At 32.2% G+C, this 72,089-nt stretch overlaps 2 protein-coding genes, 3 long non-coding RNA genes and 1 pseudogene across 5 annotated transcripts; 2 read left to right on the forward strand and 4 right to left on the reverse strand.

Annotated features, from left to right (window-relative positions):
- Positions 1 to 22,316: 22,316 nt before the first annotated feature.
- Positions 22,317 to 27,607, reverse strand: LOC114394549. The gene is made up of 5 exons (XR_003662788.1): positions 27,519 to 27,607; positions 25,713 to 25,759; positions 24,440 to 25,312; positions 22,899 to 23,759; positions 22,317 to 22,758 (listed from the first exon to the last, which is right to left on the reverse strand). It is a non-coding gene; the product is annotated as an uncharacterized LOC114394549 (long non-coding RNA).
- A 5,399-nt stretch (positions 27,608 to 33,006) lies between these two features.
- Positions 33,007 to 36,430, reverse strand: LOC114395098. Its single transcript, XR_003662946.1, has 4 exons — positions 35,909 to 36,430; positions 35,565 to 35,706; positions 35,059 to 35,200; positions 33,007 to 33,161 (listed from the first exon to the last, which is right to left on the reverse strand). It is a non-coding gene; the product is annotated as an uncharacterized LOC114395098 (long non-coding RNA).
- A 2,569-nt stretch (positions 36,431 to 38,999) lies between these two features.
- On the reverse strand, positions 39,000 to 39,620 carry LOC114396220. The gene is made up of 3 exons (XR_003663253.1): positions 39,563 to 39,620; positions 39,161 to 39,226; positions 39,000 to 39,046 (listed from the first exon to the last, which is right to left on the reverse strand). It is a non-coding gene; the product is annotated as an uncharacterized LOC114396220 (long non-coding RNA).
- Positions 39,621 to 43,243: 3,623 nt separating this feature from the next.
- LOC114395489 (spermidine hydroxycinnamoyl transferase-like) lies at positions 43,244 to 44,894 on the forward strand. The gene has a single exon (XM_028357282.1). It carries the CDS (start codon positions 43,304 to 43,306, stop codon positions 44,624 to 44,626), a length of 1,323 nt encoding a protein of 440 aa, XP_028213083.1. The 5' UTR covers positions 43,244 to 43,303; the 3' UTR covers positions 44,627 to 44,894.
- Positions 44,895 to 57,795: 12,901 nt separating this feature from the next.
- LOC114394842 lies at positions 57,796 to 58,309 on the reverse strand. Its single transcript, XM_028356515.1, has 2 exons — positions 58,064 to 58,309; positions 57,796 to 57,981 (listed from the first exon to the last, which is right to left on the reverse strand). Exons 1-2 carry the CDS (start codon positions 58,214 to 58,216, stop codon positions 57,805 to 57,807), a joined length of 330 nt encoding a protein of 109 aa, XP_028212316.1. The 5' UTR covers positions 58,217 to 58,309; the 3' UTR covers positions 57,796 to 57,804.
- A 9,191-nt stretch (positions 58,310 to 67,500) lies between these two features.
- Positions 67,501 to 68,622, forward strand: LOC114395809 (annotated as a pseudogene).
- The last annotated feature ends 3,467 nt before the right edge of the window (positions 68,623 to 72,089 follow it).

The following is a 72,089-nucleotide window of genomic DNA, read 5'->3' on the forward strand; positions in this document are numbered from 1 at the left end:
TTCTTTATGCGGAAATTAAAAGGAGCAAGTACGTCTTAACCTAGAACAATTACTGAAGGTCCTAGGATCTACAACATATTTGATTATTAAAGATATAGAAATACCTAAATCTGTAGGTTTTTCCTGGTCTATGTGTTCTTCTTAGGATTCACTACAGAATGATGTAGAGATAACGGATAACCGGCTAATAGCGCAATCGATGACTTCATGATTCTTCCTCAACTGAATCTTCTTGAGTTTTCAACAGAGACCTTAACCTCTCTTCAGTTAGGGAGAAGATAGAATGAGTTTTTTTTTCATTTGGTATATTGGGGACCATAACCTTCTTATAATGTGTTAACCTAATAGGGTTCTCATTAACCCTTAATGGGATAACACTAACATCTGCTCGTTTAGGCCCATATCATCTTATTTGATAGTCTAACATGCTCACTTAATTTGATCACATAAAATAAGACTCACTAATGATAAATTAATAATACAATCGTTTTATAATATTAGCCCATATTAATTATCGGAATATAAAATTCCAACAATCTACCACTTATTATAACAATTATACCATAATTCTTTAGGGGCACATCCGTAATCATTTATCTTTAGACTTTCACTTATACAATCTAGTTCATCTTATGTATCAATAATGGGTCTGCCACTGCTTCTGTCTTCTGTCACTACCACAAATGTGACTAAGCCACGATGACCACTACATCAATACACTCAATGACATAGATCAATATGGATGAGCAACTTGGAAATTATATATAATGTGATCTTAATTAATCATGTCTATCTACAACTGGTCCAACTTTAGTCTTTATTGAGATCAATCCTAAGTCTTTAATTGCAAAATACTTTTGCACACAACACGATACAAACAAGTTTACTAATAAACTCAATCTTTATTTCTGCAGAAAATTAATATAACATAAAGTTTGCATCAAATAAACATAGAACATAAAGAAAGCTCCCACTAAACTGAGGTAACCTTAGAGACAACACTATATGAGGAACATGCTCGTGAAAAACCTTATGTGTCAAATCCTTAGTTAGTGAATCAATTAGTATATAATATCCCTCCCATATGTTCTACAAATCTATATTTGTCTTGGGTGATTTCATTCAACAACGAACATTTATGTCATTAAACTTTGCAATAATTACTTCTTGTTGTTGAAGTACGATATGACTTACTCGTTTGTCACAATGTAACTTAAGCGGTATTTTAATACCCTTTACTGTATGCAACCAAGTGACATAAATACTTCAGTCATAACCCATGATTGGAAGCCCTTTATATTGGTGTCCTAGAAAAATCGAAGTTAGAATTCAATGATCTCTAAACTTTCAAATCTCTGAAGTTTGAGCACATAAAATTTTATTCTCTTTAATAATCCTTATGGTTGTTTTCCATTAATTCAAACTTTAATTACTCAAGTATCTGCTATACACACATCCATATTCATTTGAATAAAATTATGAACTACTTTAACCATAAATGTAGCATGGGAAACTTCTGAATTTTCATATTTACCTTTGGGCAATAATTGAGACTAAAATTATCTTCTTTAGTGTTTGAGGTATTCCCTGGTTTACTGTCTTTCATGTTGAATTTAATTAAAACTTTATCGATATAGCTCTTTTGTGATAACCCAATGATACATTGAGAATGATCTCTAAGTATCATAATCCTAAGACAAAAGAGGCGACCCCAAGATATTTCATCTCTAAATTTCCTTAGAGATTTTTTTATTTTTGGTTTCGCGCAACCAACCTATATCGCTAGTCACCAATAAACTATCATCAACAAATAATACTAGGAATATAAACTCACTCCCACTAAACTTGTGATACCCACAATTGTCGACAATATTTGCCTTAGAGCCAAATAAGACAATATCCTAATTAGACTTCGTGTTATTACTAATTAGACAACTTCTTTTAGCCAATAGATGAATCTGGTCAAATTGCATACCAATTTCTTTAGATAACTTGATACAAAGTTTTCTGGTTTCACCATATACATTTGTTTCATTAATGTTTTCATTATGAAATAGTTTTGACATCCATCTTATATAGCTTCAAAGTATAATGACATTCAAGAGCCATGATTTTCCAGAAAGAGTCATTCGAATGTGCCAAATAGAAGGTCTCTTTGAAGTCAATCCTTTTTTTTTACTATAGCATTTGGCCACTAGACACACCTTATACTTACCATATTACCCTTAATTCCTTTAGGTCACAAGACAAATTTCAAACCTTATTGTCTAGTATAAGATGTGATGCAATCCTACTCCGCAAGGGCATTGGATAGAAAAACTCCAAGTAGATTGGGCCAGAGATGCAAGAGAAGGCCCTAGGGTTCTTATGAGCCTTAGGGTAGATTTCGGGCCCATGGGCTAAGTACGAGCCCGCTTATCTTTGTAAATATTAGATTAAGGTTTCATTATTTTTGGGCCTTGTATTTAGGGCTCCATAATGTAGGTAGGGTACCCTAGAAATATAGGATTTTTCAGCCCTTGTATTTTAGGGCACCTAGACTAGTTTTTGTATTAGGGGTAGTTTTGTAATTTCACATGTACTAAGTGGATATTTGATGTGTGTGGTTGGAAATAAATTTAATTGAATTGGTAGAAGCCCAATCCAATTAAATTTTAGAGGGGGAGGTGAGCATTTGCTTACTACACCCCATTGCCACATCATATAGTCACACTTTGTGCATGTCCTTCATGCTTTTCATGCCTCATGACACCTAAGCACACTTAGTGGAGAATCTTGGAATTGATCTTGGATTAGTGGGCTGAACCATAACTAAAATTCACTAATCATAATTAGTGAAATTTTGGCTCCAAAGTTTGGCTCCACAAATTCAAATTTCACTTTTCAATTAAATTTATTTCCAACCACACACATCAAATATCCACTTAGTGCATGTGAAATTACAAAACTACCCCTAATACAAAAACTAGTCTAGGTGCCCTAAAATACAAGGGCTGAAAAATCCTATATTTCTAGAGTACCCTACCTACATTATGGAGCCCTAAATACAAGGCCCAAAAATAATGAAACCTTAATCTAATATTTACAAAGATAAGCGGGCTCGTACTTAGCCCATGGGCCCGAAATCTACCCTAAGGCTCATAAGAACCCTAGGGCCTTCTCTTGCATCTCTGGCCCAATCTACTTGGAGTTTTTCTATCCAATGCCCTTGCGGAGTAGGATTGCATCAAGATGCCTTGGTACTTATTACTTTAATCCACTATTCTGAATTGAAACTTTCTATGGTTTATTGGGAGTTAATAGAATCATCTTCCATTACACCATTTCCCTTATGTTCCTAGAAAAGTTCTATATAAATATCCAAAATAGTATTTATCTCTTCCTCAATGGATCAACAAAAATTTATTGGCTCCTACACTACTAGAAAATATAGATTTAACATCGTTAGGTTAACATCGTTTTTCGACAAAACTGATGTTAACATAAACATGGTGGCATAATTGTAAATAATGTGTATATGTTAACATTGGTTTTTCAAAAAACTGATGCTAACATCAGTTCATTAACATCGATTTTTTAGAAAACTGATGTTAATGTATGATAAGTTAACATTGGTTAACATCAGCTTTTTTTATATTGAAAACCGATGTTAAACTTAGATTTAAAAATATTAGAACATGAGCCCTATTTTTCCTCACACTCTCTTCTTCTCCAACTCAGGTCTGCTTCTTCGCTTTTCCTCTCTTTGCAGCCTTATCGCCACCGTGCTTGTGCCTCTCTCTTCAAACTTATTGTCACTGTGTCGTCGCCACCATGAGTAGGTAGTTTTTGGTTATTTTCCTCAACACTGTGTCTCTCTGCATCTTTTTGTGATATTGAATACCATGGTTGAGTTTTTTTCAATGATGTTGACTATGGTGGCCGCAATGTTCTTGGCTACTATGTATTTCTCTGTCTCGACGATGGTTGATTTTCTGCTTATTTTTTGCAACTATGTCTCTCTCTGCACGCTTGTTTTTTTGCAAGATGGTTCGCTTTATCTTTGTTTGCGGGATTTTTTTTTTTCAGATAGGACCAATTTAAGTTGTGTCTTGTTAGTTGGTTTCTCCCACTCCAACTCAGCTTGACACTAGTTTGTTGCTACAATTGTTGGTAACTGTGATTCATTATGTATTAAATTGTTGAATTTTGTCCAATGGAGGAGACTCTCTGTTGCAGCTAAGGCCTATGTTAGTGTTTTGTACTACAAATTCTATATTATTGGTAATTACAGTGTGCAATTTGTTGAAATAAGTGTTGTTAAGTTACATAGTAACTGGTTCACAAAAATTTTGTATCTTACTGTTGATTTCTCCAATTTCTCTGTGCAGAGTTGAAACTCGTTTTAGTCTAGCATAAGCGGAAGTCATCTTGTTTATTGCTTGCTTTTGGGAAGCCCTTGCCACGATTTAGAAAGCTTAAACTAGGTTTGAATGTGTATAATTTTGACTATTAAATAGTAATTATGTAATGTTCTGCTTATGAAGATTATGTAAATGAGTTAGTGATAACAAAGTGGCTTACATTGTTTTATGTGATTAATGATTATTGCTTTGTATGTAACTAATGTTCATCTTGAGTGAACCTTAGAACCACATTTGATGTTGAATAAAATGATTAGTGCAGACAGTTTGCATTAATTCACTACTAAAAAAAGAATATTCTATGTTGGTTAAAAGAAATTTTCTATGACGGTTATTAACCGTCGTTATAGGTAACATTAATACTTTCTACAACAGTTACATAAAAAACCGTCTTTGAAAAAGGTATATTTCTAAGATGGTTTTGAGTTAAAAACCGTCTTAGAATGATACTTTTCTAAGACGGCTCTTAGTTAAAAATCGTCTTAGAATGATAGACTTTCTAAGACGATTTTTTTAGAGAACTATCTTAGAATGTCTTTTTTTAAAAAAAAATAAATTAAAATATTTTGAGGATTCTAAGATATTTTTCGCAAAAAACCCGTCTTAGAATCTATATTCTAAGACAGTTTTTCATAGAACCGTCTTAAAATGTATTTAAAAAAAATTAAAAATTTGGTATACATTTCTTGATTCAACAAACTAATTAGTTTAACAAGCACCTCCCGGCATTGAATCAAGTCTTCACCCAAGCGAGCTTCATTATCCTAAATTGTAAATTAAAATATGACAAGAAAGTTCAACAAAAGTACAAAAACTTGTTGCCTTTTCTCTTGATTTAATAGAAAATTTGAGAAACTTGCTCTATAGTTATGCAAATAGATAGTGATAGGAACTTTGTACATGCATCTTGCTCAAATGAACAGTATACTACAGTAAAAGAAATAGTTGCAATAACCAAAAATATATCATCCAATAATGTTATATTTCCAATATAAAAAAAGATAATCATGCATTGAATACCTGAAGCTTCCAATCCCATGTTGCACTGAATACTTGAAGCTTCCCTATTCCTTGAAGCGTGCTTTTGTAGGAAAGAAGAGAATGACCTATACCTACACCCATGTTCCTTAAGATAGTTGAATCAATCAAGTCCCTCTACACAAAAAAGAAAAAAATGAATATAGAAAACAACAATTATTTGGGTGAGCTACTCACAATTAGACTATAACTACACTAAATTATGCTCAAAAGTCAATATATTACAACAAGGTTATCAACTAAAGATTCAAATTGTGAATTGTCAAGCTAATTTTTGAATCTTGAACACTCATTTATATGAAAAAATTAAACTAGAAACAGATAAAGCAACTTAGCTAGGTGTAATTGGAAAAATAAATGGTAAATCATCACGTTTGATTTTTTTAGTCAACTCTGGTAAGTAGTTACTCATTCTTGAGCAAATCATAAGATGATTTCATATAAGTATAACTCCATAATTTTGGAGTTATTTAACAAAAAAAACTGTAACCTTCCATATGGTCAACAAGTTCAATAAATCTATAAATTATGTTGTAAAGTGTAAATTGAAAAGGTTCACAAAGTGTAAATGTTACAACAGGTATAAACCTCAGTCCTCAAATGAAAAATAGTTAGACCTGGATAATGAAATTAATCTTTAGATTTTGGAAAAAGAAAAGAAATACCAATAACTCTAAGTGTTTAGAAGGGATTGAGATAAAATAATGGTAGAAAAAAAGGTTTTATCATGTGTTTGAGAATCCATATTAAGCTAAGTAAAACAAATTTATTGAAGCAGAGAAGCATGACACTTAAAATAAGAACAAGAGAAAAGAGATTAGCATACCAATCATGCAAAATGCCAACAAATCCTTTGTCTTGGATCAAGGGAAGATAATTGAGTCCATTTTTTGGGACCACATTCATCACCCACTTATTGAAAGATACCTTTCTAGTCCCAATCAATGCCACATCTTGCACAATGTAACATATCAAAGGAAAGAGATGGATATGGCAACTGCTTTTGAAGTGAAAGAAGCAATCATAGCAAGAAGACCCCTCTCCTTTTGCGACAAAAATACTATGAAACTCAATTTAAATGTTCTAATTGCTGAGAATGAATGTACCGGAAGAGGAATGGAGAAGAGTATTGGTGAAGAAGTTCAGTATTGATGAAGCAATGTGACTTCTCCATAGTGACACAACCATTTCAAACCTGTAATGTCTAAGGATTCAAGGCCCATTTGCTTAAGTTTATAAAAAGTGATTGTAAAATTATGTAAAACAAAGTCATTTTTCTAGATATTTATGTAAAGCAGAAGTTTATATTTTGCTATAATTATATAAAAAAATACTTTACCTTAGAAAGTCCACATAATTTGATGACCTGTTCAATATGTTTATTGAAAAAAATGAGCAAAGGCATTTTTAAATAAAATGCTTTACCCACACAAAAAATATGTTTTTATGTTCCAATTTTCCCACACAAAAAAATACTTCACCTTAAACGAAACTTTGAATAAATCTAGGCATTTTTTTAATCTTATATAAAAGGATTTTGTTTTTCCAATTCAACCAATTCAAATTCCAATAGAATTATTTGGGTGACTTTTCCCCTATACTAGTCAAGGTTGGCATTCCTATTAAGCTTTTAAGTTGTTATGATTCTCATTTTTTACTTGGATAATTCAATGCCCATTTTTATACTGAGAGTCTTTAAGTTTACCTATAAATGGCAAGAAATTCTTCAATGGACTTAGTATAGAACAAGTCAATATAATTTATCCTAAATGACCTGGGTACTATGACCTTTTATATATTGATACATGCGTGAATCACACAAAAGGAATCCATAGGCAGAGTTTTTTTTCTAACTCATTTCTGACTCATGTTTAATCCCAAAGGAATTCTAGGTTTCATACCTAGGTAGAGTTTTTTTTTAACTCATTTTTTTCATTTAATACTTAATAATTAATAAATCCCCTTAAAGTATTATAAAATACACAACCTTAAGATATTCAACTTTTGATTTAACATAAAGCCACTTTTGAGTAAGTTTGCAACAACATAGAAATGAATTAGCAACCAAAAGCCCGATGGACATAATGAATTAGCAACTTATAGTATCTATTATTTTTAACATGCATTAATTGGTGTAATTTCATTAAGATGCTAACAAAAACAAATAAATTTTGCAATGAGTATGTTTCTTGGTTACTTTACTCAAGATAGATGCTCTATTTGGCATGCTTTGTTATATACATTTCTCCAAGGATAAAAGGCATTGAAACTACAAATGTATTCAACATCACAGTCTCACTTTCTAGATGCATAACAATGAAATCTTAACATTATCAGTGGTCAATGAAGCATATAATCAAATACCTTCCTGATAATGGCATGTATATCATAAGCAAGTCGCGCATCCACTTCCGTCGAAACATGGCCAGGGACAAGCTTTGCCATGTCACTACCGACATTTGCAAAAGCCTACGAAATTCCAGGATCAAATCCACAAAACAACCATAGTTAGACTTAAATGAGCTTCACAAGTTATCATTAAATATTTAAATAAAAAATAAACTTAAAAAGGAGCAAGATAGATAAATAAATAAATACCTTGTTGACAAAAAAAGACAATTGCGCGTTAGGATTTTCACAACATTCTACAAAAAAAATAAAAAATAAAAAATGTAACTCTTTAACGCGCACTCAGACCAAAGTGCATATGTTAAGTATATCAAAGATTGAAAATCTGACCCTAAAAATGGTGTCGGGAGGCTCACATATTCCCAAGAGGAGTGAGGAACTAACAATAGTAGCAGTTGGAGGAAACCTGCAACATCGTAGGTTCCTTAAATCATTAACTAATCAATTAGATCAAAATTAATTCAAATTTCACAGTAGAACAAAGCAAAAATAATGTTACTTTTTGAAATCATCGAAAACAATGGTGTCGGGAACGATCTCATTGAAGGAGGTGCAAAAGAAAGATATAAAAAACTAGAAAATTATATTTGGTTTCTGTTTTAGAAGCTCTCTTCCACAAGGAAAAGGAAGGGAAAGACAATTAGAAAGAAGGAACAAACCATTCAATTGCTCTAGAATTCACGAAATGCAATAACACTACATAAAGGAGGTGATAGCTTCGCACATTGCGAACCCGAAGTTAGTTCATTTCCTCCCAGCAACAACAACACTGCTTGAACCTGAAATGACATTGTAATAGTGGCAAAAGAAGAAGCATAAATTAGTTCATTCTCAAAAGAGACAATGATTAAAAAAGGGAAAAAGTGAAAAGAGAAGGGGAAAAAAGTGCCTTATCAGGTGTAACAGCATCGAAAAAATAGACTTGGGCGTGAAATGAGAGCATGAGCTGGCTAGAATTGTTGATAGCGATTTCAAGGCCTAGAATGGTGGAAACATCTTCGAAAGCGGCACCATCGTCTTCGATGGTGTGGGAACTGTAATGGATGTGGTGGTCGGAGACGGGGTCGTCGATGTCTTCGACGAAGATGATCTGGTTCATGGAGCTGAACATTATTGTTATTGTTGTTGGAAGGAGGGTAGAATTACGCGGGTAAAGTAAAGAGGAACCCTAACCCTAATCCTACTTCTAACCTTATCCTCTTCCTCTTTCTTTGATTCGCTCTCATTCCATTGATTCAAACTTTCTTCAGTTCCTCCATTGCTAGCGAGGTCAAATCTTAGTCCGGCAAGCTCGTTTGACCACTATTGCGAAATGCATAAATGGTTGGTGTTAGGGATTGCTTAGTTTGGTTTGGTTAGTTGGAGGGAAAGGGAAAAGGTTAGATACAAAGACTAGAGGGTGCTTGTCTAAGTCTGAGAAGGAGGTTTAGAAACAAAAATTCTAGGATTTTTCAGAAAAACGAGGTGGAAGAAAGAAATACATGTTTTTTCTTAAGTACAGAACTAGAGAATGAGAGTGAGAATACAAAAAGGAAAGAGAGAGTAGAGGAAGACCTTAAAAAATGTCAAAAATCTTCTAAGACTGTTTTACAAAAACGTCTTAGAATGACATCCTTCAAAGACAGTTTTCGCAAAATTGTCTTAGAATATTCTAAGACGGTTTTTGCAAAACCGTCTTAGATTCGTAGTTTCTAAGACAATTTTTGCAAAACCATCTTAGAATAGTTATATTTATTTACAAAAATGTCATCGTGTTTCTTTTTAAGATAGTTTTTATCGACTGATGTTAAATCAACGTCGTTGTAAACAAATATTTTTCTAGTAGTGATTGTTGTATTGAATCTTGAATTATCCATTTGGACAGTTTGACAAGAGTCATATTTTTATGGTAGATTCATGCGTAGAGCTTAAGTTTATTTTCTTAAATAGACTTAACCTTGAAATATGAATTTACTATAAAAAGTTATTCCTGAATGGGATATGGTCACACCTTTAATGAGAAAGTGAGATTTTGATGCATCGAATAACTTAGTGAGTATCACAGAGTTATTAATTAGATGGATCGATAGCTAATGTTGTCCTTAAGCCAAATGCAGTCCCAGTTTCAATCGCAGATGTAATCACAAGGACTCGCACTACCTCCTGAGCCTGAGGTTAGTCCATTGGCTGCTCGTGTCAACCCAAAGGAGAATTGTGTTGATACCTCAAGGAATGACCCAGACAAGGGTGAGTCAGAGAAATGCAAATTGTACGTTGAAGAAAATCCTCCCCGTCTGGTTGTCATTGGAAGACTTTATGAGGGGTTGACCACTGTTCACAACATCCCTTTGTCCAATGATCAAGTCAAGGTTGATGTTGAGGAAGTTTGAGATGCAGATGCTCGCATTTCTGTACCCACTCAAGAGGTTCAGTTAGTGGGACTGACACTTAACACCTTTGTTGCTTGGCCGACACATCTTGTCAAGCGTTTCTCATAACAGGTATTGCACTGTCATTAAATGTTTTTTTCTCCAATTAAAGTGTTCATTGTTATTAAATTATGTTAATTAACTGTGTTGGATAAACAGGGAGTTGTGGGACCGACAAAACCTGCAAATCAGCTGGATCATGATGTCAATGATTCCCTATATCTGATGACATTGACCATCCCATAGCTTTTTCTAAAGCCGTTGCAAGTTATGTGAGATGCTATCGTGTTTGGAGTGTTTAATGACAACTTCCCCTTGTACATAAAGCATGAAGTCTGTCTGAAATAGCACACGGTGGTAAATGTCTCAGCATTTCTATTATACAATTATGGATTCTGTAAGTCACTTTACATTATTGTTTATTATCTAACTTATTGTTTTAAATTCATACATAATTTATTTTATTTTCACAACGATAGGCATATGACTGAGACAAGTATGCAAGTGGGGAATGCCGATGTGTATGGATTCCTCGAGGCACAATCTATACCGAGATCTAGGCAATCGCAATTTGAATTAGAAAGTTATATTAAGAACTGGATTCAGAATTCAAAGAGGGATGTGTACATAGGAGCCTACTTGAATGGGTGATTTAAATTGAACAAATGAATTTAAATAATGTATAATAGTATAATAACTTATATTGTTCTCCACTGCATTGCACATTGGCAAATGGTTGTCATTTTGCCTAAGGAAAATGTTGTCACTTGGTTTTGTTTGTTCCACAACAGGCTAGAATACTACCTGAAAGGAATTATTAACAGGTCAGTTATATTTTTCAATACATTTACATTAGCCTTAGTCGGGAACATCAATATTTTAATTGTATAATACGCATCCATGTTTGTATTGAACTGTGCTTTGAAAGGATTTGACGATACTCCACAAAGTAAATTCAAGGGTGCTACTAGGTGGATTGTTGTTAAAGTAAGTCATTTAAAAAATGCTTCTAATTATATTTTATTATTGTCTAAACTAATTTGTACTTAACATTGAATGTCTAAATTTCATAATGTATTTAGTGTAATAGAAAAAAAGGAAGCACTGAGTGCGGGTATTGCGTCATGCATTGGATGTCAACTATAATCGTAGGAAGTTTAAAAAATAATTGGGAAATGGTAATTGTTTAATTCAACCATATTTCATTTTGTTATAATTGATATTATATATTATTAACTTATATTTTATTATATCATGCAATATTTCAATGATGCTAGACCATTGGAACTAGAGAGATTGAAGGCGCTTTGTATTTGCTGGGTAAGCTACTATTTGAAAGTTAAAAATGAAACAATTAGTGTTTAAGTAATTTTGGAATTGTAGTTTAGTTAATTTACATTTTTTGTACAATTCAGGTAATGTATGCACATTAAATATTCTTTTAATCTATAGTAAATATTTAATTTTTATAGAATGTCTACAAAAAATTGTCTGAAAACACACTAAAAATTATCTGTTATGGTCATGATTTTAAATTTATAGGTTAATTTTGGGGTAATGTTATGCTCGACTCACAACATCGATTTTTAAAAAACCGATATTGGTTAACTAATATTGTTTTCTTATAACCAACTGAAAACCGATGTTGGGAACTACAAATCAACATCGGCCTATTCTAAAAATGATATTGTATGTATATATATTAACATTGGTTTTATTAAACATTGATATTGTATGTATCAGTTAACATCGGTTTTGGTAAAAATCGATGTTGATTTGTAGATATTTGACTTTTTTATATATAATTCTTACTATACAACATCGGTTTTTTAGAAAACTGATGTTTTCATTTTAATGTTAACATCAATTTTGGAAAATCGATGTTAACGGTATTACTTTCAACATTGGTTAATAACCGATGTTGAAAGCCCTTAATAATCGATGTTAAAATCCTATTTTTAAGTAGTGCTAATGATGTAGTTCTTGAGGGTGTTGAATTTAACCTTTAGGAACAATTTCTTTATCTTAAATGGGAGGAAGAAAAATTGTATCCTTACATGGATCCAAATTTGCTACATTAATAACAAATTTATGGATTTTTTTAGGAATTAAAACAAATTTTTCCTTAAAGATAGTGCTCTTTAACCTTATCTCTCCCCCAAACTCAATATCCTCAAAGAACTTAATTGTTCTTTGTCTCAAAAAAATGCCTTAACTTGAGATTATAATTCATACCTCTTTATCCTTCTAGAATAACTTAAAATTTGATTGCTCACTACTCAAGACTTCAATTTCCTTATGCAAGGCTTATAAAGCCTTGCCTTAGTGGATATCCTTACAATTGAAAGTAATTAGTCAATCAATTTAACCAGTATTCTGTCAATATAAGCTACAAACTTTAGTGTGTCTTTTGTAATAACTCTAGAGAGGTAGAATGACTTATCATAATCCTCACCATATCTTTAAGAATCATCGTTAGGACTTAAATTATATTCTGAGATCTTTATCATTGTATATGTAACTAATGCATTCAACACATACAAAAACTTTATGGTCAATGGAATCTAAGATTCCTCTAACACAAACTGATATAGTCTTAAAAACAAGGTTTTATAAATGTTTGTGTCATAATGCTTTACAATTTTGATTGTCTACTTTATGCTTAGTGACACGCAATTAAATGTTTCCATGCGCTAAAGCCAAACAATCTGTGGAATAAACAAAAGAAAGAAATAAATACTTCTTCAAATACTTAATGTGCTAACAAAAGAAACAATTATAAATTGAGTTGTTTCTTTTGATATATGTCCTTAGTAGCTTCATCCTTAGGTTTCATTTGTTTGCCCTTATCCGTAGAGGTATTCACTTTCTTTCTTGCACACCTTACGAAATAATCTAATTAGAAGATCATTTAGTCCTTTACCATTGTCAATTGACTTCAGCTGACCAAATTGTGTGAAAGAAAGTGAGTACAAACTAAAAGAAAATCTTTAATGATTTTATTTGAATTCCAAAATAAAATTTAGAACTTTATTTAAAAAAGGTTAAAATCAGCAGATACATAAGTAATATTATCTTAAAAAAAGAATAAAAGCACAGAATACACACACACATATATATACACACACTTTAAAATACTCAATGCACCAATAATATCAAGTCTTTGGACATTGACACTAACTGCTAATAGTATTTTGTTGCATAAATCAAAACACTGACAACTAATATAACTAATACAAATAAACCCCTCTTTGGTTTGATTTATCATTTACACCAAACCTTATAATTGTCACATGTTTACCATCATGTGCATGAATGAAATCCGGCCAAGCATTAACCTTCCTTTGGGCTGACTAATACTCGCATGGATTTGCACTCTCAACACGCAATATCTTACGAGTGATTTTCATGAGAAAAGTCTCACAAGTAGCTTCATGCTTTAATTAGCTCACTCGAAATCCAAATTTGCAAATTTTAAGACCCAAAGAAGATACCTAACACACCATTAATCTTCAATCTTTGGATTGAAAAAAATTAACTGTAAGTGGTACTTTCAACACAATGATCAAATATTGGTAATTAGTCCTGCTAAATAGTGGTTGTCTATGGACAATCCATTATTCACATGGAAAATTAATTTTGTAATCACCACACATTTACCATCACAAACATATAATTATTCGGTCAAACTGTGTCTTCCTTTGGACTGAGCACAATTCACATGAATGATTCCATGCAACATCTATGTAAATTCAATCAAACCAACTTATACAACAGATGTTACTTTGACAATATGTTGTTTCAATCAATTTAACCAAAAAATACAAGACAATATAATTAAAATGGTAGGGTCTTAAATTTACACAAGTTTTATACATAAGCACAAAATCCAAAATTATAGGTCTGTATCACAATCCAACGATCACATATCACTGCCTAACAATCTTTAAGTGAGATATATCTCAAAAAATATATTTTTTTTTTAATTTCGCCCCAAATTATTGATGAAATCATCAGTAACCTTATTACAAGTTAATGCAATATATCCCAAGTCATTCAAGTCAATTTCTCTACATTGGAAACACAGGAAAAAAGGAAATCCAAGTGATGAATAAAGTAACTTTATTTACAAAACACAGTAAAAAAAACCACTAAATCCAAAATAAATTTTCAAGATTTATAATACAATAAATCACCAATATATCAGATATATATTTATCTTGATCATTACTTACCATTAACAATTTCACATATATGTATATATATATATATATATATATATATATATATATAATGTATACTTAGCCATTTTAAATAAATGATTTACTAATTCTCGGTCCAAACCAATATCCATTGATTTCATTGCCTTTATTCAATAAAAAAATGGAAGCAATCTCTATGTATGGGAAATCAATAACTTTTAAGGAGGTGTAAAAAAAAGAGAAAAAAAACTCGTTGGCTAATTGCTATCCCACCTGAATAACAATAATACTTACGTCAACCATTCTTTAGTATGTAAAGCATATACAAAAACCACCAACAAAAAGCCTATATTAACCATATATTGATATATTAATTAATTATGTTATGATCTTAAAACAATAACCTTATTACTTAAAAATCCAAATATATTCACATTTGATTTAACAAGATATGTCATGTAAAGCCATATATATTTGCAAACACCCATTGTATCATTGTCTTGAGTATAATTCAGTTTTCCTTCCAGATCCATAAAACAAAAACTAAATGGTGAAATCAATACAATGAACTAGATCCGATATTTGGAATGAATAGAAAATTAATTCTCTAATATCAATATTTCAACCAACAAAACACGATTTGAAATAATAAATCAAGAGAACGCAACGAATGAAAAGGCATCTTGATAAAATATTTTTGGGTCAAGAAGAATTTGTAGATCAAAGAAATAATTTCCCCTCCGAAAAAAAGGGTTCATTTAAATGGGGAAAAATAATCGTTCAACCAAAACTTCATCCATGCATCGAATAAATAAGAAAAGTTCAATCCTAATAAACAAGCATTGAGGACCTGCTCTGATACCACTTGTTGGAAATTTTCCTTAGTCCTTAGGTAATCTTTGTTTTTTTATGCAGAAGTTAAAAGGAATAAGTAGGTCCTAACCTAGAACAATTAATAAAGGTCCTAGGATCTACAACATATTTGATTATTAAAGATAGAGAAATACCTAGGTGTTTCTTGATCTATGCATTCTTCTTAGAATCTGCTATAGAATGATGTAGAGACAACGGATAAACGGCTAACAGCATAACCGGTGGCTTCATGGTTCTTCCTCAACCGAATCTTCTTAAGTTCTCAATAGAGACCTTAACCTCTCTTTGGTATATTGGGAACCATAACCTTCTGATAATGTGTTAACCTAATACGGTTCCCTTTAACCCCTAATAGGCTAACACTAACATCTGCTAATTTAGGCCCATATCATCTAATTTGATAGTCTAATAGACTCACTTAATTTGAAAATAAAACCTACTAATGCTAAATGAATGATATAATTTTTTTTATAATATTAGCCCATATTAATTATCGGAATATAAAATTCCAACACTATCATGATCTAGAAACCAAAATGGGTGAGCAAAATCATAAACCCCTCTCTTTTCAAGTTTAAGTCAAAATATGTTTTGGCTTTGGTGTGAATTTTGGGCCACCAAAAGCCATATGGAAAGCCATTTGGGTGTATCATTATAAGCTTTGATTTGATAGGTTATACACATCGATTAGACACATATATCGAGAGTCATGCCAATTACAAGTTTGATGAGAAAAATGCACGAGGAGCTCAAATGGACCTCGAGGGGCAATCAGTGGATGCCTTGCCAATCTAGGTATGGGGTGTGTGAGATAGCCTATGATACGTGGGTGTATTGTTACTTGGGACCTTGCTCCTAACGACTTATAGCCCGTTTTATAAAATTGTGCCTTTAGGTTGTATTGCATGTTAGAATGGAGAAATTTGTTATCTTCCAATTGTGTGATTAGGAATGCTTTAGAGATTTAAAATAGATCTCTAGATGGCCACCAAGCTACAAGGTAAGGTAGCTCATAGAGCTACTTTACAGGCCATGATTCAAGGTCAAGGAACAAGCTATAACTATCTTAAGATATTATGGATGTGTGTGTATTGTAAAAACTAATGTTGGAAGTGCATTAACCCCTATTATACAAATCTGACTTTAGAATCTATTCATGATTTGAATGCTTGAATTTATGTATAATATGATTACTTAGAAGTTAGATATACATATGACATGAAAATGTGATTCTTTGCCTTGTCTAGTATCATTGTCTATCGCAATTGCGGTTACTAAGCTTGACTTTGAATCCTTTGAATGATTGGGTTATAAGCACATTGTCTCATTCCTACCACATTATAAGTGAGTTAGGATTCATTCTCTAAGTAACTTGAAGCTACACAATTAAGATTGACATGTAAGATAGTTATATCTCGTATTATTAAAGCAAAAAAGTTGTGCAATGAAATTTTCCCACCTTTTTTGAATTCAAATCCAGCCTAAATTCATGTAACTTCAATATCATATCAGAACTATTGATATATTCATAACAACAACAAAAAAGTGTCACATGTGTATTGCACGGGTCACCCAACTAGTTATATGCTAATGCTAGATATGTGAATTGTGTTAGTGTTGGTGTGAGAGTGCACTTGCTTGAATCGCTGATGTGACTATTTGTTGGGAAGATTAATGATTCTGTTTCCTCGAGTTAACAAAGATAATTATTGTTTGTGAATCACAAATTTCCCTTTTAAATCTAAAATAAGTGGTTAACTTAATTTATAAATGCTAGTAAAAATAGGAGTTTTGAGGTTTGATGATGTGAGGTGGTTAGTGAATCTTTTTGCAACTGACTTGTGTAGGGAATACATAGCTTGAAACTTCTATTTAATAATTTTCTCTAGTGCCTTAGGAGTTATTATAGGACATGCTTTTAAAATTTATTTAATAAAGACACTATGTAGTAGTGAAAAAGGTGACTTTAATCCCAAAATTGCTTGCTAGAAAATTTTGACAGCAAATGCCTTGCATTGCAGAAATTCATGTATACAGGTCTGGAAGAACCAGGGGCTACCATTTTACAGTCTTTTATTCCTAGGTTTCATCCTTCCAACATGTTTGATCCCATATTTTTAGAATTTCATAGGATATTTGATGAATACTTTGTTGGGACATGTCTAACCTGTTTGGGAGTAGAACAAATTAGTGTACAACCACCATTTGGGACAAAGTGGAAAGTGTAATGTGTAATCCACTTATTAGATTTGTATTCCCTATTTTCCTACACCTTAGGGGTACGTAAAGTCAATCCTTCCCGAGTCCTTGACTATGTCTAAGTTTAGGAAAAGTTAGGAATTCTTAACACTGTCAAGCAAGTATGATAGAATCTTTTGTGTAAATTTCCTTTCATGCAAATCAAAACTAGTATTGATCTAAAAAAAATTAGCTTAAAACATTTGGAAGTCATCTAAATTTATGTCATAGCTTTCCAATTCAAGTGGTCTCACAATATGTCGAGGTTTGTATAATATTTTATGAATATAATGCCAACATGGCAAATATGTGAAATTGTAGAATTTTTCTACATAATGTTGCAGGTGTAACATCCCATTTTTCGTAAACTAAATTAAAAAGGATTATTATTTATAAATAAATAATTTTATAAAATGATATGATTTTTATAATTAAATAAATAAGGAGAAATAACTTTATTAATTAAAATAATAATTTTAGAGAAAATAAAGAGTGTATTTTATTTATTCATTAGATAGAGAATAAAATATAGTTTATTTTTATAAAATTAGAAAAATAAATAAATAGAGTAAATAATAATTTGTGAGTACCCTAGGTATAAATAACGATGTTAGGTCAGTTTTCACACCGACGGTTCCTCATTTTCTCCTCATTTTCGTTTTTCCCCTTTTCCTCCCAAAACCCTCTCTTTTTCCCGCAGACCACCAAACCTGTCTTAGAAAAATGACGATTTCGGACTCATTCACCGTTGGATCGTCATGAAATTTAAGCACCAGGTTCGAAACTCAATTCCGAGGCTTTTCACTGTTGGGAATTACGAGAAAATGTTGGAGCTAAGAGAAATACACTTTGCATTGTAGCATTTTCTTTTCTCGCAGAAACTCGAAACTATCTCAGTAAAACTATGATCTTGGATTCGTTAACCGTTAGATTGTTGTAAAATTTTCATATGTTGTTTGAGATTTAATTCTGCACACCTTTACCGTTGGGATTTGTGAGATAATATTCATGGAGGGAGATAATTATTTATGCACTTAATTTAATTTGTCTCTATTTTTTTACTTCCAATTTATTTTAATAATTATATTTTTTAGAACTGAGAGGTTATTTTTCAAAATTAAAAAATATTGCCACATAATTGTATATTTCTTGAAGTGACAGTTACTCACTACAATTAAGCACAAACAGATCCAATGAAAAAGGACAATATAGTAATTAACAACTTGGATAGCTTTGTCATTCCACCCTTTTACTACACGTGCAAAATGAAAAGACTAATAATTAATTATGAAACAACTAACACAACCAGTTCCCACCTACTCATTTCATCACTAGCCTTCAATCCAACGGTCCTAATTCCTTTCATATGATGCGAATGATGTTTCACTTATGTGTGCTATGATAAGCACATACTTCAAAATATGACAGTTAAGAGTAAGAGAGAGATATCAAGGAAAAATAATAAGATAAAAGTGAACATATCTCGAGATTTAGAATCCAACTCTTAGATCTAGAAATATAGGGAGAATAAAATGGAAAGAAGAGTAGATATATATTTAGACGAAGACTAAGGTGGGAAAGGCAAACTCGTTGCCTACCGTGCGTGAGTCTGATTTTTTTCTTGTTTTCCCATTTGGCCCCTGCCCACCCTTCTACCCTCCATTTTTTGCTCCCCTAATTATTTTTCTAGTTTTGCTCCTAACCGCAAGTCACCTCTTCATGTTGTCACCGCCATCTCTGCTATGCCACCACTACCAACCAAGGCCTTCACATCTCCACCCACCTTTTTTCGCAATCTACCATGTAGGGAAATTGGTGGTATGAACTGTCAACAAAAGACAAAGATAAATCCAAACTTTATTTTGTTAGATTTGTGATTGATTTGTGTTATCTGAGCTTAAGACCGACAATCACTCCCCCTCGGCATCCGTTTAATATCAACAACGTTTGCAAATCAACACTGATGGCTCCAAGCATGGGAGCATGACAGTCGTATAATGCAAGCTTCGTCAACGACAGTTGTGGTGATTGGATGTGCTACTATGTCATGATTGTAGGTTTTGGAATTGCTATTTTTTTTTTTTTTAGATTTGAGAAAAGATGATGGTTTGCGGTTTCTAGATCTGAGAAAGGGAGGGTGGTTGTGGTGGTGTTGCCACCGTTGGCTTGGAAGGGAGTCGTTGTGGTGGCTATTTCGTCGTTGTCATTGTCGTCACCAGTGTGGTGGTTGCACTACTAGAAAATTACTTTTTAACGACGGTTGTAATGTATATTTGATGACGGTTGTAATGTACATTTAACGACGGTTGAGGAATCATCTTGGAAGCAAATAACGTTAAAAGTGATGTACATTTAACGATGGTTGTGTAATAAACTGTCTTACAAACATGCACATTCAAAAATGATTCTTACATTAGAATCGTCTTTCTTACATTAGAACCGTCTTTGAATGTGTCTCTTCTAAGACAGTTCTTACATAACAACTGTCTTAGAAAAGACGCATTCAAAGACGGTTCTTATGTAAGAACTGTCTTAAAAAGACACATTTTAAGATGGTTCTTACATAACAACCGTATTTGAATGTGTCTCTTCTAAGATGGTTGTTATGTAAGAGTCGTCTTAGAAGAGACACATTCTAAGACGGTTCTTACATAACAATCGTCTTAGAAGAGACACATTCAAAGATGATTTTTACATAAGAACAGTCTTAAAATGTGTCTCATCTAAGACGGCTCTTGTGTAAGAACCGTCTTAGAAGAGACACATTCTAAGATGATTCTTATATAAGAACCGTTTTTGAATGTGTTATATTATGTAAAGAAAAGGACATTTGTAGAGAAGAAGTAGTACTTTTTAATGTACTATTATCTCCAAACTTTATATAAGTTACTAGTGTCTTTTTTCTCTCCTAACTATAAGAAACAAAATGTAAGATGTAAAAATAATACAAAAATGCATACTAATGGAATTGACATGTGAAACAAGAACTACAAATTGACTAATGTTCGGGCACAAATAGTGATACTGACTGGCAGGTTTGAATGTGTGTTTGGGTGAGTTTTCGCAAAATTGATTTTGCATGAAATCAATTTTAGTTTAAATCTATTTTTAAGTAAAATGATTTATGTTTGGATATTTTTACCTTGAAAGCATGTTTGTTGTATAACAGTGTAAATTTTTCAACCTAATGCAAAAGCAACTTTTTATAACTTCAAGTCAAAATTGAGGCTTGAATGCAAAATCAATTTTATTTAATAATAACCAAGCATCTATATTTGTACTAAAATCAAGTGTTTTATAGGAGAAAAAATCAATTTTAGTTTCTGTAGATTATAACTTTGCTCTACTTCTTATCCTATTGAAACCTTTCTTCTACTGTAAATTTTTCAACCTAAGACAAAAGCTACTTTCTATTACTTCTAGTCAAACTAAGGTTTGTATGAAAAATCAATTGTACCTAATAATAACCAAACATCTATATTTGTACTATAATGCACGTGTTTTATAGGAGAAAAAATCAATTTTAGTTTCTGTAGATTATAACTTTGCTCTACTTCTTATACTATTGAAACCTTTCTTCTACTGTAAATTTTTCAACCTAAGACAAAAGCTACTTTCTATTACTTCTAGTCAAACTAAGGTTTGTATGAAAAATCAATTGTACCTAATAATAACCAAACATCTATATTTGTACTATATAATGCATGTGTTTTATAGGAGAAAAAATCAATTTTAGTTTCTGTAGATTATAACTTTGCTCTTCTTCTTATACTATTGAAACCTTTCTTCTACCCTTACATATCCATGTCAAAAATCTAGTTCTTAAACAGTGACAATATGATGGGCCCCTAAATCATAGGCAGGGAAGGAAGGGGTGGTGAATCTAGAGAAGTCTAACAAAAGAGACAGGTGGCAACAAGACATTATTTATCTTAACTCTACTTCTTTCTTTGCATTTGTAACTACAAATAGATTATGCTCTGTTTCTCTAATACACGTTTTTTATAGGAGAAAAAATCAATTTTAGTTTCTGTAGATTATAACTTTGCTCTACTTCTTATACTATTGAAACCTTTCTTCTACTGTAAATTTTTCAACCTAAGACAAAAGCTACTTTCTATTACTTCTAGTCAAACTAAGGTTTGTATGAAAAATCAATTGTACCTAATAATAACCAAACATCTATATTTGTACTATATAATGCATGTGTTTTATAGGAGAAAAAATCAATTTTAGTTTCTGTAGATTATAACTTTGCTCTTCTTCTTATACTATTGAAACCTTTCTTCTACCCTTACATATCCATGTCAAAAATCTAGTTCTTAAACAGTGACAATATGATGGGCCCCTAAATCATAGTCAGGGAAGGAAGGGGTGGTGAATCTAGAGAAGTCTAACAAAAGAGACAGGTGGCAACAGGACATTATTTATCTTAACTCTACTTCTTTCTTTGCATTTGTAACTACAAATAGATTATGCTCTGTTTCTCTTCAACTAACAAGTATATAACCAATAAACTTACATTTGGGGAATTACGGTGTGTTGTAGCAGTTACAAGGACTATTTTGTACTCATTATCATAAAGAGGGGGCTTCCATTCAGCAAGCACTGCATATTTTAAGAACAACTAATTTCAGCTCAACTAATCCACTGATTCTTTGGTTTGCTTAATGGAATTTATTTACTTCTAGTTGATTTTGGTAAAAACAAGAAAGAATAAGGCAGGGGCATTGAACTTAGAGTACTCACATAATGCCCTTTCAAAGAAAATTCATCCCTTGATAAACTGCAAAAGAAAAAACCAATACACAGCAAGCCTCCTCTAAATGCAGATGAAAACACAATATTTTACCTCTGCAAAATTTACTTGGTTAGTAGGCCATTTGTGTCATTGTTACCGTCAAGAAGTTCACAAGAGGAAAAATAAGAGAAAACCTGGAAATCTCTACTAATTTTGACAGGCTTATAATCATTCATTGGATTCTTGAGATGTAGAGTCTTGTGGAAAGGCAAATCATTCAAACACATCCATTTGACCTTAAAACTGCGACCCCAAGGATTACTTTTACTAGTTCCCTCACTCCAAGCATTGTCTCTCCCCCTTCCAATGGAGGTCATCATTTGTGCATACCCTTGGAAGGAACCACTCATGTTGACACTGAATATAAGGATTGCACTGTCTGAATTCTGCAAATATGCAAATAATTCTCAAGAAAGTTCTTTTTGTCTTATTGTAATTCATTTTCTAATTCTGGACAGGCACTAAATTGTAGAACATTTTCAAGAATATATAATATAATTTGAGATCAAAAAAAGAGGTTTCTTACATGATAAGCTTCTTGTAGAATCGGTTCATTCATGATTTGAGTAGCCCAAATTCCTTTCTCAATCGACAAATGAATGTTTTGATGGTTCAAACTCTTGATGAAAAAGTATTTTGTATTGTGACATTTTCCCATTCCAATTCCTGCTGGATGCCCTATCTGACCATGAGAATGTCCCCCTTTATCTACCCTAGTTGGATTAATGTTTTCATTAAACTTGTAACATGAGCTCTCTAACAAAAGGTTTAAAACAAAGTCAAAAATCAAAATAGGAAAAAAAATTTAAATCTTAATGCAAAAGAAAAAAGCTCACATGCATGTATTTATGTTAATAGAGATGTACATTCATCTATGAAATGTTTTTGAGTATGTGATCAACACCCTATTCCTTGCTCCACTATCATTGATGAAGTTGTGATCATCTAGACACACTACAAGAAAATTTTGCTAATTAAGGGTATGTTTTTCCATTTTGAATTTCTGCGATTTGATGGATTAAGAAGGTGGTTCACCATTGGAAGTACAACTAAATAGCAAAAAGGAAGGAGTGGGCTGGAAGGATATGCATTACCCCTCCATACATGCCCAACAAATGTGTTTTGATTAGAAAATTGTGACTTTACTTTTTTTTTTGTCCATCACTTTATTTGGAATGTTTTCTAATTCTGCATTTATAACTTTTCTAATTCCATTTCTTCCCCCACAATGTAAGCTCCTTAATTCACATGATACACATGTGACAAGCGAAACATTATCAAAACCTGGATCATCTGAATTTCCAATGTCATTCCTCCATTCAATGACTGATGAATCAACTACTGATGCATTTTCCTTTGCACTATCAGAAGACATATCCGAATTGACCTGTCATGAAATTATGAAAGTTAATATCAGAGTGCAAGTAGACATTACAACCACCCAATACCAAAAAAAAGGAAGGAAACGGTAAAACAATTATGCAGAGATCCTATATTTAACAACAATTAAGATAGTTTAAAATAAAAATAAAACATATATCACATGTTAACAACAACTAGGATTATGTTTGTTGTTGGTAAAATCAACAACAAACTATCACTCTGCTTCTGCCGGTGTCATGGCAAAATCAACATCTTAACAACCACTAGGATTATGTTTGGGGGCGAAAATTTTATGGATTAAATTTACCAAGAAACATATTCTTTAACCTAAGTTTCCAAAACAACCACATACATGTTCTTAGGTATTTACATGTCTTAAAATAATTAATTTAAGAGAGGATAGAGAATCTATATGAATAATCTCATTATCTCTCTCCCCACACTCAAGAACACAATTAATTAATTAATAGGTATTACAATTAATTACAACATGAATTAGAAAAGTCGAAGCAAAGATAAGCAACATATCCCCGTAGTGTGAAGTAAACGAAGAATAACATAACCTAGCAACAGTTGAGAAGCTAATGAATTCTTAAAGTGAAAGCAAAGCTACTGTATCATGATTCAACACATTCATTACGGTATAAAGAGGAAAATATTAGGATTCAAAGTTTGAAGACTCACAAAAGAGAAGAGTGTCGGAGGCGTCGCTGGTGGTAGTGAGTGGGTAGCTGCCGTGTTATCCATATCTATTGCTAAAATGAGTAATGCCCATGCTGGACTGCCTTTCCTTTCTTTTTGAGTGAATAGGTATTTTGGTCTTTGTCTTTGTATCCATTTTGCAAATTAGTCTCTATCTTTTTTAAATGTAAAAAATAGTCTCGATCTTTACATCCGTTATGCAAATAAGTCTCTACCGCTAAAATCAAATTTCCACTGTTAGTCATATGTCTATGTGGCAAGTCTTTGTCAGCTCTATAAACACAAAACACAAACACAAAGAGAGAGAAAGAACAAAGCTCAGGATTCCCTGTTCTGGATATTCAGGCACTAAGAACAAGGTTGAGAAGATGGAAGCTCAGGATAGTCTCGTTGGTCAAATCAAAGCCACCCCAGGATGGTCGATGGGTATTGTTAATGATGGCCATCATATGCTTCTTTGCTTTGCTTTCTATGATCACGACCGAGGTTTGCACCACCACGAAGGCCAGAGAAATGAAGAGCGCGATGGAATCAAAGACGAAGAAAATGAGAAATGCAGCTTGCGGTGCTATGTTTGCTTCACCAATGGTCATTCCTGCAGGGAGGACTTTTGGATCATCAGCAAATTGGCCAGGGACTATGAAGATGGCTGCAAAGGCAACTGTGGCAATGAGGACTGCAACCACAATCGTGGAGTTTATTTCATTGTTGAGTCCTTCAACTCTCAGGCTGTAGCTATTCCTGGTCTTTAATTTCGGAGTTCCTGGTTTTCTCAGTTGTTTCTAGTGCAGTTTCGCCAGATTTGTTAACTACCAATCCATTGGTTTCTGTCTGCCCAAGAAGCAACTTAATAATCTGCACAAACAGAAATTAAGAGTTTAGACTCTACCATTAATCCAACAACTTGAAACAAATATTAAAACAAAAATATGGTTTGACTTCTAAACACATCTTATGATATTACATTTAAATTTTGCCATTTATATTCATTTGATGTAATTTATAAATATTTCTAGATAATAAAGACATAGACTTCTCCATCAATTCAACCATCGTCCTCCCTATAGTCTTTCTTTAATACTTATTATGTTGTGATTTTAGCTGGAAATTAGTATATTACTAAATAAAATCGCAAAATGACAGAATTCATGCATCATCGTTACCATGGCAGAGGTATAAAACGACGATTAATTTATTACTACTCGAGATTGCATATACATACATGAATGTAATAATCATAGGATATTGATAATACCATAGTTGTTGAGGATACCCATTGCAACCAAATTTTCATTGTTGAGCCTGCAAAGTAAAAGTGTAGAAGTTCAACATAGTGGCAAAGAGAATACGTAGAATCGCAGAAATCAATGACAATCATGCAAACTCAATCTTGTGAGGTATGTGAATGTTGTTTACAGTACCAAAAACTTTTCTTGAACGATACGGTTTTGGCAGTTCAAATGGAACTATGGTGGCCCACAGAAGGAGGGGCGGTCACCGCCGGTGAAAGGGTAGGAAAGGTTGGTGATGGTGCCGCAGTTGAAGGAGGTCACGTGGCAGGTAGAGAGTTATGTATGGGGGGGGGGGGTAACAATGTCGTATGGTTGAGATAGAAGACGAGGATGGTGGCTGTGATGATGATGGTAGTGGAGGAGATGGACAACATAGTTTGGTTGTTTGTTTGCCTGAGGTTTAGGCCATAAAAATGTTGTTGGTTTTAGTGTGAACTATGGTTCTATGCATGGCTAGAATGAACGGAGAAAAAGAATATAAAAGAAAATTGCCAACAATACATCTCACTAATGGCATTACTTTCAAATTTAACGGCAAAGATTATTTTACAACACTTATGCAAAGATAAGGACTATTTTTTACATTGAAAAAATATAGGAACTAATTTGTAAAATGAGTACAAAGGCAGAGACCAAAATGCCTATTCAGTCCTTTCTTTTTGGAAGTGTAACTTATGGTTATATATTCTCATTCCTTTTTTTTATTTCTTTATCCATTTATTCCAAATTAAATGATTGTATTATTATTATTATTATTATTATTATTATTATTATTATTATTATTATTATATTTTAAATCTCTAAGAAATTCTTATAGTAACAAATAATAAATGTGATAAATTATTTGTACTCAACTACGAGTGTTTTAATTTTTTGAAATAAAAATAGAACGTAATTATATATATATATATATATATATATATATATTATAGTTTTCATTATTATTTAATATAAATAATTTAAAATATAATTTTTTAAAAATGAGTTGAGATCAAGTTACTTCAGCTCCAACTTTTAAATAAGGGGATATCCTAATTACTCGTTAGTACTCTGGTAGTGTGAATAGTAACTCTCTATTTGGAGGCATTCACCACAGAAACATTCACAGGAATGTGTCCAGCTCAATTACTTGAATCCCCCAGCAATTTCATAACCCAATAGCTTTATAAAGTACAAGCTGTTTTGAAGGGAATGTTTAAATAAATAACTTAAATAAAATACTTATTAATAAATTCATATTATATAAAATTTTAAATCATAAATATGATATAAAATGTATTAAAACAGTACTAAAAACAAATTTAAAAATTATAGCTCACTTTTATAAGTTTAAATCAACTTTTTAACATTTTCTAAATCTTAAGCCAAAATAAATTATTTTTTCGTTATTATTATATAACTAGAATGGTTTGAGGATTTCATAGTAAAAAATGGGTAAATATTTATTTTGAATTGAAAAGGTTTACATGGTTTTAACTTTTAATTATTTGCAAAAATATATTTCTATTTTTATTTATAATAGCGTTTGTTTATAAAATATTGACTTGATTATATTTATAGACAAATAAGCTATTTTATTAAATCTCACATTTTCAACTTGAGCAAAAATCAATTTATCTATCCATCTATTTGTTTTTTTTAAAGGTCATATATCCATCTATTGTTCAACCACTAATACTACTAAAAAAAAATTTTTGTTACATACTATACCTAACTTGATACTTAATTATCTAAGTTAGCACTTTAATAAACAGAGTAAGAGATTAGACCTTTTTTCCTCGTGTTAGAGAAAGTCGAATGTGGGAATTGTCAAACATTCCATTCCTAATCAGGGTTTTGAAAATAGCTTCCTTAATCTGCAATTTGTTAGAAACACATTCATCATTGTGAAAGAACTAGACAAGACCATAGACAAAATAAGCACTTTGGTGATCCAGTACTATCAGAGTATAAAAAATAAGCAGACATTATGAGTGATACATTACAAAATTAAAGAATAGAAAGCATCTTCAGACTCACCTTATCCCGAGTTGGAACATTCTCGAAAGCCAAAGCTTTTGCTGAATCAAACATCCTGATAAGAAGCAAGAAAGCTTAGAGATCAACCACATTGATAGAGACCTTATGTTTTTACTAATGAAATCATACTATTGGTAATTTAGTATAGAATAAGTCATCAACCTACAAGTTCAGTTGAACTCATGACAAATGAAATCAAAATACATTACTGAAAAATATCCACACTCATAAGTCAGAACTTGTCAAGAAATACACACAAGAGTTTGGCTTTAGAGTCTAGAATTTTTTTATCATAACTTTATCTTTTTTACTAATTTAACTATTAGTTAGGTTGAATAATGCTCGATAGAAAATTTTAAAGAAAATAACAGCACGGTATGTCAGACTTTTCTTTCATCAGCTAGAAATTGTTTGCCAGAATTATCCTAAAATTGAATAAGAGAAGCATTGGCATCCAACCATTAGTACCACTGAAGCCCATCAAACTGACTTGGCATCACGGTCCATTGATAATAATATAATCTATGGAGAGTATTATATCAATCATTCAATCTATGCATGTTCCATTGATCAGTTAATCAGCTGTTAGTATAGGTCATTATTGAATTTTACTTCCCGAGTTTGCACTGCTAGCTGTCTAGATGTTCCTCAAGCTTAAATATCTTTCCATTATACACTCCAAGACCCTCCCAAACTGAGTCACCTCCTTGGACAACTGAATCAAACACAGAAACCTGATACATCAAAGCATAGCAAATTTCATTTTTATCGTCCCACCCTATCATGAATATTGAAATGACATGCATTTTGGTTTTTCTGTTTTTGGTTTCAGTCCAGCTTGCTAGCTAGTTGTAAGCAAAATGCATTTTAAGTGAAACATTAATCGATCTAAGGTATTTATATGCATACACTTACAAGAAAGGACAAAATGCATGTGAATAAATAAATCATAATGTTATTCTTCGAGTGAAGTCATTAAAAATATATAAATATTAATATTCATACACTAAATGGAAAGGATGGGAGAGATAAACAAATGATCAGTAACTTTATTCCAGTGATGACATCATTTTGCTATTTTCTTTTAATTGATTTTATCGACAACTTATGAAGGTAAGTTTTTATGCAATAACAGCAAAATTACTTTCTTGTAACCTAGAGAAGTGGTGACTTCAAATGTTATTAGAAATGACCTCGTTGATGTGAAAGTTAAGCTGGCTACTGTCTCTAAAGCTCAATAAATGAGATTCTCGAGCCCTAGTTCGCCTTTTTTTCATCTATAATCTGCACATACAACCTGGTCATACAACATGAATGTGATATCACTACACATGTCAAGTATAATGTGACATGAGAGTAACAGAGATAAATTCAATGTGGCAGTGTTGAAGCCTATTATGAGAACGAGAAACAATTGAAGGATGGAAAAGGAAAGAGGAAAATATGCAATTTGAGTAGGCATAGATAAATTCCAGGAGAGATTGGATTTCAAATTCTATGATTTCCAACCGCTGGAGGTTTCTCTCCAACTCGATCTCGATCTCTCTTAGTATTAAATAAGGTTCCTGGTTACATATTACTAATATTATTAACATTATCATTATTATTTTTGCAGAGAGAAAAAGGGAGGAACAATCTTTTTGTTTCCATTATTAGTATAGAAACAGGGGAAACCATAGCTAAGTCTGGCAAAGCAGCAGTACAAAATGGAGAGTGTCATTGGGAAGACTCCATGCCAAGTACTATATGGATTTCTGATGATTCTCTACAAGATAATGAAGGCTTCCTCCTTAAGCTTGTTGTTGCCATGGTCTGTAGGTTAACTTTGTTGCTTGATTATGTGCACTTCGCATCTGATTATGTTTATTCAATGAGTTTAATTTATATTAACTATCAATATAAACATTTTTATACAAACATTTAATAAGATTTTACCGCTCAACATATTCGGTAATTTATGTGATGGTAAGGCAAGTTTCAATTAGATGTACGTGTTAATTGTAAAATGACTTTACACTGATAATATATATAAATTAAACTCATTCAATATTGTCTAACATGACTTACTCAACCTGAAATGGAATCATTATTACAGGGATCTGCCAGGTTTGGGACCCTTGGGGAGGCTACCATTAATTTAGCAAGTTACATTAGACCAGAAACTTCTACTGCATCATTGCCTCTGATACAACATTGTTCCCATGGGACAATCTTACAAGTAAGAATTATGTTTTCCAATACTAGTCTCTTTAAAATTCCATTTTTTTTATTTTAATATCTGTCCTAAGTTTATATTTAGGACTAAATTAAAAAGACACAAACTTACATAAACTAAAATGAAAAAAAAACTTATAAAGATTAAAATTAAAAAGCGTTAACTTACAAAGAATAAATTCATATTTTAGTTTTTAGAAATTTTGCTTTCATTTACACATACCTGAGTAAACCAGTTTTTTCTTTAATTTAATTTTCTCCAAAGCTTTGAATCAAGGCTAAACTCTCAGTTTGAGAAACAACACATGTTCACCATTTTTTAAACAAAGCCTTAAAAAAAATAGACATTTTTGTAATTATTTGTAAACACAAAAACTGGAAAATAAATTAGCTTTCTTGGTGTCAATGGTAAACTCTCGTTTTGATAAACTACATATGTTCACCAATTTCTATACAAGTCTTTAAAATAGGAAATAAAATAAAAATAATGCCCTTTGTAATTATTTATAAATACAAAAAATGCAAACAAAAATATTTTAAAAAATCAAATATGCCTATAGCTACTAGATAAAGGCTCAATGGTTTTGTAGTGTATACGAATTTCTTTTAATAATCCGCTTTTTCTACCAAATAATAAGGATTCTCACTTTCCCTTCCTAGCACACCATAATATTTCCTTTACCAACCTATAAGTAGAAACAATTAGCATCCCCAATTTACAACTATTTACACCTAGTTTTTTTACCGTTATGATTTTTTTTATATGTTTACAATTATGAATTATTAAAAATCTGTTCCTCTTGTTCTCTTCTCTGATTTTTTTTCAGGTTAAAATACACTGGTTGATCCCAAGAAGCAAATACAGGTTTGTTGTTTATGGAATAACTTTTTTCTGCTTTAACTTATGTGTGCTTATTATAATAAATAAATAAATAAATATGCACTCATTTTTGTTGGATATCACAGGAAGGATGCAAATTCATATGTGGACGAAATGAGTGTTTTCTCTGATGATGTGGACAGTATATTCGATGTATCTGACAATACATTCAGCAAGACTAGTGGATCTTCACATTGGGACCATTTAGAAAATATATATTATCGAAGACAACATAGTAGTAAGGTATAAAATTCTATAGCTAATTTTACTTTTATGTAATCAACCCTTTATATCAATCAATATTATGCTTCAGCCTTCCGTCATTCTATTGTATATGATAAGAGTCAAATGTGTTGTGTTCCTACTTCACTTGTAAATGAAAAAAGATGTATTTTGGAATGTCTAATCGAGATCTATCATTTTGGTAACTGCCATTGTCCAGTGAACATAAATAAAAAAATTTCAAATGCTTTTGTAATTGCTTCATTTTTATTGGCTTCATTTATCATCTAAGATACACCCAGTCATCAGGGTTGCGCTCAAGAGGAAAAATCAATAGTGTACTGATACTTGCATAAAGCAAACCTACTATTTACTTCAAATTATTAAGCATGACACTAGTAATTTTAATTATGGGTTATGAATTATATGATACCTCACTATTAAAAAAATAGCTTTTTACAACGGTTAATAAGTGCATTTAACGATGATTATCAATCATCGTTGTTTAAAATGTAGTTAAAACGAAATTAATTTTTACGACGGTTATTATAATAACCGTCTTTAAATGTAGGAACCTTTCAAAGACGGTTATTAATTAATAACCGTCTTTGTATGCTGTGTCAGAGTTTACATTCAAAGACGGTTATTTGCTAATCACTGTCTTTGAACTGTGTGTCAGAATAAGCATCCAACGACAGTTATTAGCTAATAATTATCTTTGAATTGTGTGTCAAAATAGGCATTCAAAGACGGTTATTAACTAATAACCATCTTTGAAAGGTGTGTCAGACTTTATAATCAAAGACGGTTAAAATGTTGTGGCAAAATAGGCATTTAAAGACGGTTATTTGTTAATGTCTTTGAATGCGGTGTCTTTCAAAGACAGTTAATTATTATTAACCGTTTTTGAATGTTGTGTCAAATTTTAGATGAAGCAGTACAATAAATAGGTTTACCACAAATAATCATATATGTTGAATTATTGTCAACCAGTTTCAACTATTAGTATGTATTTAATAATCATAATTATCTTAAAAATTCATATGAACTAAATCAAGGGGCTGAACATGGAAAGCAGTGGACTCCGATAATAGCTCAGCTTTAACCATAACATCCAAAGAGACTCAACATAACAAGCTAACCTTATTCTGAATAAGATAATCCAACATACAATAAATTCTCAAAGTAACAAATAATATTGAAACAAAAGACTCAATTTCAAAATTAAAATCCTAAAACTACAAGCCCATTTTACATCAGTATGCTCTCCCAGATTTTCAAAAATCTCCAAAACCCTTGTTAAGGGTGAAAAAACTAATAATGTAAGTGGTTAAAACCATACGGATGTTTTGCATATTTAGCTGCAAAATCCAAATGCACAAATATTATAAGTAAAAGAAATAATGACTAACAAATCAAGTATAAAAGATTATCTAACTGGAAAGTTTAGAGAAATTTGTGAATTATGAAACTTTAGTAGTAAACTTAGCTATAAAAATAATATTAAAAAAATAATAAAAATAGAAATTATATAATACAAAAATTGTCATAATTTTTTATAACATACATTCACAAAACATCATATTTTATATCACAATTAATATCAAATAACACATAAGACAGGAAATTACTATCACACTAGAGAGAGGATATTACTAACTTTTTTTTGTTATTATATAAAAATTGAAAATTTTAAAATATCATAATTAAAAATATTTTATTTAAGTTTCCAAAATATCTTGATTGATTTTTTTTACCTATATTTGATTAGAAAATAAAACGTGATTATAGTTTGATTATGCTAGCCAAACAACAGAGAAAAAAAATAATTATACTATAATTTATTTGATTTTTAAAATTTTGATTAAAAGAAATTAGAAACTCAAACGAGTAATAACAATCATGGACTATTTATTGTTACCAAAAAATAATGATGGATTTTCATATTAAAGTAAGAAATAAGGAGAGTACCTAACTGAAGCTTGTCGACTCGTACGAACAAACTTTGTCCCACTTGCATGTAAGTCCTAGTGTCTTCCATATTTCCATGCCAAAAAACCCGTAACAAGAAAGTTCACTGCAAGCTTGAACCAATTGACTATTCAAAGTTGAGCTAAGAACAACGTAGATCCATAAGTATAGTTCACTTATTGGACAATTTTATACGATATTAAATATATTACCTGTAAGTTAACTACACCTCTAGACAGAGAGATAAAAAAATAATATAAAAAGGTACAAGTAAACAATTAGAATATATAAAGCTTAAAACTCGAGACTAAAAAACAGAAAGATGAGTTATAGAAAGGTACAAGTAAACCCGGTAGCTAATAAATGGTTACATCTTTTTCTTGTAATTAGAGCAGCTTCTACTATGCCTCATCGGAAAAGAATAAATTAATTAATTATGTATGAATTACTTACCACCTCCTTCCCTTTACATAAGAAGTTTTTTGTTTTTAGAAAATTGTTGGGTAAATTTTATTATTTTTTTTAAATTATTTAATGTATTATTTTTTATAAACTATTGATAAATTTAATATCACATGTTGATATCATTTGATGATGTCAAACTAATTAATAAAAGATTAAAAATACAGTTTTAAAAAATTCATGTGATTATTTGTTAGACTTTTTGGTAATTTCGATATTTAAATATGTGAACTAAAAGTAATGACATTTCTCATTAGTTTCAGTCAAAATTTAGATTAAAAAATTAAAAGCATGAATAAATAAAAAATAAGGCCCAAAACGTTTATTTATTAAAAGCTGAAAGAGGTTAGTGGGGTCCACTTGAGATGGATGAGCATCGTCATGTGTTTCGGAGATGGCAGCCAGGGTGCCGTTGGATCTCCAATAGGTATCATTCATGGGAACTTGTATATATGATTAAAATTTAATACAAAACAAATCAGTCCAATTAAAAAAACAATTCTCTATTGCAAATACCAAAAAGCATGAGGTCTTCAAAGGTTAGCATATGATGATCCTCAATTTTATATATTTTATAATTAAATTCTTAAATCATGTGACCTATTCATTTTTTCCAACGTTAAATAGCTTTTATTAAGATATGTTACTATTAAACTAAAAAAAATAGTATCACGTCATTGTTTGATTTGAAATTTTAATATCAATAATATAAGAAATTTGATATGATTGTTCTCATGAAAAAGTTATAAATCAACATGCTTTTATGACTACAGTTAAAGAGAAATGTTTATTACAGTAATGATTATAAGAAAATTAAATTTAAAATATTTATTAAAAAAAGTGTTAATTATTTCAAAATATAAAAATTATTTAATACTAGTTTAAAGTAACTACAAAAAGAATTTAATATAATATATTAAAATACTTTTTTAACAGCATAATATATTAAATACTATATACTTCACTGGTTTTATAATACTCATTAAAAAAATCATTTAAAATTGAAATTCTGAAATCCAAAAAAATAAAAGACAAAACCGAAGTATTTAAATAAAATTTCTCTAAAAAAACATAATTCTATATATAGATAATCTAATAACCACTTGGTTTGAAATTATGACACAAAAGAAATATACTTTTTTTTTACTTTTTTATTTATCAAAATGACATGTTTGCATTCCCCTTAACTTACGTAATGCATAATAACAAAAAAAAACCTTACGTAATGCATACGAATACATAATATTTAACAGATTATTTGAAAAAACCATTGAATTATACTTTGCATTGCTACTAGCATATATAATTAAACAACTTCAGTTGAAAACGGTTGATATGATTTAAGAGAGAAGAAATTAACTTGCCTGTGGAGGGTCATGACAGCCTTGTCTCTTCCCGTTGCCTTCCAGAATCCAGGCTTGTCTCTTTTGTTTTTGATTTATGTTTTTGAGTGCATATGTCTTGTTTAATACTAATTGCGAAATTAATACAAATTATAACTAATAATTAATACTACACAAATAGAATATGGCCTTGCTCACCCTTTCAGATAGATTATGCACTTTAGCTGCTCGGCTTCTCTTGGAACCTGCACCTCCTCACCCACCAGCTGTCTTTTTAGCACCAGCTGATTCTTCCTCAACATCCTTCATGTAAAATGTTTTCTTGGTTAATGGAGGGAACCTATAAAATAAGTAAGAAAATGATTAAACAGATTAAACCCCATAAATCTAAGACATACTTCACTATGGCACTCAGAGTAGTAAGTGTCTTTTCTTTTTCTCTTCAAATTTTGATTTGGCTCTTCTGAACCTTGGTTTGTTGAAAGAAACATGGCAAAAGAACTAATTAATCAATTAATCTCTTATCGCTTACTATCATTCTCAGCTTGTTTTATTTGTTCTTGAACGTTTTGCATCAATTCACATAAAACCTATAATTACTTCAATATAAGGTGCTATTGAATTAGTTGAAAAGTACAAAAGTTTTTACAATTACATAGAATCAAAATTAAATTCTATATCTAAAATAGAACTTAGAGGATTACTTTGAGGGTCATGGATGGTTCTCCCGAGAACAACGCTCTCATCCTTGAAATTGCAAAATCCACAGCAGGAATAATTAATTTCGCAAGACGCAAAATGTCATCCTCTGTCAACTTGATTTCCCTCTTTTCTTCAACCTCATTTCTGAAACACAAAGACCAAAGTCACAAAATACGCAAGAAAGAGCTTGAAGCATAACACCACCTATGAATCTTGAACTAAAAATCGTACTTTTGACAAATCGAATTCGAGAAAAATGAAACACCCGATAAGAGAATCCCCAATTGCAACAAGGCCGACAAAACACTGAAAATTAAAATAAAAAAACTTAGATTTTTTTACTGACCTAAAGTTGAGTCCTTGAGTAAAGCACGAAGACAAAAGACAAAGAGAACAAAATCCAAACCAAAAGGTTGACTTTGACGCATCCTTCCACATGATCAAATCACTCACCACCTGTCCAGCATGGTCCAGATTACCACCATTCTCTTCTTCACTCTTTGAAAACAAAACCACCCAGAAATAATAAAAAATTATGATCAAACATAGAGAAGCCAAACGGATTAGGTTTCTCCTTCTTAGTTCATGCAGTTTGTCTTCTCGTTCTGGGTTTTCCGTCCTTTTCCACAAAGGTTGAATCTTTTTCTTCTCTAATCTCGAGCTCGGAGCGCGCACCGATGCGATTTGCGAGGGTTCCTTGGGGACTAGGTGCTCTGGTTTTGCAGCAACGTCGTAAAAAAAAACCCCTAGAAGTAGAAGCGGCAATGACTCACGAGGATGGGCTTTTAGGGTTAGTGAGAGAAAACGAAGAGGCGTGCAGAAGAAGAGAGTGATTTCTGGGAAAAAAATAACGCACTTGTTTTTTTTTCCAATTACGACGGTCTTTACCTAAAACCCATTGTAGACTTTATTGCATATAACATTCTAAGGCGGTTTTCAATAACCGTCTTAGAATGTACGTCATAAAATGTAATTTCTTTTATTATAATTACAAAAATGTCACTGCACCACCTTCTAAATCGGTTCTATAATAACCATCATAGATCACGCGTCGTAAAAAATGTTTTTTTTAGTAGTGCCTGCACAAACATACATTTTCTCAACCCACTAGGATTGTTAGGTCTGATGCTCATTGCAGCCATTGTACACTAAAAAAAGCATACCTTTCACAGTTTGTACAAGCATATTTTCCTTTTTATTGTCTAACTAGATTCCTTTTCTGTAGTTTAAGCAAGAAGTCAAAGAATAAAAAAGAACTTAAAATGGAGTTGTTAGCATCACACAAAGAGAGCGATGCACTGAAGGAAGAAATTCAGCGACTAACCTCAATGGTGAAACAAAATGACAACAGAAATCTTAAGTTCCAGATAGAAGAGATGGATAATACAATAAGGGAGTTGCAAGATGAGGTCAAGTATCAAAGAGGACTTAATCGTGACTTGGAGTTGAAGCTAACGAAACAACAGGAATCAAAGATTGGTCTTGTTTCCATTCTCCAGAAACTACAGAAGATAAATGAAAAGCAGAAAATGGAGATGGATGATCTATCAATGAGAAAGGAGTTTTGTCATTCAGATGCTGATCTTGGTACTTATGAAAATGAAATATATAACATGCTTGCATGAAGGGATTGAACTACAGGAATTTTAGATCTGGGAGCTTGAGCACCAACTTATGCAGGAGAAACAAAAAAATATGGAAAGTACTATCCAGTTTCTGAAGAAAACTCTGGAAGAGAAAGATCAAGAGATGCAAACAGCAAGATGTTTTGTGGCTCAAACATTAGAAGAAAATGAGGCAAAATGGAGGAATAGGCTGTCTGAGAAAGGGAAACAAATCACCAACTTTGAAAACATGTTATCCGATGGTGTTTATGCTTTTGGCAATGAAATCTTAGCTTTAACACAAAGGGTGCAAGATCTTGAAGCCGAATTTTGTGAGAAGCATAGAGTCCAGAAAGGATCTGATCATTTCTGGTTCCTTTTCTTCTAACTTTCCTCTGTTTGACTCTGATACTAATATCCACATCACTGAAGTGTTCCTTGAGTTATATAAGCAGCTTAAGCTTTCATTAGAGAATCTGAGGGGTCAAGATTCTCTTTTGGGTCAAATGACATTAACCCAAAATGAGAGTTGTTTCAGTATATCAGACCTCTCAAAAGATGCAGGTAAAATAGATTTGAAGGAATTGACTGAGGCAATCCTGTGTAACATTATCCTCTTGAAGAAGTCACTTGAAACAAAAGCTACTTCCTTTGAGTATGACATTAATTCTCAAGATGAGTTGGATGGGAGAAGAATCAGAGTTGATAATGCATTTCTGAATGAAGTAAGAGATTGCAGTCTAAAGGAAAATATATTCTGCATTTCCAGTCAGGAATTGAGAAATGTAAATGCAAAATTGATATCTGATTTTCCGCCACCAACTAAAAATCAACAACAGGTTCAATCTGAAGAGACCAACAAGCTGAAATCTGACAATATGATAGGGAAGGAGAAATCTTGTCCAAGGTATTTCAAGCTAGAACTGGAAACTGAAGCTGCTTATCTGCAATCCAAAATTTCTTCAAATTGTTCAATTGATTTTCCAAATGACATGAAGTTTCATGATTTCACAAAGGATTCCCAAACTCTAATGAGCAAAGATGTTGTGAGTAATTTATCATTTGAAAGTTCTGATGATGAAGACAATGCTTTGTTTAGACTAAAAGCAGAAAATGTACAGTTGTCTGAAAGAATGCTTGGCTTAGAAGCTGAAATGAGGCATTTGATTGAAGAAAAGCACTCAACTCATTTAGCACTGGAGAATTTTGAAAACGTTGTCAAAAATCTCTATGCTGAGATCAGGAGAATGGAAGCATTAAACGAGGCACAAAAGGTTGAGTTGAAAAGAAAGGATGACAACATGCAGAAAAAATGGATAGAAGTTCAAGAAGAGTGCAGCTATGGAAGAGATTTTTTTACTGCATAATATAGCATAGAAGGACACAAACACAAGCTAAAGGACACAGTAGTTGAGACTTGAGAGAGTAAAAGTACACAGCACAAGCTTATAAAAACCAATGGTACTTTTTAAAGACAAAAACAAAGTCAGTGTGATGTAATATGAAGATTGTAGACATTTATTAAATTAGCACAAATGTTTAGAATTATATATTTATAGATTGAAACTATGAACTTTTAATTAGAAATTTTGGATCCTTTAAAGTTTCACCCTCAAACACCTTTAAAGGAAAGTTCTAGATTGGCCTAAGGGCTTCACCATTATTTGTGGAATTGCACGAGGACTTCTGTATCTTCATCAAGATTCTAGGTTGAGGAAAATACAGAGACCTTAAAGCAAGTAATGTCCTAGTTGACCATGAGTTCAACCCATAACATTAGATTATAGACAAATTACATACCTTTTTTGGGAATGTATATGTATCATAACCTTTCATTCAAATCAGCTCCAACATCCTCAGTAATATGGCGCTTAAAAACTCTATAAATGTTCATGCAAAATAAACTTCTTAAATGAGCATAATATCACAGCAACCCATTGCAAAGAGAACCAAACAAAAAGAAATCAAATAATTAAGGATCTCAAACAGCTTACCAAACTACGATTGTCAAAGTATACTTCTCCGTCTTCGACACAACTATAGCAAGCAACTTCACAAGGCTATCAGAATAATCAACAAGAGATAATCAGAACATATGCATCCAGAAAGACAATTTAACAAGAATACACCAAAGAAACATGTTAATAAAATAAGACAGGAAAAGCATAGAAGCTTCAATATTTAAATCAAATAGAATCATTTTCTTTTACAATACAAACCTGATAATTCCTTTAATCCTTTTCCTTTCCTCGCCAAATAAGACATAATGAGAAAAGTATAAAATTGAGATATAAAAACTCAATCTTCATAACAATTTATCGAATTCTTAAAGCAAATTGACCATTAAATTGCTTGATGCAGAAACAGTTAAATATAGGAAAATGGCATTCCCTTACCTCCTTAAAAGCAATGCACTTTCATGATAGAGTTTCTTCACTTTTTGAAAGCTTCAACTCAGAGACAAATAACTCGTAATGGTGGCCATTCTGAAACCTATTTTCGTACCCTAAAGGAATTTCTACTAAGTAGATTTAGGGTTTTAACAAACACATTTATAATATGATAAACACCGAAATAAGGGAGCACGAATAGCTAAGAAATTAAATTTAGGAGCATGCATGAATCAAATATTGGTACTTACTAAAAGAAGGTAGGAGGCAGCTGGAAACAATATAGGCCACGACGGAGTGAAGGAGATTGCGCTAGGTATCGAGACCTTGGGAGTGCTGAACCACGACAGAGCTTGCGGCACACTTTCGAGGTCACGGCAGAGTGAAGGAGGTGACGACGGAGCTTATGGCACTATGCAGGTCTTGCTGAAAAAGCACACACGTACGTTCAACAAGCGTAGTACTGAGCTTCGAAAGTGAAAATACAATTGAAATCAAGATCGCATGACTTCAAAGACGGGTGATTAAAAACCCGTAGTAGTCTGCTTATGAACAAAGACGATTTTATAAAAACCATTGTTAACGCCTTAACATACTATTAATTTCAAAAATGCCACCGCAAGTTTTACTACAGCAGTTTTTCAATAACCGATGCATATGAGGCAATGTTGAATCATCATTTTATAGAAGTGTTGCATGTGTTGTGGTCGTTGGCTTGAAAGGAAGATTTGTTGCGGTGTTGTCGTGGTTGTTGTCACTGTAGTTGATTTCCTTTGATGTTGTCGCTGTGATGATTGCGGTGGTGTCATTGGCATCGACTGTAACATTCCATTTTTTCGTAAATAATATTTTAGAGAATAATGATATTTTATAATTAAATAAATAAATAAAAATAGTTATAATAAAATAATAGTTTGAGAGAAAAAAAAGTATTTTATTTATTCATCTGATAGAGAATAAAATAGAGTTTTTTTTAAATAATAAAAATAAATAAATAAAGTAAATAATAAGTTGTAAGTATCCTAGGTATAAGTAGAGACGTGTTAGGTCATTTTTCATATTGACGATGCCTCCACTTTCCTTCATTTTCGTTTTTCTCTCTTTTCTTCCCAAAGCCCTTTCTTTTTCCCGTAGTCCACCAAACCTGTCTCAGAAAAACTACGATCTTTGACTCATTCACCGCTGGATCATCGTGAAATTTGAGAACCACGTTTGCAACCCAATTCCTAGCATTATCACCGTTGGGAATTCCAAAAACATGTCAAAGCTAAGAGAAATACCCTTTGCACCGTAGCTTTCTCTTTTCCCACAGAAACCCAAAACAGTCTCAGTAAAACTATGATCCCGGTTTCGTTAACCGTTGGATTTTCATGAAAGTTTGATATGTGATTCACAATTCAGTTCCGCACATTTACACCGTTGGGATTTGGGAGATAATATTCATGGAGAGATAAAAAGGAATCTCATGAAGACAGTAAAAATGGAGGCTTCAATCCCTTCTCCGTCTCTCTGACGTTTGTGAACTCTATCGGAGCAGTCGGAGGAAACACTGAAGGAATCTCAGGGAACCGCTAGAAATGCCGCTATTGCTGTCGGAAGTCACGTGAGTCCGCTTAGAGGTAAGGGATGAGTTATTCACAATTGGGGGTTAGTGAGAACATGTGTAGGGATCCTTAGAGGATTAAATTGGGGTTTTATTTTGGGATGTTTATTAAATTGCAATTTTTCCTTTATGATTATAAATAAAATATTGATGTTCTAATGAGAATTGTTTGATAAATTGTGCTCTTGATATTTGTATATTTTGACCTATGATTTTGATATAATTGTGTAATATTATTTGAGGGGTTTTACTCTCCAGGTTGCGATAGTCTTTTGTATAAATTGTTATATTTAGGATATGAAATGATGATTCAAATTGTAAGTATGTGGTGAATTGAACATGTGATGAATGATGGAATACATGTATATTGAGATGTGTATTGTGTTGTGAGCTATAAATTGTGCAATCACACAACTGTAAGACCCTTTAAGGGCGACGAGTTTTGCGTGACGAGTATTGTGATGAGATTCATTGTGGGAACCCGACGAGTTTAATCACAAGTGCGACAAGTTAAAATGATTTTAAAAATAATTGAATAGTTGTGTGTATTGCATAGTTCATAGGTAAAGTGTGTATGATTCATGAGGTGCGATAACATGTTATTTTGAGATTATAACATTGTGATTGAAATCGAGTGTATGTGATAAATTGAGTATGCACGTGATTGAGATGTTGTGTGTATTGAGTTGTAAACTGTGGATTGTACAATCACACGACTATAAGACCTTTAAGGGCGACGAGTTAATGCTAAGTTCTTTTAAGGGCGACAAGTTAATGCTAAGACCCTTAAAGGGCGACGAGTTAAAAATATTTGAGAACAATTAAGGAGCCGTGTGTTTTCTACAGTGCATAGATAGAGTCTGTGTGCTAAAATGTTTTTTGGGTTGGACCTGAATTAGGAGGGAGAGACCCTGACGAACTCTTCGGAGTGTAGGCCTTGGGGGTCACCCGGTTTAAGTGCTCCTTTAAGCCTTTGCCGATCCCACATGGTTGGAACATTCTCGCAAAACACTGTGACCCTGACTGGTCTCCCTATGATATTACCTAGTGAGAGTGACTTGACTTGCTAGTGTGTGGTTTGTCTTGTCATGTACTCCTAGGCGCCCGACGAAGTTTTTCATTGACATGGTATCACATTGCATATAGGATTGAGTCTTAGTGTATCTGCTGCATAACGCTTGTGTATTGTTCTATATTGATTGATTTGATGATATTGTGTTTTGACTATTGAGTATGCGAATGTTGTGAAAATGAATGAGACGTGTGGTGAAATAACGTGAGTTATGCTAAATAAATTGTATTTTGTTAAATAATATTTATACCTATATGTTGTCTTATTTTTCTCTATTAATTAGGAATGTGATAATTCACTCTCGCTGTTGTTTGTGTTTGAATCTTGTAATGAACTTGAACTTTGTGTTCGGGGGAGCAGATGACTAGGTGAATTACTTTAAGGAACCTTGTGCTGAAGAACATCAGAACACAATGCTCTGATAGGATGTGACATTAGGGTATAAGTTGTTATATTAATTGTATGAGGTCTTGGACAATCTTATTTTGAGCCAAAATAATTTATTAATTATTTGAACAAGTTTTATTATGATGTTAGAAAAATGAATGTGAGTCTTTTATCCTTTTTGAAAGGCTTGTATTTAAATGTATTTTAAAAACTTTTAATTAAATTTGATCTCTTATTTCTTTTATTTATTTATATATATATGTCGGGGTAGAGGATGTCACATTGACTCTTTGTGTTGATGCAAGGGAGAGATGGGGACAGAGGACAAAGTTGGAAAAGGAGGAAAGGGAGATAAAATAAGAAAAAAGTAAAAGAGAAAAATAAAAAATAATGTTGGCATTTGATTAAAAATATTATATATCCAATGGTTATAAAACACTCACGCACAGTAGGCAAGGAGTTTGCCTTTCCCACCTTAGTCTTCGTCATATATTCAACTCTTGAGATTTAGAATCCAAATGTTTGACAAAATTTGTCCTTACATTAAAATTAATATTTCTACGCTTTACTCAAAAGGAAAAAAAAAAATCACTGTTGAATCCTTCAGTTAGCGCTATAAATAAAGAGCTCATGAGATAGGTATGCATATACAGCCTTAAGAAAGTTCAAGCCTTCAAGCACAAAAATGGTAGCCATTGTGGCTTCTTACATTGTCACTCCAAATCAACCAACTCCCAATGATCCTTTATGGATGTCTGATAGTGACCAAATCGGGCACCTACTTCATGTATCCAGTATCTACATTTACAAAGCAAAACACAACAGCCACATAATTGAGAGGATGAGAAACTCTCTTAGCAAGCTTTTGGTGTACTACTATCCTGTAGCTGGCAGGTTGAGCTTGACAAAAAGTGGTCGAATGGAAGTGGATTGTAACGCAAAGGGAGTGACATTGGTTGAAGCTGAAAGCACAAAAAGATTTGGTGATTATGGAGACTTTTCACCCTCTGAGTCCACAGAGGAACTTGTTCCAAAAGTTGATTACACTCAACCTATAGAGGAGATTCCCCTACTGCTACTGCAATTAACAAGGTTCCATGGTGGTGAAGGCCTTGCCATTGGAGTTGTTATGTCTCATCCATTGACTGATGCGATTGGCTTCGTTCACTTCATGAACAGATGGGCAAAGCTGACTCGAGGAGAAGCACAAGAACCTAATGAAATTCCATTTCTTGATCGAACACTACTCAAGTTACCACATCAGCCATCAGCACCAAGCGTTAAACTTCCAGAGTGGAAGCCAGCACCAAAAATACCAGGAAAAGAGCAAACGAGAAGTGCTGCATTGCTTGAGCTCACATCAAACCAGGTACAGAGGCTAAAGGAGAAGGCTAATGATCAATCTTCAAAAGAAGGTTCAAGACCTTATAGCAGATTTGAAGTTGTTGCCGCTCATATATGGAGATGTGCAGCTAAGGCTCGTGAATCTGGTGAGAACCACCCAACTGTCGCTCGGTTTAGTGTTGATTTTCGCAAAAGATTGAATCCACCTCTCCCTCAGAATTTTTTCGGAAATGCTTTGGCAAAAGCAGTGACACCTAAATGTTATGAGAGAGATATCATATCAAACCCATTAAGTTTTGCTGCTCAAAAGATAAGGGAAGGAGCTCATGCAGTTACGGATGAGTATATAAGGTCACAATTAAATGTTATTTTAGGGCAACAGCAATTGGATCAAATAAGGGCTTTTTTCAAGGGACAAGGACACCGTCTGAATGTCCCGTATGCTGGGGATCATAACATCCTACTTACAAGCTGGATTACCATGCCATTGTATGAAGCAGATTTTGGTTGGGGAAAGCCAGTGCTCTTTGGTTTAGCAACTCGGTTTCAAGAAGATAGGGCAGCAATTCTTCCAAACCCAGAAGGATACGGTGTTACTGTCAGCATATTTTTCCAGACAACACTTATGCAGCTCTTCAAAACATTCTTCTATGAGGATATGTAGGTATCCTCGTTATAGCACATATTTGGAGCTAGGAAATATCCTGTTAGTTATTGTGTTTAGGACTGCTGCAATGGTTCCGCTTTGCAGTTTAATTTTAAAGTTCTGTTTCCTAGTTTTTAGATGTTGACAATGTTCAATTTCTTTATTAAGTTTCCTTGATCGTGGGCTAACTAGAGCAGAGAGCAATAGCACATGATCTACGATCTATAATACATGTAATTTCCCTATATGCAATGCAACGATCTTACATGTGACTTGTGATTTTCTATGGTAAATAAATTTACATGTAATATGAAATTTCATTTGTCGAATTAAAGTTCCTATTTTCATTATATGTGATATGCATGTTTTTATATCTTTGCGTACAACTTTAAAATTTATTTGAGAAACATTGGGCAAATTATGATACTTTTAATTGCAATCCACCTGATGCATTGGAGAATTTGTTCCGGTCACTGATCAAAAGTGTCATCATATTAAATTTCTTCCTTTTGCATCCAAATCTGTATCCACATTTAAAATACGTGAGCGTGCTGCTCGCGTTTAATATTTAGTATTAAAGAGAAAAAAAAAAAAAAAACTAAAGATAGTAGTTGTTTATTGTAACTCAAGTTTCGTGTGATGATAAAGTTCCTGCTTTCTTAAATATGATTTATTTTCTGTATTTTTATTTTTCAGCTTTAGTCCCTCTCAAAAAAAGCTTTAGTCCCTAACTTTTATGAACGTTTTTCTCCCTACTATCCAGCTCTGTTACAAAAAATATAGAAAAGATATATTACATCATCATGAATTAAAATAAATCTAAATTATAATTTAAATGTGAAAAAAATAAAATAACACTATTTATTTAACCCTTTAAAAGAAAACTAGCTATATATTTTATTTATTTATTACTTTATGAATAATTATATATATTTTTAATGAACAAATTCTCTTATTTATTTTTTTAGGCTAAAGGCTAGCGAGGTTTATTATTATCTGTTTTTTTTTTTAAATATGTCTTTTTGAATCAACAAGGGTTGGTTCTTATTCCTACATATCTCTGGATACAATGGTGAATCATACTTACATATATAGTTCTTTTGTAGAAAATCATTTTATGTGTTGAAGAATTTTGTTTTTGTTTAAAGTGAAGGGATCATCAAGATGTTAGATCTTATACACAACGGAGTTTAGCTTACACAAGTGAAACATCTTTTGCACCATAAAAAGGGATGACTAAGCGGTCCAAGTTGTTGATTACCATATTGTCCTTTTTCATTGGATTCGTTTGCTCTAATTGTAGTGAATAAATATTATCCGTTTTATGAATAATATGATTATCCGTTTTATACTATTTTTACATCCTAATAATAATAATAATATTATTATTATTATAAAAACATAGGTATTGTTGCATTTGCGCGTCTGTTTTTTTTTTATTTGGGTATTGCATTTTTCAGCATTATATAACACACAATATAATATAAAAAAATAACATATAACGCGTTTGTCATTCCAATGAAAAACAGATCCAATGAAAAAGGATAATATGATAATTAGCAACTTGTATATTTAAATTGAGTTTTAATTGATTAAAAGAGAAAAATATTAATCACTTAATTGAAGGAGATATGGTCATCTAAAATCACACAATTTTAGCATTGATTAAAATATTTATTTTTGCAAACTCGTATTAATTGAAATTCATCATAACAAATAGCAGTCCTCGATCATCAAATAAAAATATAGTGAATAAAACGGAAAGAAACATAGATATATATTCAACTTTTGAGATCTAGAAGATTTAGAACCCAAATGCACGACTAATTATTCCCTTGCATTTAAAGATTTCTACCTTTGACCGAAAAGAAGGAAATAAATCATTGTTGAATACTTTAATCAAAGCGCTAGAAAGAGCTCGTGAGAAAGGTAAGGGCCATTCCAATATAGCCTCAAGCACATTGAGGTCTTCAATCACCAAAAATTAAAAAGCGTTAACTTACAAAGAATAAATTCATATTTTAGTTTTTAGAAATTTTGCTTTTATATATTTACACATACCTGAGTAAACCAGTTTTTTCTTTAATTTAATTTTCTCCAAAGCTTTGAATCAAGGCTAAACTCTCAGTTTGAGAAACAACACATGTTCACCATTTTTTAAACAAAGCCTTAAAAATAAGAAATAAAAATAGACATTTTTGTAATTATTTGTAAACGCAGAAACTGGAAAATAAATTAGCTTTCTTGGTGTCAATGGTAAACTCTCATTTTGATAAACTACATATGTTCACCAGTTTCTATACAAGTCTTTAAAATAGGAAATAAAATAAAAATAATGCCCTTTGTAATTATTTATAAATACAAAAAATGCAAACAAAAATATTTTAAAAAATCAAATATGCCCATAGCTACTAGATAAAGGCTCAATGGTTTTGTACAGTGTATACGAATTTCTTTTAATAATCCGCTTTTTCTACCAAATAATAAGGATTCTCACTTTCCCTTCTTAGCACAGCATAATATTTCCTTTACCAACCAATAAGTAGAAACAATTAGCATGCCAAATTTACAACTATTTACACCTAGTTTCTTTACCGTTATGATTTTTTTTATATGTTTACAATTATGAATTATTAAAAATCTGTTCCTCTTGTTCTCTTCTCTGATTTTTTTTGTTCAGGTTAAAATACACTGGTTGACCCCAAGAAGCAAATACAGGTCTGTTGTTTATGGAATAACTTTTTTCTGCTTTAACTTATGTGTGCTTATTATAAAAAATAAATAAATAAATATGCAGTCATTTTTATTGGATATCACAGGAAGGATGCAAATTCATATGTGGACGAAATGAGTGTTTGCTCTGATGATGTGGAAAATGACCAATTACAGGTAATAAGTTGCAACAAAATTTTTTTAGGTTATTCGATAAAATAAAATGAATTATTAGGTAGTAATAAAAAAACTATTTTTTAATTATGAAAAACTTATTTAAATTAATTTGAAAAATATTTTTTTAATTAACGAATAATAAGGATGAGTTTTGTCAAAATAATTAATTTAATTTCATATATGATAAGTGATAAATTTTATTATTTTGTTGAAAATAAAAATGATAATCATAAATTTAAGTTATATTTAAAAAAAATCTTATAAATTAATAAGAAAAAAATATTTCTCAAATACTTTTATTTCATTAAATATTTGTAAACTTGTTAAAAAATTAAAAATTAATTAAAATAAATTGATAAATTTATATGTAATTTATGGCATTTAATGATCCTTTATGGCTGTCTGGTACTGACCAAATCGGGGACCTACTTCATATACCAATTATCTACCTTTAGAAAGCAAAACACAACGTACAGCCACAAAATATAAAGTTAACAACAGCCACAAAATATATAGTTAACAACAGCTGTGGAAATTAAAGTGACAAGCATTAATGGCCTGAGATGACGTGCCCAATGTCGGAGTCTAGCATTAATTCCCACGTGAAACATCTTTTGCATTAGACGAAAGGAATTAGGACCGTTGGATTGAAAGCTAGTGATGCAATGAATAGGTGGGAGTTATGTTTGTTGTTTCATAATTAATTGAACCTAATGAATTTCTTGATTTCTTTGTTGAAAATTTATTCACAACAATATTTTTTAATATTTATTTTATGTTAAATTTTTTCATATTTTTTAATTGCTTGATGGAAAATATAAAAAAATAGTTTTTTTTTTCAAATCTCATACGAACCTGTAAAAGGGTTACATATTATGAATCCATTAACTTCATACGGATTGACAATCCGTATTGGGCTTATGATTTGATAATCCGTAATATGTAAGTCCAATATGAGTTGTCGTAGGTCCATTACGAGTTGGTAATTTGTATGGCCTTGTCTTAGGGATTCATAATCGAAAATCCATAAGCCTCGTACGATTTGTCAATCCATAACGCTCTAACATTACAAAATCCAATGCTATATATGATTGACGTTAATTAAAAGCAGTAATCTCAATGGCCAATTATGTGAGTTGGTTAGAGCATGGTTCTAATAACGATTTTGTGTCACATTCGAGAGTTTCATGGCTCATTAATATAAAAAAATTTCGTAAACCATTTTTTAACAATCAATATCGGGTTTTTCGATTATGAATTCGTAAGCCCGATACATATTGACTATCTGTAATCCATAAGCATGTTACGAATGTGTATGAGGGTTTCCAATTGAAAATCCGTAAGGGACATATGATTTGGTGAAAAATACATATATTTAAGTTAAATTATTTTCATGTTATACATATTTTGATAAAAAAAATAATAGCTCATGATGTCCCACAACTATTTGTGGTACATATGGTCATAGGTTTATCATGTTGCAGTGCATTAGTTGTTGTTGATTGTCATCTTCTTGAATGAGTTTTTACTCCTCTTGTTCTAGGATGATCACAACTTATTAATTGTTGTTGTTGACCAACATGTTGAGCACCTTCACCATCAATAACATCATTGTCATTGTTGTTATCATTAAGGGACTCAAGAGATGCGTTGGGTCCAACATGGGGTTCATGGTGGTGTGACCCAACACAACACTGGCCCAACAGAACATTGTCATTGGAAAGTCCAGTTATGATAAGGAATGAATAAAAAAAATTTGTAAATATATTAAATCTAACACAAAGTAACTTATAACCTTTTTTCTTTTTTTTAATTAAATAAATTTAAATTGTATGCCAATAATTGTAGGAGTGAGTAACCAGTCATTTTTGGTTAAATCAAAAATATTGTTTTAAAGACAACTAAAATTAGTTCTTTTTAAAATTATGATAAATTTTAGAAAAATAAAAGCAGAATTATTTTTAAATTTTTTATTTGTTTTAAAAAAAATTAGAAAATCTTAGAAAACTTAAAGCGGAAAAGAACTCTTGAAAGGCCACATAAGTATAAACCTTTTTTTAAAATGGTTTTTTATAACTTTAAAATCAATAGTAAAAAAATAATTTAACAACAGCTGTCTGATACTGACCAAATCGGGGACCTACTTCATATACCAATTATCTACCTTTAGAAAGCAAAACACAACAGCCACACAAGGGCAAATTTACGGAGGAGGGTTGGTTTTAGAAACTTTTTACTGAATAGGGTCTCATTTATAAGAAATTACGGGGGGGGGGGGGGGTTGTTTTCTACGTGGGTGTCGCCATTGACACCGGCGGGAAGCTTGAACCGCCAGTGTCAATGGCGGGATAGGGGCTGACTAGGAGAGAGGGGGAGGGGTGCCGCCAGCAGCAATGGCGGGATGGGAGGGGATAGGAGAGAGAGAAGTGTCCCGCCCTTGGAGATGGCGGGATAGGAGAGAGGGGTGGTCCCGCCCTTGGAGCTGGCGGGACAGGGCGTTGCAGGCGATACCGCCACTGGCGGTTGCGGGACAGGGGGAGAGAGGATCCGCCTTTCGAGCTGGCGGGATAAGCTTGTTTCTGAAAAAGCCTGCACCTTGTTCACGTGAATGAAGGCTTTCATGGCAGCATGTGTATACACAAACACGTAAGGTAGTGTTTGATAATCATGTATTAAAAATTGAAGTTTTAATCTTAAGCATCAACTTTTTATAATTATAATGTAATGATTAAAATTAATTTTTCTCATTTTTCATTTAATACATCTTCATCATATTATTATATACAGCATGCATATAGACACACGTATAAAGAGAAATAGAGAGATAATAATGTTTGTTTTTCCAAAATGTCCAAGTAGAAGGAAAAGCCAAATCATGAAAAAGGTGAGGGTATCTTTTTCATCGTTTACCTTTTTATTTATTTAGAAGACTGAAAACATTTTTGTGGGAATAAACTAAAAAATTATTCTGTTCAAAGAAGATGGAAAACAAAAAAAATATACTCTTTCATGCACAAATTAAACAATTTTTTTCTCATTTTGATTTATCTTTTTAGTTTTAATTTTTTTTATAATTTTGAACACATTTTTTATTCTTGTTTCTATACAACTAAACAAGAAGAGAACAATACTAATTTTCTTATCTTTTATTTCTTTCTTATCATACAATTTGAAAAAAAAAAAGGATTTATATATTTTGTATTCCTTTTCCTTCCTTATTTTTCTCTTCTTATACTTTTTTTCCCATAAATCAAACATACAGTTCTCTATATAATAATAATAATTTTAAACCACTCCACTTGCATAGATTTGATGGGACTGAAGCTTGGAGAGTGATGCTGAATGATGAGACTCAAGCCTGATGCAGTTACGGTTCACTTGCATTGAATTTTTTTTTATGCAGACTAGGGAGGAGAATAGGGCACTGTATTGGATAGAGAAATCATAAATGACATGCATGCATGACAGCTTAATCAGCTACGCATCAGCTACGCATGTAGGAGGTGACTTCCATACAGAGTTACTTTAATAATGGTGTACGTTGCTTTTTGCTAAAAAAATTCTTTAAATAGAGCAAACTTGAATCACACTCTGCACTTGCATAGATTTGAGACCGAAGAGAGTATTGTGAAAGAGGAAGAAGCAGTTTTGAAGTTTGATTCTATAGTAAGTAAGGATGTTTTATATTTATTTAATTAAAGTTTTCTTTCATTTTGTTTATTTATGATGTACAAATTTTTTATTTTGAAGTAACAAATATTATGGTTAGAATGAAATTTGAAGCTCAAATTTAAGTGTATTAATTTTGTAAATTACATTTTAAATTTAAAAAATATTAGTAGTAATTATTTGTAAGCCTTTTTGTTAATGGTTTTTGCGTCTGAATTATTATTTGACATATAATTTAATTTAAGACAAAAAATAATTACATGCTATTTCTTAAGTATTTTGTTGTTTGGTCTGAGTACGAAGTATTATTTTACTTGTAATAAAATTTAATATAAGTTAACAAAAAGAAATTGTAATTTTAATTATAAAAACAATAAGAAAAATATTACCAATTTTAAAAGTCCCGTCATTTAAATTTACTAACATGGGAATAACAATTTTTCGTTACTATATTTATTAGTAATTTATTGATTTTTAATAATCATAAAAGAAGTTTACTTGGATTTTTAGATTATTTTATACTAGATCGGGTCTAATACTTGTCCAGTTTTCGAAAAATAGTAGGTGAATATTTTTTCTCTCCAAGCAATCACTAGTGCAGAAAATTAAAAAATATAGTTGAATTAATTCTTTAACACTCACTAATTTTGTATCTCTTTGTTTTTATCACATATATCATATTAGTTATTATACTTGAATTGTATATATTTCTTTTATCTCCTTGTCTCACTAAGTTTCAAATTAGTTGTTCACCGAGTATTTTTTGCCTTACATATACACGCATGTAATTTAATTAATTAACCATTGAGACTATTAAGTAGAGATGGAGGAAAAATTACGCCTTATTTATCTGTGTCCTCCATTCCTATATATAGATAGTATACTTTCCTACTAATTTTGTCATATGTATATATATATGATATATCCTTCATTACCGAATATATGTCATTTGAGTTAAGTAAGTTGTTCTCGTTAATTAGTACTGAAAAACGACTTCGAAGATACAAATATGGGGGCGCCTAGGCGTGTTGGCCATGTTTCGTCTGAAATTTTTTTAAGTGTAATCCTTTCATTTATAACCCTTCCATTTTGTGTTTGTCTGAAATTTTTTTAAGTGTAATCCTTTCATTTATAACCCTTCCATTTTGTGTTTGTCTGGAATTTTTTTGAAGTTGAGGAATTTTCCATAAATTATTTAATTAGAGTACTTTTTTTTAGAATAAAGTATGAATGTGAAGTTTAAGTTTAATAGAGGAAGCAAATAAATATTTGATATTTAATTGAAGTAATGATTTTATTTGTTAGACTAATATTTGAAGGCAAAGTTTAAGTGAATTAATTTTTTTAATTAGAATTTTTATTATAAAATTAGTATGAGTAATTATTTATTTTAAAACTCCTATTGTTATGATTAATTATTATTAATTTTGATGATGTAGGTATATCATGAATTCAATTATTACAGTGTTGTATTTCAATGGAAGAATATATGAAGACAGTGATGGTGTAATATTTGAAGGCAGTAAAAAGGCCATTCAGATTAAACGCGGAATTAGTTTCAATGCTTTGAAAAAAAAATTGGAGATAAGGTAAAGTTAGAAAATAATGAAATTATTTCTACTATAAGTTGTAGATTTTTAGTTTCAGGAAAATATGTTGCATTGCAAATTTGTGATGACGAAGATGTTGAAACTATGATCGAAAGTTTTCAACAACAATAACAAATGTCAGTTTTAGAATTGTACGTAGAAAAGGATGTTGCTGGTGGTTCAATGTTTCATGCTGCAAATTCTGTTACGTCATGTGGACGTAATGTATCTCATCATGAATCGGAACTGCCAAGAAATATAAGTAATTTACATGATGATGAAGATGATGATGATGACGATTACCTTGCATCTAACTCATACGTTGAAGAGTCGTTCAATGAAGATGATAGTGATGATGGAATATCTGATACAGACGATGAAGTCACTGACATTGTTGAACCAGTTTCAATTGTTCACCCAACCGAAGGTAAATGTTTGTGAAATACAAAATTAGTTGAATACATCTATCTTTTTATGAGAATTGTATTTAATGGTAACTAAATAGGAGTAGTTTCTTTACATGATTTTTTTTTAAAATTATTAGGTGTACCACAAATTCAAAATCCATTTTGGAATGATGCTATGCATTATAATAATATCAATTGGAGTCATCCGGACGAGGAGGACATTTGTGGTCTGGACATGCCAACGACTTTTAATGTTGGACAAGAATTATATGTTGGCATGGATTTTGACAGTAAAGATGCGGTAAAAAATGCACTGAAACAATATGTGATGAAGGTGCATCAAACTTTTAAGGTTGTTGAAACGAAATCACACAAATATATCGTTTGTTGCCCCAACAACACCGAAGAGTCTCCTTGCCCTTTTTATATGAGGGCAATTTTATCCAAAAAAACTGATGCATGGAAAGTGACACAATGGGGTGGACCGCACACATGTCTAAATATGACTATGACACAAGACCATGAGAAGCTTGATTCAAATTTAATTGCGACTTGCATAGTAGGTACGTTTTTTATGTTCATATTATCCTACTTTTGTGTTATTTGTTATTTTAATTTGTAATTTTATTTTAGTATTTGAATTACAGGCATGATCAGAGAAGATCCATCAATAAAAATTTCTTTGATTCAAGAAAGGATAAATAGTGAATTTTCCTATAAGGTTTCATACAGAAAAGCATGGATGGCCAAACAAAAGGCGATTGCAATTGAATATGGCGATTGGGAAGAGTCATATGCGAAACTCTCGTCATAGCTAACACACATGCAAAATCATTCTCCTGGCTCATACTTTCAAATACTACATGACGATTTTATTGTTGGTAATAGGGTAAGTCGCGAACATCGTCAGTTTCATCGAGTATTTTGGACATTTGGTCAATGCAAAGAGGCTTTTAAGTACTGTAAGCCAATCATACAAGTTGACGGCACACATTTATACGGCAAATACCGTGGGACCCTGTTAATGGCCACATCGCAAGATGGAAATGGTGGTGTTCTTCCTCTAGCATTCGCCGTGGTCGAAGGCGAGACGCTAACAGCATGGTCATGGTTTTTGGCCCACTTGCGTGAACACGTCACAGATAAGAATGGAATTTGTCTAATATCTTATCGTCACGCGAGTATAAAGTCTGTTGTCGCTAACGAACATCTTGGTTGGCAACCTCCCCACGGTTATCATGTGTACTGCGTCCGACACATAGCTAGCAATTTCAATCGCAAATTCAACAACGCGAAACAAAAAGAGATGTTCAAGAAATTGGGTAAGGTTGATTTTATACATTAATTTAATTTGAGTTTGATGTCTACGTACAACTTTTGATGATAACAAATTTGATGCAGCGTACACTCCTTGCAAGCATGTGTTTGATCAAAACTTAGAAAAATTTCGTCAACTGAGTCCAGCCATAGCAAGATGGATTGATCGCATTTCAAAGGAAAAATGGAGCATGGCTTACGATACATCTGGACGACGATATGGTCACATGACAACCAACCTATCAGAATGTGTGAATAAGGTGTTGAAAGATTGTCGCAGCATTCCAATAACAGCGTTGGTCAAGTCAACATATAGTAGGTGCCGAAAGTACTTTGTTGATCGTGGTCGCCAAGCCCAAAGACAATTAAGAGAAGGCCAAGTTTATTGTTCTAAGCTTGTTACAGAACTTAGGAAAAATCAAGAACAAGCTTGTTCGCACATCGTTCGTGTGTACGATATCCACTCGACAAGGTTTGAAGTTGAGGAGACCTTCAATCCTATAACGCAACGTGGCGGACAAAAATGGGCAGTTAACTTGAATGGCCATTATTGTCAATGCGGAAGGTATTCTGCGCTTCACTATCCATGTTCACACATTATTGCAGCTTGTGGTTACGTGAGCATGAACTACTACCAATATATAGATGTTGTTTACACCAATGAACACATCTTAAAAGCATACTCCGCACAGTGGTGGCCTCTTGGGAATGAAGCGGCAATTCCTCCTTCTGATGAGGCATGGACACTAATCCCTGACCCAACTACAATTCGTGCGAAAGGTCGGCCAAAATCAACAAGGATAAGGAATGAGATGGATTGGGTCGAACCATCTGACCACCGACAAAAATGTAGTAGATGTGGAGCTGAAGGGCACAATAGGCGCCAATGTCCAATGCAATCTGACCGTGGGAGTAATTCATTTAATTGATTTATGTATGTTACATGACTGACTTGTATTGCTTTAGGTTTTGTTCAATGTATTTACTTGTTGGTCTTTAATGAAATCGTCAGTTACTTTTTGTTGAATGTGTGCTTCTAATGAAATAAAATTACATTTATAAGTTACTTTAGTTTTTTTAACTATCTACAATGACAAAGTATGGACTTAGTCATTATGGTTTAGTGTCTAAGTATTTTGGTTTAGTGTTTAGGGTCTAAGCCTTAGGGTTTAGTGTTTACAACTATGGGATTAGGGCTAATTTTTTTTATTTGAAGGGTTAGGGTTAGTTCTTATTTTTTTAGGGGTTAGGGGTTACTTCTTATATGTTATGGGTTAGGGTTAGTTCTTAATTTTTTAGGGGTTATGGGTTACTTCTTATATGTTATGGGTTAGGGCTAAGTTTTTTATTTTAGGTCTAGGGTTAGGGTTACTTCTTAATTTTTTAGGGGTTACTTCTTATTTGTTAGGGGTTAGGGTTTAGTTCTAATATTTTACGGATAGGGTTAGTTTTTTGGTTTAAGCGTTAGGGTGTAGTTCTGATATTTTAGGGGTTAGGGTTTAGTTCTTATTTGTTATTTTAGGGTGCAGTGCTTATTTTTTAGGGGTTCGTGTTAAGTTCTTTTTATGTTAGGTTTTAGGGTTACTTTTTTTTTATTTTAGTGGTTAGGGCTAACTCATGTATAACGGTTAGGGTGTAGTTTTTTATTTTAGGGTTAGGGTTTAGTTAGAAAATCTTAGAGTTAGGACTAATTTTTACGGGTTAGGGTTATGTTTTTTTGTTTTTAGGGTTAGGGCTTAGTTGTGAAAATCTCAGAGTTAGGACTAATTTTTTAGGGGTTAGGGTTAGGTTTTTTATTTTATGGTTAGGGTTTACTTTTGAACATTTTTAGGGTTAAGGCAAAGTTATTTATTTGAAGGGTTAGGGTTTAGTTCTTGTTTTTTTAGGAAAATACAATTACATTTAGAAGTTGAAATAAAATTACTTTTTTTAAGGGTAAGGGTTTAATTCTTATTTTTTAGGGAAATACAATTACATTTAGAAGTTGAAATAAAATTACTTTTTTTTAAGGGTAAGGGTTTAATTCTTATTTTTTAGGGAAATACAATTACATTTAGAAGTTCAAATAAAATAACTTTTTTTAAGGGTAAGGGTTTAATTCTTATTTTATAGGGTTAGGCTTAGTTTTTTTTATTTTTGGGTTAGGGTTTAGTTATGAAAATTTTAGAGCTAGGACTAATTTTTAGGGGTTTGGGTTAGGTTTTTTATTTTAGGGTTAGGGTTTAGTTCTGAACATTTTAGGGTTATGACTAATGTTTATGGGGTTAGGGTTAGGTTTTTTATTTTAGTGTTAGGGTTTAGTTTTTATTTTATAGGGTTAGGCTTAGTTATTTTATTTTAGGGTTAGGGTTTAGTTATGAAAATTGCAGGGTTTTGGACTAATTTTTATGGGTGAGGTTTAGGTTATTTTTATTTTTTGGTTAGGGTTTAGTGCTGAACATTTTTTACTTAGGGCTAATTTTTAGGGGTTAGGGTTAGGTTTTTATTTTAGGATTAGGGTTTAGTTCGGAACAATTGAGGGCTAAGTGCTTATATTTTATAGGTTAGGGTTAGTGTTTCATATTTAAGGGTTATGGGATACTTTTTATGTTTTATGGGTTAGGGTTTAGTTCACATTGAAATTCATCGTTACTTAGAAACATTAGTTTTTTCCCTTTGGCTACCTTTTTTATTTGGTTTAGGGTTCATTGATTATTATAGTTTGATACACGACATAAATTCTATCCATAAGTAAGCCTTAATAAACTGAATATCATACATTACGCCATGAATGTCAAATTACAAATATACAACAAAGCCTTAATCAACAGAGACATGCAAATCATTCATTTTGGTGTCCGTGATGCCGTGAGGATGTGCCACATGGTCGATCCCATCTTCGTGCTTGGCGATCAGGATTTCTTCTGCCCCGATGCCTCCCCGCTTCTTCTTCGTCAGCCTCCACAGAAAATGCGTTACGCAAATCAACACCGAATAAGTCACCCGTATTAGGTATTTGTCTCGGTACATTCCATTGTGTTCCTAACGGGGCATTAGGTGTTGGAATTAGCCCATGATATTGCTGTGAAGGGGTCATTATGGGCCATGAAAATTGAGCTTGTGTTTCCGCAAAACCACCGAACGATTGCTGGGTTGTAGAAGTATCAGTGTCATGACCCTGAAAAGGATACTGATACATCTGTGTCGGATACTCAGCAAATGTTTGTGGCGTGTAATACATTCCATGGCCACGCTCCGCCATTTGTTGGGAATATTCTTCCGCTTCAACAGTGTCCCTTCTTCTGTCTATCCCCTGAGTTTCAATACTTTACTGAAGCATGTGAAACTATTGTGCGGGAAATTGACGCTCTGATGCGGGACCATGTGACACTGGCTCAGTGACTCTCTCTTGCTCTTCGGATAAAATTGTAATTTTTTCCACATAAGGCACGAGATCATCAAATGTGCATGTTTTCCTCCCTTGAGGAGACACCATGTATTGTAATGCCTCCGCAACTTCACCCTGCATTTGTAATGGTAACAAAATTAATGGCCATCATTAAATAAAAGTTCAACTTAAAATTTGAAAAAAAAGTAAAAAATACCAATGTAGCCGTCTTTGCATTTTCTGGGTCAACAAACATCTTTGTCTTTCGCCTATACCAGACCATGTAGTCCGAGTTAAAACTCAATAGGCCTTCTTGTCGGGGATAAGCGTCGACCCTAAATGCATGGCGATTATTCCACTGCTGAATCATTGGGGCGAACAATTGCCCCCAATTTTCGTCATGTTTCCCCTTTAATGTTATGCCATGAATGTTTAGGGGTTGTGAAGGAGACTCTGGAACTGGTTGTTGCATCCTAAATTGTCTCAAGACTCTGTCCGGTTGGTGCCACTCAATAACTTGGAAACAAATTAGTGGCACCACCGCGTACCACGCGAGACTTCCGACTAAACAAACGGGAGGCAAGAATGACATAACGGTTGATGGGTAAGGCTCCCACACAAACTGCATATAACAACATAGTTGTCAACATTGTAGTAAAATAAGACATATAATTTTTTATTTTACAAATACAATAGCATGGTTCTTACCTCATGACGTTTCATAATATCGAACTTGCGATGAAAAACTTTCACATCATCATTGCCGATATGTTGGTTTCCACGTCGCAGCCACCTACAAAGAATAAAATTTAATATACCCTAAAACCATTTATTCTATTAAAATGAAATACGCTGTTAAAAATGATTGACCTGTGCCCTAGTGGTGTATTTTCTATGTGGGAAGGAGTCCTCTTTGGAGCCAAGGTGGGACATCGTTCCCATGCCCACAATTGTAGTAAGATGCACATACCTCCGATTGATTTAGTTTTATAATCGGTGGCACTGCACATCTCTCTGTATAGAAAACTAAGTACGGCAGCTCCCCATGCATATCTGCCACATTCTTCAAAGTCACGCAAAAATTGAAGGTACCTTACCGAAACTCTGTTACTGGTTTTGTCAACGAACAAGACACCTCCAATAAATCTCAGTATCCATGCACGGGCAAACCTTCGTACTTGTTCTTCGTCGTCGTCATTATTAATTTGATCAAAATGGTGAGCCAGCCAACTTAATTTAACTACACTACCTTTAATTTCACCTTCTTGTGGTCTGACTCCCAATAATTCCTCACATAAATCAGCCCAATCAAGATTTATTGGACCGATTAATGGTAAATCATCCACACTTATACCTAACAACACAAAGACGTCTTGTAGAGTGATAGTACACTCTCCGCATCTCATGTGAAACGTATGTGTTTCCGGCCTCCATCTATCTATCAGAGCACTAATTAGTGAGACATTTATTTTTAAGAAACCCATCTTGATAATCCACCCGAAACCAGATTGTTGAAGAAAAGGAAAATTTTGTTCTGGAATTTGTTCTTCCCCTTGATACGTGGGGACAGCTCGTCTGATATGCAATTTTCTTTCTTCTTCCCCATTCCAAACATGTTCTGAAACATGCTTAGGTTGCATCCATAATACATCAGTATCGATGGGGCCAGATTTAATGTTAATGTGTGATGAAGATGATGATGAAGATGCCATTGCTGTTGCAAAATAAAATATAATACATGTGAAGAAAACTTTAATTTATTAGTAAACTTTAAATATATAACAATAAATTTGTAAAAAATCAAACTCGGCAATTTTTAATATATTCTATACATAAATTAAAATATATGTGAAGAAAACTTTAATTTATTAGTAATTTTTTTTCTACAATTAACAAATAAATAATTGAATAAAATATGGACTAACAAATTATTTATAATACAAACAAATATTGAAATGCAAAAAATCATTTCAATAATATATATACAATAATAATAATAATAATGTACAATGTATCATATATTTAATCACTTAAATTTTCTAAAACAAATAATAATAACGTACAAATTAAAACTAACAAATAATATATATATCATTCTAACTAAACAATAATTAACTCAAATAATATTAAATTATGATCTCATTTATTTAAAATACAAAATTATAATACTAAAAAGATAGATTTACGTGTGTCAAGTGTCTAATATTACAATTAGTCAAATATTTAATATTACAAAAACTAAAAATTTAGGTGTGTCTAAAATTTATAAATATATACCTAAAGATAATATTAACTTGTGCCTAATACTAAAAAATCTAATATTACTTATTTGATCCTAAAGTATCGTCCATGTATATATATTTATTAGACTAAACTATCATCCGTCTAAATATATACCTAATACTACAAAGCTAATATCACATTTATAAAATTTAAGAGTATACACAACAACTAAATATATATACACGTAATATTTTTATACTAACTAAACAAATATATAATATTATTTTCAATTATACTTACTCATACAATTTTTTTTACTAGAGATTAAGTTATAAAATAATTTCTTATTTAAAACTCATAAGAATAATTAGTTTGTCAACCCCTGCATCATATATTTTAATTCTACGAATAATTAAGAATACAATTAATTATATATGTAGTACACAAATAAAATAAATTTACAAAAATAATTGAAACAAATTGATAAGAAAGAATAATTATTTTAGAAAATTTTATATTTCTTGAGTTAAAATATATTTTATTTTACAGATATTTCTAGAATTCATAATAAAATTCTCATTCTTTGATAAAAAAAATTAATAATAATATTCTATGTTATGCTGTAATTACTACTAATAATACTAAAATATTATATACAATAATCAAATAACATCTAACAATATATACAATAACAATAACTAAATAAAATTTTAATTCTAACTAACCAAATAACAATTACTACTAATACTAAAATATTATATACAATAACCAAATAACATCTAACAATATATACAATAAGAATAACTAAATAAAATTTTAATTCTAACTAACCAAATAATATTTTCATACTAACTAACCTAATATTGGAATATTTATTAATAAGTAAAAAATAATAACACAATAGCTACTCATACAAACTAATTTAAACTTAGAACTTTTGTTAATAATAACTAACCTACTATTTACATACTAACTAACTTATAATACTAAGTAACTTAAACTTATAATATATATTAGCATATTTACTTTGAAAATACATACCAAGAATTTAAGGGCACTTGAAGCACACTTGAAGCACACTTGAAAGATGAATGCACAGAAGAACACAAACACAATAATCTCTCAAACTCCAGAAGAAGAAAGAAAGAGAAAGCAAACTAAGGAAGCTGTGTAAACGTAAACTAAGGAAGCTGTGTAAACTTAAAGAATGAGTTCAACATTTTTTTTATAGCCCAAAACTTAAACCCTACCCCCAACGTTCAAATTTTTTTAACGTTAAGATGCTATATATGCTAGCCTTTTCAGAACCTGAAAGCTATTGCTTGCAAGGTGCAGACCAAGCCTTCATTCACGTGAACATACCTGCAGGCTTTTCAGAAAAAGGTGCAGACCAAGCCTTCACGTAATCCACACAAGCCTATGATCCTCTCTCCCCTTGTCCCGCAACCGCCAGTGGCGGTACCGCCTGCAACACCCTGTCCCGCCAGCTCCAAGGGCGGGACCACCCCCTCTCTCCTATCCTGCCATCTCCAAGGGCGGGACACTTCTCTCTCTCCTATCCCCTCCCATCCCGCCATTGCTGCTGGCGGCACCCCTCCCCCTCTCTCCTAGTCAACCCCTATCCCGCCATTGCCACTGGCGGTTCAAGCTTCCCGCCGGTGTCAATGGCGGCACCCACGTAGAAAACAAACCCCCCCGTAATTTCTTATAAATGAGACCCTATTCAGTAAAAAGTTTCTAAAACCAACCCTCCTCCGTAAATTTGCCGCCACACAACAGCCACAAAATATAAAGTTAACAACAGCTGTGGAAATTAAAGTGACAAACATCAATGGCCTGAGATGACGTACCCAATGTTGGAGTCTAGCATTCCTACGTGAAACATCTTTTGCATTAGACGAAAGGAATTAGGACCGTTGGATTGAAAGCTAGTGATGCAATGAGTAGGTGGGAGTTGTGTTTGTTGTTTCATAATTAATTGAACCTAATGAATTTCTTGATTTCTTTGTTGAAAATTTATTCACAACAATATTTTTTAATATTTATTTTATGTTAAATTGTTTCATATTTTTTAATTGTTTGATGGAAAATATAAAAAATTAGTTTTTTCTCTTTAAATTTTTAAGGATGACATGGACAATTATTATTTAAAAACTATTATATTTAGAAGTTTATGAGACTTATGGATTACTAATTCGTAAATCTCATACGAACCTGTAAAAGGGTTATGGATTACGAATCCATTAACCTCATACGGATTGACAATCCGTAATATGTAAGCCCAATATGAGTTTTCGTAGGCCCATTACAAGTTGGTAATTTGTATGGCCTTGTCTTACGGATTCATAATCGAAAATCCATAAGCCTTGTACGATTTGTCAATCCGTAACGCTCTGACATTACAAAATCTAGTGCTATATATGATTGACGTTAATTAAAAGTAGTAATCTCAATGGCCAATTATGTCATTTGGTTAGAGTGTGGTACTAATAACGATTTTGTGTCATGTGAGTTTCATGGCCCATTAATATAAAACTTTTTCGTAGACCATTTTTTAACAACCAGTATTGGGTTTTTTATTATGAATTCGTAAGCCCGATACATATTGACTCTCTGTAATCCGTAAGCGTGTTACGAATGTGTATGAGGGTTTCCAATTGAAAATCCATAAGGGACATATGATTTGGTGAAAAACACATATATTTAAGTTAAATTATTTTCATCTTATACATATTTTGATATAAAAAAATAATAATAGCTCATGATGTCCCACAACTATTTGTGGTACATATGGTCATAAGTTTGTCATGTTGTTGCAGTGCATTAGTTGTTGTTGGTTGTCATATTCTCGAATGAGTTTTTACTTCTCTTGGTCTAGGATGATCACAACTTATTGATTGTTGTTGTTGACCAACATGTTGAGCACCTTCACCATCGATAACATCATTGTCATTGTTGTTATCATTAAGGGACTCAAGAGATTCGTTGGGTCCAACATGGAATTCATGGTGGTGTGGCCCAACACAACACTGTCAATTGGAAAGTCCAGTTATGATAAGGAATGAATAAAAAAAATTAGCGACCAGCAGCATATAAAAAAATTAGTCCAGTTATGATCAACCCCTGGCACGACCATACTTATGCATTGGTTATGATATATATCTTGTTAGGGAACCATGGGCCATGTAAGCATAGAGTATATAGTTATAGCTTTGAATCATTTCTGTCTTTGTTGAGTTCCTTTGAAATCTAAATTTGCCTTGTTTACTCATATATAAGAGAATATTAGGATAAGAGGCTACCAGCAGCATTCTGATTCTCTTTCTTTTTGAATGTCATGTAAACGTGAAGGGAATTCCTTTCTTCTTGATTCATAGAATAGGAGAAATCCTTCAATTCTTGATTCATCATTACGCTATTTTCAGGGTTTTGTTACCTGAGGAAGCCCTGCATAAGTGTCATACTTAAGTTGTTGAGACTATTTATTAGTGAGTTTTGCATATTTAGTAGTATGCTAATTGTTAGAACTACTTTCTGATATTACTTGCTTTCTGATTGGTTCCTTATATTAAATGTTCTTATGTGATACATGAGATACTAGTAGCATAATTTAAATAAAATCATGCTGCTAGTATAATTTGTTTTAAATTATGTGATAATAATATAATAATAATAATAAATGTATGCTGAAAAAGTGTGTCAAATAATATATTACTATTTCCTTTCAAAAACATTAGTAAATTACACCAAATTCCAGGTCTTAGACATATGAGTAAAGACTATGAAGATATATAGTTATAATAATGGGGTCCTTGGGTCATTCTTTGTGACTTTAATGCTATTTTTTATGATTATGAAAAGAAAGGTGAATCTAAAAATGTAACTCATACGAAAACTGAAGCTTTTCATGGGCAGTAAAAAATAAGTAACTTGATCTTGTACAGATCTTCATTGTTTTGAGCTTAATAATGTCAGGTAAGTAGACTATTCTCAATATTACTCTCTTTGATGTTAAATCTACTATACCTCGAACATGATCCCCACACTGGTTCCAGGTTTCTTTAGACATCAGTTCAAAATGTAGATGATCTTGAGAAGTATTCAAAGGCAAAAGATAAACTTGAATTCATGGAACAAACATTAAGATGGAGGCATGTGGCACCCACATTGGTTTTAGGTTTTTGGCTAGAATTTCAATGTTATCTTTCTTACTGCTTTTCTCCCTTCTATTATATAATGATGCAATTTTTAAAAGTTCAATTAAAAGAAAGCACATCCAAAAATTGTGTTTTTAATTCTTTTGTTTAAGTATGTTATATATAAAGGGTTCTCTTTGGAGAAAATCATGGAATTAAGGTTCTGGTTGGTTCATTGTAAAAACAAATAAAATATTTTTTTTTGCAAAAAAACATCGGTTGGTCTAAAACTGATGTAGAAAGTGTCTTAAAAATAACATCATTGGTCTAAAACCGATGTAGAAAGTACGATTTAAAGACACTTTCTACATCGGTTTTGGCATAAAACCGATGTTGTAAAGTTACTTTCTACACCGGTTCTAAAAAAACCAATGTTGTTGTGTACCTTACAACATCGGTTTTAACCAAAATCGATGTTATTTTTGCAGTTTTTGTTTTTTTGTATATTTTTTTATTATATGACATCGGTTTTTGTAAATAACTAATGTCGTGTTGTGTATGTTAACATCGATTTTCAAAAAATCGATGTTGAAAGTCTATTTTCTAGTAGTGGATTTTTCTACATTGAGCATAGCACCGATGAAGAAAGTGATTTTCTACATTGATTAGTGTCATAACTGATATAGAAACTATTGTTGTTTGTGTGCTATTTGTTTAAAGACAATCCAACATGTAATTTCCATAAATAAAAAAATCAATCCTCTATATATATATATATATATATATATATATATTAAAATTAAGGTATAAATAATAATAAATGGCTAAACACATATAACTACATGGTAAAGTCCCTCCAAAACAATTTTAATTAAACTACTTCGAACAATGGTAAACTACATAAATCCAATCTAAACATTACTAAATTTGATCTATAACTAAATTTAAAAAACAACTTATGCTAAACTCAGTTAAATACAATATTAAGCTACCGAAAAGAACTTATGATCTATTTCTAAATTTTTCTAAAATGAAATTTGTCCACTCAACCCAAATTTCTTCCAAGTGGCCATCAAACAATGGTGCAAGATCTCCAAATATCTGCAACATACAATAACATAAATTATACACAGTAAAAACAATAAATAATCTAACTTGTTAAAATAATATATATATTACCTGCTCTCTAGTAATTATGAAAATCTAAAATTGTCGCAACCTAACATCACGACGGGACAGCGAAAGAAAATAAAAGAGACTTGTTTTCTAAGAAGAAAATGAGAGGGAGTTGCCACCAACGTTTATTTAAGGGAAATATTAGAAAAACCAAAAAGAAAGTATGCGAATTTTGAAAAGAAGGGATTCAGGAGTTGTTTACGCATAGGGAAGGTGCTAGCACCCCATGCGCCCATCACAAAGAACGACAACCTTTTGTTGCCCTTGCTCCTACGTATCCCTAGGTGTAATTAGGAAATCAGACCTACATAGTTCTTTAGGCAAAAAAAAATTGTGTGTTGAATTGATTTTTTTTATTTGGTTTTGTTTATTGGTCGGATATCCTTCGTATCCACCTATTATGAATATGATGAATATCTTTGAGAGTGTGTGGTGAGTCCAAGGCCCAACATCATGTGCTATGAAAACAAAACGCTCTAGGAGAATTACCAGGCAAGTCCGAGACTTAGCGTGGCAATCCTCGGCAACGGCGCTGGAAACTTGTTAGACTTTTAGCAAGCGTACCAATTGTCGTTGTAGGTTTCACATTTATAAAAGAGTTCGTATCCACAGGGACTCAAGTTTTACTTAATTTATTCAGATAAAGGTTATCAGTTCAATAGTTATGTACAAATTTAATCGAATGTCATTGATTTTGGTTTGATTAACTAAAGACAACTTAAAGTAAAAGAATAGTAAAAATAACGGAATCACGAGAACAACGAAAATATGGAAATAATGGAAAATACGAAATTTAGTACATCAGAAATATGTAAATTACGTAAACGACTTGAGTTAATTCAAGAAAACATAGGATTGGATTTCATCATTCATACCCTTAGTATCCTAAAGATTAACATATATAAATCATTTTCTAACATTACTGATGCACACATAGTTATCCCAAGTCGATTCCTCGCACTTGGAACCTAAGAATATTTACTAAATATCGATCCCTCGCATATGCAGTAAATACCCCGGCATTATAATTATATTCTCGTACTTTTTGCAATCAAAACGTTACACTATATTTCTAGCAATGTAACGTAAAGAGTAAAATCATTTGGTTCAAATTCTAAGATTAATTTTTAGTCTCACTTAAAATCCAATTTCATGACACTAGTGATCAAATAGAATCAAGCATTACGAGTAGAATGAAATTACCAACAATGAGTAGAAATGATGAATACATATATAATATCAAAAGGGACACGTAAAGGTATAAAGATTACGTCTAATCCTTAAGAAAAACAAACCAATCATTGTGTATGGCACAAGATTAACAAGAGAAACGACGAAGGAAGTAATCCACGGTCATAACTGTCCAGCGCCTTGGCTCCACTTTTCCTATGGGGCGCACACACACACACGACTAAAATATGTTTGTAATCCTAATATAAAAATACCTAAATTTTGTATTTGCTTCATAATTTTTTTTTTGCTTTATTTTTTTGACATGTGATAAAACAAAAAATTTGTTTTTGGTTTTTGACATATTTCTTTAGCTTTTGATAAATTAATAAATTTTGTGTTTGCATTCTAATAATTTTTTTCATTTATTATTAGTTGATTTGAAAACAACTAATGATAAATAAAAAAATTAAAAATAAGAAAATATAAAATTCATTAATTTATCGTGACTTAAAAAAATGTGAAGAATCAAAAATAAAATTATTATTTTAATAGAAACTTAATACAAAAAAAATTATTAGAAAACAAACTCAAAATTCATATATTTATCAAAAATTAAAAATATATTTTAACCTAAAATGAAATTATGCCAAACCTTTCTGATTTGCTCTGTTATCTTATTGATTAAAATATTTAATTTTGCAATTTCGTATTGAAATTCATCGTAACAAATAGCAGTCCTCAATCATCAAATAAAAATATAGTGAATAAAACAGAAAGAAACATAGATATATATTTAACTCTTGAGATCTAGAAGATTTAGAACCCAAATGCTTTAATCAAAGCATTAAAATATTTCTACCTTTGACCGAAAAGAAGGAAATAAATCATTATAATACTTTAATTAAAGCGCTATAAAGAGCTCCTAAGAAAGGTAAGGACCATTCCAATATAGCCTCAAGCACATTGAGGTCTTCACTCACCTAAAATGGTAACCACTGTGGCTTCTTACAACGTCACTCCATATCAACCAACTCCCAATGATCCTTTATGGCTATCAGATAGCGACCAACTTGGGGTCCTAGGCCATGTAGCCACCATCTACATTTACAAAGCAAAACCCAACAGCGACACCATTGAGAGGTTGAGAAACTCTCTTAGCAAGCTTTTAGTGTACTACTACCCAGTAGCTGACAGGTTGAGCTTGACAGAAAGTGGTCGAATGGAAGTGAATTGCAACGCCAAGGGAGTGACGTTGATTGAAGCTGAAACAACAAAAACATTTGGTGATTATGGAGACTTTTCAACGTCAGGGTCGACCGATGAACTTATTCCAAAAGTTGATGATACTCATCCTACAGAGGAGATTCCCCTACTGCTATTGAATTAACAAGGTTCCTTGGTGGTGAAGGCCTTGCCATTGGAGTTCTTATCTCTCATCCTTTGACTGATGTGACTGGCCTGATTCACTTCATGAACAGATGGGCAAAGCTAACTCGAGGAGAAGAACTAAACCCTGATGAAATGCCATTTCTCGATCGAACACTACTCAAATTATTACCAAATCAGGCATCAGCACCAAGCGTTAAACTCCAAGAGTTGAAGCCTGCACCACAAACACTAGGAAAAGAGCAGAAAAAGAGAAGCGTTGCATTGCTAAAACTCACATCAAGCCAGATAGAGAGGCTAAAGAAGAAGGCTAATGATCACCCTTCAAAAGAAGGGTCCAGACCTTATAGCTGATTTGAAGTTGTTGTTGCTCATATATGGAGATGTGCATCTATGGCTCGTGCTGAATCTGGTGAGAATTCAAACCAACCAATTCTAGTTCGGTTTAGTGTTAATTTTCGCAATAGATTGAAACCACCTCTACCTCAGAATTATTTTGGGAATGCTTTGGCAAAAGTAGCGACACCTGAATGTTATGAGGGAGATATCATATCAAACCCATTAGGATTCACTGCTCAAAAGATAAGGGAAACATTTCATGCAATTACTGAAGACTTTTTGAGGTCACAATTAAATGTTGGTTTAGGCAAATGACAATTGGACAACATTAGGGCTTTTGTCATGGGACAACAACACCTTATAAATACGCCCTCTGTTGGGGATCATAACATTTTTCTCACAAGCTTGATGACCATGCCAGTGTATGAATCAAATTTTGGTTGGGGAAGGCCTGTGCATTATGGTTTAGCAAGTCTGTTTCAGGTAAATAGGGCAGGAATTCTTCCAAGCCCAGATGGAGATGGTGTTATTGTTAACATATTTTTCCAAGAAGCACTTATGCAGCTTTTCAGAAAGTTTTTCTACGAGGATTTGTATGTATCCTCATTATAGCACATATGGAGCTATGAAATATTCTGTTAGCTACTATCATGGTTTTAAATTGTGGTTGCAATCACGATCATGATGAGTCAAAATCTTTACATTACGGATAATTACAAAAAAATATGACTGATACTATCACAATTCCGGTCATAAAATGACTGTGAAGTGTCAAAATACCTTGGCGTTATGATCACAATTTCAGTCGTGGATCAGAATTTAAAACCATGACTATTGTGTAATTGAGGACTTCTACTATGTTTGCAGTTTAATTTTAAAGTCTGTTTCCTTGTTTTTAGATGTTGATAATGTGTAGTGTGTTTTTTAAATTTACATGTGATCTGTATTCCATGTGATGAATAATGTTCTTATATTGCAAATGCACCGGAGATAATGTTGGGAATTTTCAATAAACCTTATAAAATATTAAATGAACATCAAAACACATTACGTCAGATTATCAAGAGGTTTTAAGGAATACCTGGATCCATAAAGAGCTTGATCAACACGCAGCGGAATCTGACAGTGGTCACGAACAATTGGTTTAATGACCTTCCTCAACCAAATCACCTTCTTCCTTATGGGACCTTCGTTTTCTCTTCAGATGGGGAGAGGAGAAATTGTTTATTGATTTGGTGTACTGGGGACCATAACCATGCCTTATGTTTTAAACCTATTAAGGTTCTCATTATCCCCTAATGGGTCAAACTGGTTTCCACTCATTAAGCCCATATTAATTTTCTGTTAGCATTCTAATGGGCTCACTTAAATAGATCATTTTATATTGAACTCATTTAAATGTAAATAATTAATATAAATGTTATAATATAATATGTAGCCCATATTAATTAATTAGGAATTATAAAATTCCTAACAATCTTCCACTTGGGCTTCATATTAACCTTAGACATTTATATCACAAAATTCTTTAGGCGCGCAACCGTATGTTATTTACTTTTAGATTCCTTTTATACTATCTGGTCCATCTCATATAACAACAGGAAATCACTGTAGTTTTCATCACAATTTAGCTTGATTAAGCCACAATGATCACCACTGTTACTCATACTCGATGACATAGATCAAATATGGATAAGCGACATGGAAATTACATACAATGTGATGTTAATCATGTCTATTTCCAACTAGTCCAAACTTTATTTTTTATATAGATCAATCCAAAATGCAATACAAACATTGCACACAAAACAGACTCTAAATAAAATGATAAACATCAACTTTATTTCTGCAGAAAATCCAAATAACAAAATGTTTATAAACCGTAAGATATAAAACATGAGTAAGACTCCCACTAAACTAAGGTACTGCCAGGAATTATAACCATATGAGCAGTATGCTTGTGAAAAAACTTTAATGTCATACCTTTAGTAAATGGATCAGCTAGCATGGAATGAATTCCTATATGTTCTATACAAATATGTATTTTCTAAATTCTTTATTCAATAACCAAATACTTTATGTCAAGCAAAAAAAAAATACTTTTACTTAGTTGAATCCTTAACAAGACTGCTAAGATATTGTCTCAATAAACATCTGATGGCTACTTAATGTTGGCGACAACAGGCAAGCCAATTACAATAATTTAGCAATTATAAATTCTAGTATAATGTCTCATAGCAAAATATTAACTCCACCAACTTGGTCAAATGTGAATCCTTATGTGAAGTGATTGCTATTAAGACATTCTGAAATAATCGAAGTCATAATACCCAATGATCTCTAAACTTCTAGACTTCCGGTATGAAAACATGTAGTTCCTTGTTCTCTTCAATTAATGCATAATGCACTTTACTACTTTCTAGTGTTGCATACCAAGGTTACTCATATATCACCTTAGGACTCCCACAAAAATAATTTCAAACTCTAAATTTTATGCATGCAGATTTGGGATTCACATATGAGTAATTTAAACCATAGTAGTAACAACAACAACAATTAAAGAAGAGAACAATAAACATGTAATGCACAAATAATCTTTATGCTAAATTTCAAGACCCAAATAAAATGCCTAACACATCATTAATCCTCAATCTTTGGATTGAAAAAGACTAACTGCAAGTGGTACTCTCAATGCATTGATCAAACATTGGTGATAAGTCCCGTCAAACAAAAGTTGTCTTTGGATACTCCATTGCTCACATGGAAATCTTATATGATGATTATTTCGGTCAAATAATGATTCTTTGAATATTTCATTATTCACATGGAAAATCACACTATTTATAATCACCACATGTTTACCATTGCAAACATGTAATTATTCTATCAAATTGTGTCTTCCTTTGGGCCGAGCACACTTCACATGAATAATTTCATGCAACATCCATGTAAATTCAATCAAATTAACTTACGCAACAAAGGTTACTTTGGCAACATGTTGTTTCAATCAATTTAACCCAAAAATACAAGAAATGGGAGGTCTTAAAATTACACAAATTTTCTTAAAATTACACAATTTAACCAAAAGAATCCTTTGAAGATACTGGAGAAAAGGTTTATTTATATTCAATGTCTTCCTTCTAAGTAAAGTCTTTAGCAACTAGACGAGCCTTATATCTCTCGATATTACCCTTTGAATCCTTCTTGGTTTTAAATATTCATTCACAACCAACAGGTTTCACACCTTCAGGCAACACGACTAGATCCCAAACTTCATTGTCATTCATAGACTTCATCTCATCCTTCATGGTGTCAATCCAATTTTGAGAGTTAGAACTATGCATAGCTTGATAGAAGTTGATTGGATCATCCTCTGTTAAACCAACACCATCTTCATGTTCTTGAAGAAATATAATATAATCATTTGAGATTGCACTTCTCCTCTCTCTAATGGATCTCCTTAATGACACTTCTTGAGGTTGTTGAGGTTGCTCTAAAGGTATTTGAGGGAGAACCTCATTGTTGTCTTGTTCTGGAACAATGTCAATAGTTTGAACATTGTCTTCTATTACTTGAGTTGTGTCTTGAACAGTAATAGGTACGAGGACTTGATCACTGTAAATAATATGTTTTTCCTCAAAGACAACATTCCTTATGTTCTCTTCCTTCCCAAACTCAACTTCCTCAAGAAATCTCGCATTTCCCGTCTCGAAAAAGGATCTTAAGGTGGGATTGTAAAATTTATAGCCCCAAAAGTGTTCAGCATAGCCAACAAAATAGCAGCTAATTGTTCTTGAGTCCAGCTTTCTT

The sequence above is a fragment of the Glycine soja genome, chromosome 18 (genome assembly GCF_004193775.1).
Source record: "Glycine soja cultivar W05 chromosome 18, ASM419377v2, whole genome shotgun sequence".
NCBI lineage: Eukaryota > Viridiplantae > Streptophyta > Magnoliopsida > Fabales > Fabaceae > Glycine > Glycine soja.

Coding starts and splice junctions, on each gene's coding strand:
- LOC114394842 (XM_028356515.1), bottom strand. CDS start 58,216: ATGATTCAGCAGTGGAATAATCGCCATGCATTTAGGGTCGACGCTTAT. Junction 57,982..58,063: donor ATGCAAAGACGGCTACATTG/GTATTTTTTACT, acceptor TTACAAATGCAG/GGTGAAGTTGCGGAGGCATT.
- LOC114395489 (XM_028357282.1), top strand. CDS start 43,304: ATGGTAGCCATTGTGGCTTCTTACATTGTCACTCCAAATCAACCAACT.